Source organism: Cibotium barometz, chromosome 32, assembly GCF_041138505.1.
Source record: "Cibotium barometz isolate CiBa-2024 chromosome 32, ASM4113850v1, whole genome shotgun sequence".
Taxonomy (NCBI): Eukaryota; Viridiplantae; Streptophyta; class Polypodiopsida; order Cyatheales; family Cibotiaceae; genus Cibotium; species Cibotium barometz.
This window is the reverse complement of record NC_141077.1, coordinates 51,373,432-51,445,520: the sequence shown is the minus strand read 5'-3', so window position 1 is coordinate 51,445,520 and position 72,089 is coordinate 51,373,432. Positions and strand designations below refer to the sequence as shown.

Genomic DNA, 72,089 nt, shown 5'->3' with positions numbered 1-72,089 from the left:
TTCAAACTCGTGTAAAAATTATTTTCTCAAAGAAAAAATAGCTCTAGTGTATAGAGTCTCTAAAACAAGCATTAAGTAATTGCATGCACTTTACCTATATAAAAAAACTAGTCAATATAAGTTAATTTATATTAGAGATACGTTGAAATTCTATATTCAATATAAGCAAAATAATAAATGTACCCTAGATCCCTTTCATCAAATTTAGAGTAAAAATTTATCTTAACTAATAACAAATTTATCTGATTGGGTTTTTTGAGCGGCTATTTTTAACACTTGTGTAAAAAATATTTTCTCAAATAAATATAGTTCTAGTGCATAGTCCCTAAAACAAGCATCGAGTAATGGCACATATTTTACCCGTGTGATAGTTATGAGTAGTTGATATAAGTTACCTAATTTATATTAGAGACATGTCTAATTTCCATCATTAGAATAAACAAAATAATAAATATACCCTAGATCCCTTTCATGAGGTTTAAGTAAATATATGACTTAACAAAGAAAGTTTTATGTGATTGGGTTTTCCAAGTAGCTATTTCTTAGACGTGTAAAAAAAAATTTCTCAAAGAAATATACTTCTGATGCAGAGTCTCTAAAACAAGCATCAAGTAATGACACATATTTTATCTATAATAATTTTGAGTAGTTGATATAAGTTACCTAATTTATATTAGAGACATATCTAATTATTATCTTTATGATAAACAAAATAATACATCTACCCTAGATACTTTTCATGAGATTTAAATAAATATCTGACTTAACTACTAAGAAAAAATTATATGACTAGGTTTTCCAAGTGACTATTTTTTAGACTTATGTAAAAATCATTGTCTCAAATAATAACAGTTCTCGTGAATCCCTCGTGAATCGTCTCTAAAATGAGCATTGAGTAATGACAAATATTTTACCCATTATAATTTTGAGTAGTTGGTATAAGTTACCTAATTTATATTAGAGATATGTCTAATGTCTATCTTTATGAAAAATGAAAGAGTAAATCTACCCCAAATTCCTTTCATAAGATTTAAGTTAATTTTATCTGATTAGATTATGTGACCGACTATTTTTTAGACTTCTGTAAATTTTATTTTCTCAAACAAATATAGTTCTAGTGCATAGTTGCTAAAACAAGCATCGAGTAATGACACATATTTTACCCATAATAATTTTCAATAGTTGATATAAGTTACATAATTTATATTAGAGACACGTTGAATTTATATCTTTATGATAAACAAATGAATAAATCTACCCTAGATCCCTTTCATGAGATTTTGTGTAAATATATGATTTAACTAAGAAAATTTTATGTGATTGAGTTTCCCGAGCAACTATTTTTTAGACTTGTATAAAAATTATTTTCTCAAAGAAATATAGTTCTAGTGCATAGTCTCTAAAATAAGCATTACGTAGTAATACGGATTTTGCATAATAATTTTAGGTATTTTATATTAGTAACCTGATTTACATCTTTATGTGATAAACAGAGGAATAAATCTACCCTAGATCCCTTTCATGAGATTTAAGTAAATATAAGACGTAACTAAGAAAATTTTATCTTATTGGGTTTTCAAAATGGCTATTTTTTAGACTTTTATAAAAATTATTCTCTTAATGAAATATAGTTGTAGTGCATAGTCTCTAAAACAAGCATCGAGTAATAACACATATTTTACCGATAATATTTATGAGTAGTTGGTATAAGTTACCTAATTTATATTAGCAAACTTAGAGATATGTCTAATTTATATCTTTATGATAACCAAAAGAATAAATCTACCCTAGATCCCTTTCATGAGATTTAAGTAAATATATGACTTAACTAAGAAAATTTTATCTAGTTTGGTTTCTCGAGCGGCTATTTTTTAGACTTGTGTTCAAAAACATTCAAAGAAATATAGTTGTATTGCATAGTATCTAAAACAAGCATTAAGTAATGACACATATTTTACCCACCATAATAGTTTTGAGTAGTTGGTATAAGTTACCTCATTTACATTACAGATACATATTAGAGATACGTCTGATAGTTTTGAGTAGTTGGTATAAGTTACCTCATTTATATTAGAGATATGTCTAATTTCTATATTTATGATAAAAAGAAGAATAAATCTCCCCTGGATACCTTTCATGAGATTTAAGTAAATATATGACTTATTTAAGAAATCTATTGATTGTATTTCTCGAGCTGTTATTTTTAAAACATGTAATATTTATTTTCTTAAGAAAATATAGTTCTAGTGCATAGTCTCGAAAACAAGCATCGGGTAATAACACATTGCTCTTCTTAGCAAGTTGGATATAGTTTTATGATATGGTTTTGAACAAGCAATGAGAGAGAGAGAGAGAGAGAGAGAGAGAGAGAGAGAGAGAGAGAGAGAGAGATGGGGATTATTTTAATTATTTTTGTGTAAGAGGATCATCACCCTCTTGCAACAATGGTAGGACAAGTCCAATCTTGAAGCGAGGACAAGAAGATGTTGATTTCCAAGACAAAGTCAGGGAGTGTTTTTTGCCACTCTAGTTTCATCTACAAACATGTAATGCATGGAGTAAGTTTTCTTGGAATGATCGTGACATCGTATCTCAATGTACATAGGTCATAAAGAGTGTTGAGTGTTATTTCATCCTTGTCACAGAATGACACCACCACTTCTTTGTTAGAAATCTTCATGGCACATGTTTGGCTGACGAAGTTTCATATAGCTTGCACCAAGGTAGCCCAATTCCTTCCCAAAATAAAATCTGCTTCCAACACATAATCCAACACACAAACCTTACATTTCAAGGGATTAGATTCCACATAAGTGGTGCATTCAAAATATCCCAAACATGGCATGTCTTGATTGTCAGTCTCCATAGAATCCATTCTTAAGATTGGATTGTTTGAACTCCCAAGCTTGTTTCAAAGCCAATTTCTATTCTAGGAATCCATTCAAGTGGTTCAGGTACTGAAGTCTTAGGTTCTAAAGCTTCAATAGGTTTAGCTTCCAGCTATTTTGACTCTGGTAAGATGAGTTTAGACTCTACATTTTCACTTTTAGGCAAGGGCTCATCTGGTCATTGTAAGAGCAATGCGAATAATATTTCAAGGGTTTCCGAGAAGATGGTTTGCTTGCTTTCATCAATGGAGTACTAGAGGTGTTGACCTACCAATCTCCACCAAAGACAAACTCTTCTAGTTCCTCAAGGGTAACTTGAAATTCACATTTGATGCAATCATCTTGAGTAAGAATTTTGTGTGAGAAATAACCTCAGATGTCGAGGTCTTGGCCATCAGCATCTAGCATGTTCATTTTTCTAGGAGTGATCATGGGCCTAAAGATGTCCAACTTCTTTTAAAAACGGTGTTATGAGTAGCATTAAGGCTAATCACTGCTTGTTTTCATTGAATGTTTTTTCCCACTTGGAAAGCTAGCCAAATGTTGATTGGATCCTCAAGAGGTAGCATAGATGTTTCGATGAATGATCCCCATTCACTTTCAGACTCATTCATTTACTTTTTTGCCCTTAGCTCATATTCTCCTAAAGCACTTTCAGGTCTACATTTATGCTTGGAGGATTGATTAAGGGTTTGAAGTTTATTGCCAAGGTCCAAAACACCAAATGTGTACAAAGACACAGTCAGTACTTTCCAATTTTCCTCCACGTTTTTAAGCATAGCAATTTCTTATTGCTTGAAGATGTGCTAAGAGAGGCCTCACGAGGCTTTTGATCTCTCAAACCCTTTAGTGCCAGATATATTGTCATCAAAATCAATGGTGTCTATGCTGCACTTGTTAAAGGTCATTTTCCTCTGCATGTAAAGATAGTTATGCAAATTTTGGTCTTGCAAACCCTTGAGAAATAACAAGATCAAATGAGATTGGCTTGGTTTCTCATTAATTTAGTGCAACAAAAATAGAATTATTTGATATGTTGAAGTACTCCCATATACAGACTTAGTTTCTTGTTGTTTGACATTGTTTTTAGCTGGTGGGGATGAGACTCCACTTGGATCTAGTCATGGAGAATTCCACTCTAAAAGCATTTTTCAAGGCAACATAAGTAACCCTATAAGGAGGCTCTAGGGTTTGGTACCAGCATCTAACTACTCCATCTAAGGCCTACCCAATAGCTAAGATTTGGGTATGTTCATCATAGACACCTATGCCTTTGCACATTTGCTCAAAAACTTCCAGGTTGTCTAGTGCATCCTGTGTGCTATCAAATATCAATCTTTAAACTTGTTAAGCTTTTGACATTTGTTTTTCTTAAGGTTCTCTAGGGGTAATGGGTTTTGTTTTTCTTGAGGTTCTCTAGGGGTAATGGGTTTTGTTCCTATCCTCAAACCTCGACCATAGCTTCATAAGCTAGCTTTCTAGAGAGATTCCCGAAGGGAATGGTAGTTCAAAAGGAGACATTGATGATATAGGAGGTAACACATGGTTTAACAAAATTTTTGAGCACATAAGGTGGAACAAATACAGGTCTTGGTTGAGATATTACAGCCATTCTTGGTGAAGGAACAACCATACTACTCATGGGTATTCCAACAGATGCTCTAGTTCTCAGATTGGTCCAACTTGAGGGTGTAGAATCCCTAAAAGTCCCAAAGGTTTGTCCCAAAATAGATGAAGCCTTAGCTATGTTTCTCAAGAAGTCTAAGGGTTCATCATTTGACTGAGAAGTGTGAGGATGTCCTAAACTCACTTGAATGTTAGCAAGTCCTAGCATCGTGGCTTGAAAGGTGAATGCTTCCGCATGTGAGTAATCATCAAACCACATTTTGGAGGTGTTATCGGGTGTGTCTAATTCTCGATAACATACTAAGGGTTCTCTGGTTATATGTGCGACATTCATCAGTGTGAACTCAAAGAACACACACAAGTGACTATGAAAGAAAACATAAAAGATAAAAGACAAAGATCAAATAACATAGCTTCATTGCTTCATAAAGAGAGAAATCTGCTTACAAAGACATAATGAACTACTCTATATATAATCTATGCAACAGAGCTGATGTTGCTTATCAACAAATTGCATAGGATTCGAACAGTTCCCATCCATTACACTAGTTCATATTCAAGCAGTCATTTGTGACTCTTCCTATCTATGCTAAGCTAGAAATTGAAAAAGACTATACTAGATGTAAATGAACTAAAAGATAAGTATGGTTCGATTCGACTTGGATCTATTTAGCTCAGCTCGACCACAATGTTAGAATGGATTCTTGCTTCTCCGCTTCTCATGCTACCACATGGCAGTCTATTATTCCACATAGTGGGTTGGGGTTAAATTAACCCCTCTATATAGGGCAAAATTCCCTTGGTCTCCCCTCATCCCCCACCTTTATTGGTGGTCTCATGAGATGTTTGTGTGGGGGGAGAAATTTATGGTTAATGTGTAACGAGGTTGGCCGATAAGGAGCGTGGTAATGAGATTGGGTTATCCATGAGAGTGGAAGAATGTAAGACACTCAGGTGGGCAAGAACATTAGTAGACCACAAATAATGGGTGGCCAAATGGATCTAGGCACTTTTGGAGAAACTTATTGAAGCGTTAGTGGCTCTCCCGCTTCCTTGAAGAATGGTGATGTTAGTAGAAATAAGGGAAGCATTACAATGCTTCCACAACCTAGGGGTGACGTTTTGGATTGTCAAACAATGCCAGCCCAGGCATGTGGTGTTTCCTTGAATTTTCGGGCATCTCTACCTCGCGTGTACCTTGGAGGGAGATGCAAAGTGTGATGGATTGAGTCAACACTTCTTTATGTGAAGAACTCTTGTTAGGTGCATGGGTTCCGTGGCTCCACGGACCGCGATTGGCATGCCCAATTGATTGGGCAAGATGAAGGATTCTCTAGTGGAATCTTCATGACGTTTGTGGGGGCACCCTTAGCTGTTGAGAATTTCGATGATACATCCCCTATCTCTTAGTTTAGGTGGACAACTTCTACATCCTTGTCTAGGAGATTATCTAATAGGTCTATTGCCTCGTTGGGCAACACTCATTGAAGATGTAGTGTCAAGACCTGTAGAAATGGTCATGAAGTCTCTTACTCTTGATATTGATCATAAATCCATCAATGAATAATAAGCCATCTAGTATCTCTTGAGTATTACATCTCATGTTATGGAGATAGTTAGTTCTTCTAGCAATGTAGTGTTTGCATTGTTTCTCTCTCCTCTAGCTTGAGGTTATAGACCTATGTGATGGGGCTTCATCTGGCTCCATTGGGTGAGAATCCCACTATGAAAGTGTGTCTCAAGACCTCATAGCTGTATTTTTCAAGTGGGTTTAATGACCTAAACCACTGGCATGATTTGTCTTCAAGGAAAAAACAGAATGAGCACATCTTGGTGGGATCATCAATCCATCCCATGGCCTCACAAATTTGATCGAACTTCTCTAGGTACTTAATGGAATCTCAAGTTCTATCAAATTTGGTCATCATCCTTGAGATGTGGATTGGCTTGATTTCACCCGACTTTGAGCCTCTAGGTGCTATGTTTGGTTACAATACCCCTCCCCATTTCAAACGGCATCTTCACCATGTCTTTTGTAATTTCATGTGGTGGTGAAACATAAGGAAGTAATTGCACAAAACCCTCTATTTCGGGGAACATGATCTCTTTATATGTGATTTCCAATGATGCTTGTCCTCCACCATGATGGCCTTGAGTCTATAGGCTCAATGTAGATGAGGGCACGTTCAGTGAATGCTCTTATGGATCGCTTTTTGTGACAAGGTAGTCCCAGACACTAGCTCCTTACCCCTCCCCGTGTTCCTTGTTTGTTATCCAAATAGAGAAGAATTGGGAATTAATTCTATGGTAAATGCACTTCTATAATGGGCTCCTATGGAGACCGGGAATATTGCTTACACTTCCATGGTAAATGCACTTCTATAATAGGATCCTATGGAGAGTGGGAATCTTGCTTACAATGTACACTCTTGCTATGTGTATTGTGGAACAATTGTCCCTAGTGGTACAGTAAAAGAGACATGTCCCATTTACCATTGGGCATGGTTTGATCGCTTCCTGCAGGAGAAAATCTTAAGGTTCCAAGTCCTATTCCCATTCCTTCACTAGAGCTGCACCCAAAAATAGGGTAGTTGAACACCTTCTTTATGAAATTTAAGACGTTTTACAGAGCTAGTTGGTGAATCTTGAGTTTGGAGGGCCGTAGGTGGCTTGTGTCTAGACGTTTTGTTGTTCCTCCACTCATGTTAGTGTTTTGTTGGCCCTCATTTCCTCCCAAAGCTCCTCACTGGCCAAAGAAGTCTAGCTTTCTTAACATGAGAGTACTCTATTGAGTGATGGTCATTTGTTAGGATTGAAGGCTTGGTGGGTTTGAGGAAGTGTGGTTTGATGTGCTACAACTAACTATATCGTCCCTTCCAACAACTAGTCCAGATCGGGTTCACATCAAAGGTCCCTAGTGTCTTTGATGCAGGTCTGAAAATAGTTTCATATAAGTTTTTTTTTAGTTGCTTTTTTTTACTCACGTGTCTAAGTTCACGCCACTAGACTCACATATCCAATTTTTTTAGTTTCTTTATTTTACTCGCGTGTCTAAGTTCACGCCACTAGACTCACGTGTCTAAGTTCATGCCACTAGACTCACATCTCCAATTTCATGGCTATAGGCTCATGTATGTAAGTTCACATCTCTAGGCTCACGAATGCAAGTTCATGTATGTAGGTTCATGTGTGTAACCTCACGTATATAGGTTCACATGTCTAGGCTTATGCCTCTAGACTCACGTCTACAAACTCACACCTTTTTGTATGAACTCGACTCATGTACTTCCCTTCTACTATGAAATGAGCCTACTTGGGACACACAAACATCTAGGAACTCATCCTACGATAGGGTTGATGTAGCAAGGATCTTCCCTACTAATAGATGAAATAGAATGATCTAATGCAAAATAAACTTCAAATCAAAATCAAACACACAAACAAACACATCCAATGGCTCCCAAAACTATGTGTTTTTTGGAGTTTAACCTCCAAGTCAACACCGAACAATATCAGATCATCCCAATAGCTTGGAATGGATGGAAAAATGGAGCTAAGTCCTAGGCTAGTCATCAATAATGGATGGAAAAATGGATCTAAGCCTTAGGCTAGTCCCCGATAGTGGTGCCAAATATGTTCAAGTCAAGAGCTTAGCCTCATAGAAGCATGTGTCATTGGGCCTTGTCTTCGAGCCCCAAATTCAACTCCCCATTATGGTTACTCATCCATTAAGTTCTCACTCTGTTGCCACACTAGAATGCTCCTTGCAAAAGGGGTGAAGGGAGAGCTCTCAATGCCTAGATGGAGGCAAGAATAGATGGTTCTCTAGACTCACAAAAAGCATGGGAATAAGAAGCGAATGGGAGAGGAGAACCTACAATTAAACCTATTCAAGCAAGCATCCATCTACCAAGCATGAATGCAAAAGCATACAAGCAAGCAAGAAGAGGGAATAAGGAGAGCTCACAAGAAGACTATTGCAAGGGAATGATTGTTGTGTATTGCTTATTGTCAAAAATGACTTATATGCAAGTGACTAGTTTTCATACTAGGCCAGCCAAACTTAAAAATGGTCTGGCCTCTATTACTATTCTTAAGCAACTATGTGTACTAAGTCTATAGACTTTTCCTACTTGATATTAGGCACATGATAAGGGTACTTATATACAAGTGACTAGTTTTCATACTATGCCAACCAAACTTAAAAATGGACCGGTCTCTATTACTAGTCTTAAGAAACTATGTACACTAAGTCCATAGACTTTCCTTATTTGATATTGGGTGCACGGTAAGGCTACTTTATATGTTCTAGAGCTATCTTACAAAAGTTAAGTGTCTGTTTACGTGGGTAAGATAGCAAAGTGCCTTACAGTAGGTCGAGCAGTCAAAACCATGTTAACCAACCGAGTGGTTAACAGTGGTGGTGGAGGACACTTTCAAGCATTGCAAAATGAATACGAAAGATTTAACATAGTTCATGAGAAGAAGGACCAAATGTTCCAGACCCTTGTAATTTTGAAATAACCATTTGAAAATGGGGTTTAGAATTTGTGGATCCCATTAGTCCAGCTGCTTAAGGGAACCCATGCACGTTGGTACGAGTGATAAACTATTTCACAAAATGGGCCGATACTAAAGTTACATAAAAAATCAACGCGAGAACTATCACCAAGTTCCTCTACGAGAATGTGATCTCTTATTTTGATTGCCCACTAGAAATAGTGAGCAATCTATTGAAAATAGGGTTGCAAGAATACACACACACACACACACACACACACACTTAGCAGAGAAGCTCAAGGGAGAACACAATGATATAATAGATAGATAATAAATGTGTGCTATACAAAGATGATAAGTATACCCCAAAATGAGTGTATACTAGCATAGGGAGAAAAACCTCCTAAAGAGGGAAAAAGTGCCTCGGGTGGTCCTAGTGTGTTCAAACACATCACTACCGAATATAGCTACAAATCCACCCTAGAGTGATGATGTGAACAAGGGGTGAGCTGGCATTAGAAGTATAGAGATATGCCAGGCTCTTTGGATTATGATAAAAGGAGCCCATACTAGTCCCCAAAGGGAAGTAAGTTTAAAGCTTTGCGAAAAGCTTTAAACTTCTCTTGTGTGAGAGCCTTTGTGGAATAAATCTGCCAAGTTGTCATGTGTTGGCATATAAGCCAAGCTGATTTCCCTTGCAAAGCATCTTTCCATAACATAATGATAGTGCACCTCAATGTGCTTTGTGCAAGCATGAAAAATTGGATTTCTTACAACAACTACCATAGCGCTCTAACTGTCAATGAAGATGGTAGTGGTTGAGGACTCGCTACCAAAATCAGCAACAATAAGACACCTAAGCAAACACGCTCAACTGTAGCTATAAATGCTGCCATCATGTACTCAGCTTTATAACTAGAAGTAGCCACAATGGGTTGCTTCTTTGTGAGCCATGATATACATGAATCACCAAGGCAAAAGCAAGAACCACTCGTGGACAGTCGTGTGTCATAACATCGAGCCCAGGCTGAGTCTGTAAATGCATGCAGTTGTGATTTACCCCCCTTGGGATAAAATAACCCGAAGTGCTTAGTGCCCTTTAGGTAACGGAACATCTATTTGACAAACTACCAGTGCTTTGTGCCTGGGCTATGCATAAATTTGCTCAATATTGAGACTACATACTGAATGTCAAGCCTAGTGTTACAAAAAAGATAAGGCATCCAACTTCTTGATACAAGCCAACATCAAATTTTCAGATTCCTTTGCTTCATCAAAGGAGATAGGTTCCTCATCATTACATAAACTGGCAATAAGAGCATGACCTGCGTGAACATGAGATACATGATGAGAACTTGCACATGTTGCGTCGCTAGGCAAAGGAGTGGAAAATTTGTTGTCACGTAGTGTTTGCACTAGCAATTTGGCAAACTTTTTGACTCCTCAATTTACCTTCTTTCCTCATCAACTACATCATCAACATTTGGCACCAATAATTTGGCAAACTTTTTGACTCCTCAATTTACCTTCTTTCCTTATCAACTACATCATCCACATTTGCCTCATCAATAGGCTGTCCCACTTTGTTTGTTCTTACGTAGGAGGTATCTATGCCGTGGTAATGCACCATGTGAAACTGAGACCATGTCTACAGATGTGCCTTCTGCATCATGAAACCAGGATGTCTCTTAGTACCAACCACAACATTCCATATTCCTTTAGCTACCAATACATGGTGCATCATATAGGACCATAAGGGGTAGTTGGTCCCATCAAGCTTATTCTCAGCGGATAACATCCGAAATACATCACTATCTGCCATTTCTGATAATACCCAAACAACTAATCACACAACCTACAAAGCGGTGAGTGCTCCTTTGATGCAACTAAGGTGACTACTAATAAGGCTACTGACAATGGAGACCTACAAGGTGTATGAAAGAAACACAGAGTAAAGTGAGTAAAAATTTTACTCATAAGATGTAGAGATCAATGTCGCTGTGTGTAGCTTGTAGACCAGATCTGGTGTGGTAAGTGTCTATTAATGCTTTCGCATGTATCTGCACACCCATCTATAGTAAATTTGACAATACTACTCCAGAATTTGATGAAGAACAGTGTAAATCCAGTCCCTGAAGATGTCCACAAAAATCAAAAATCGTGCCAACAGTCCCCAAAACGTACCCGAAATGAAAATCAGATCAAAAAACCTTAGTACAATGTATTGTACACAAGGGCTCCTTGATCCGATTCAAGAAGACATGCGACTCGGGGTGAAGGGTACGCAACATCACATGAGCGAGGAGCATATGCTCTAATACAAAATGCTGGAAATAGGGTGCACACGTATGCACACAAACACACACACACACACACACAGTGGAGAAGCTTAAGGGAGCACACAATGAGATGATAGATAGATAATGAATGTGTGATGTACAAAGATGATAAGTATATCCCAAGATAGGTGTACAGTAGCACGGGAGAAAAAACCTCCTGAAGAGGAAAAAAGTACCCCGACTGGTCCTAGTGTGTTCACATACATCACTACCAACAAATATGGCTACACAATCGCAGTACACAATGTATCAATGAAGTGGTAGAGCTCTTCCTTAAAGAGTTCTGGCAATTATAGGCAAAGTTACATGTTATTTGTGTTAGTTGGAAAACTAAGAGATGTTAATAATGGGGAAGAAGCGAAGGAAGGACCTGGAGGAACATAGACAAAATCATCAAAATGAGATTGTGATTCTCAGTTCCTCATCTGATTCATTGAAGTGACATTCATCCTTGAAGAATTTTGATTTTGATGATATCCCTTTTTGTGGCAGGTTTCTTGTCAAATGTTGTTGAGGAGGACCTATTCCTGCATGCTTCTTCCTTGTGCTTTTTATGCTTTTATGTATATTTAAGTACTCTATGACGTAGATATACATGAAGTACATGAACTGAGTCAAATAGACTCTTATTGAGCTGCTGCTTGTTGAAGTAGCCACTTGTTGGCGAGGCATGAAAGAATTGCGTCGACTTGCGAGTCTTATTTAGATATCTTCACTAAGGATTAGAGGTCAATGTGTTGTGAAGACTTTTGTTTAGAGAGGTTTGCAATTTGAAGAAAAATTCCAAGCAATGGGTTGTATCATTGACCAGGCTTTTGCCCACTATGGCTCCCCCTACAGATGTACCTAGAAAGTTGTCGATTGGTGAGGCTCTGGTGTAATTGTGAAAGAAGAGATTGACAAATGCATTGAGTGTGGATTCATCTATGAGATTAAACACTCAAACTAGGTTTCGCCCATTTTAAGTGTGTGTGTTGATGTCAAGAAAGTGGACGCTACCACATGCGAGTGCTCAAATCACTACCCATTACTATATTTAGAACATATGCTTGAATGAGTCATAGGCAAGGAGGCATACAGCTTTTTAGATGGGTATTCAGGATATAACCAAATTTCCATTGCTCTGGAGATTCAAGCTAAAACTAATTTTGTTACATAACATAAAGTTAATGCTTATAGAGTTATGCCATTTGGCTTGACAAATGCACCAGCCACATTCCAACGACTTAAAAACACTCCCTTTAAAGATTTTCTAAGGAAGTTCTTGGAAGCTTTCTTGGATGATTTGTGCATTCATTTGTTATGGAAGAATCATTTATCCTGCTTATGAAAGGTATTTGAATGATGCAAAATTTATCGCATATCTCTAAACCTGTTCAAATGCCAATTTTGGGTTAAACACGAAATTATCTTAGGACATATAGTGTCCAAAAATGGGACTTCCACAAATGAGAGTAAAATAAATATTATCTTCAAATTACACCCACCCACAACCTATAAGGGAGTCCAAAGGTTTATGGGACATGTGGGCTACTACAAGCAATTTATCCTCTTCTATGCCAAGATTACACGTCCCTTGTACAGCCTGCTCATCATATTTGAGTGGAAAAAAGAATGCCAACAAGCCTATGATATGTTAAAGCAAGATTACGAGTGCCAAACTAGGATGTTATCTTTCATGTGTATATTGATGCTTCTAACTTTGACATTGGATGCATCCTAGCTCAGCCAGGTGAACATAAACTGGACTACCCTATAAGTTTTTCCAGCCGTCCGACAGTTAGATGAGGCTGAAATGAATTATACTACCACCAAGCATGAAGGGTTAGTAATGGTGTATGCCGTAAAAAAATTTCGACATTACTTACTAGCTAATAAATGTGTTTTTCACGTTAATCATTAAGCCTTACTATACCTTGTTAATAAGCCTTGCTTCGCAAGAAGGAGAATCACTAGGTGGTTGTTAATTCTTCTTGAATTCTACTTCACAGTGGTTGGAAGACCTAGAAAAAAACATGTCATGGTGGCTAATCATCTATCTCGCGTACTTAATGTGGTGAAGTACAAATTGGAGTAGAGGATGATCTACCTAACGCTACACTGTTCAAAGTCGAGGCTATACCAGAGTGGAGTGAGAAAATTGTTAACTTCCTAGCTAATAGTTTTCCAGAGGGAAAGAAGCTAAGGCAAGATCTAGCAAGGAGGTTGCTAAAAGAAGTAGAACCTTACCCTTACTGGAACTCTGTATAAAAGAGGTAAGGATGACATATTGAGATTCTGCCCTAGGGAGGATGAATACTTATACATCATCGAGCCAGCACACCAAGGTGTAGCTGGTGGACACTTTTCAATAGATATTACTGCAAGAAAAATACTTCAATCAAGGTATTAGTGTGCCATGCTCTTTAAAGATTACACAATATTTGTTAGAGGATGTAACGAGTGCCCCAATGAACCACTAAACCACAAAAGAAGGACATAATGCCCTTGCACCTTGTTAAAGTTCTAGAACCCTTTATGAAATGGGGCATTGATTTTGTGCCCATCAGATGCATGTAGCACCCAAGCAATGTATATTTTAATAGCTACATATTATTTCACAAAATGGGCCAAAGCAAGAGCTTCAAAAAAAGTAGACATTGGCTATAGTTAAGTTTATTTATGAGAATATCATTACCCACTTTGGTTTTCCTTTTGGGCTGGTGAATGACCAAGGGAAACATTTTATAAATAATGTAATCCAACATCTCAATACAACGTTCATGATCTCACACCACAATACTACTCACGCAAGAAAATGGTCAAGCCAAGAGCACCAACAAAGTCCTTATTTCCATATTGAAAAATTTTGTTAAGGCTCGACACAATGATTGGGAATCAACTCACAACAGCTTTATGGGCTTAGGGAATCTCTTACAAAGTTGCAATTGGTTGCAAACCATTTAAGATAGTATATGGCGTTGAGGTAATAATGCCCTTGGAATTCATGATACCTAGCTTGCAATGGTGGCTGAGAGACTTCAGGGTAATATGTTGGCTGACCAGTTGTTTATTCTTGAACAACTGAAGGAAGAAAGGCAAATTACTATGCAAAACATGCTGACAAAGGATTGCTGAAAAACGTGGTTTGATAACAATCGCAAGGATAAGGAAATCAATCTGACTCCTTGTCCCTTCTTCTGGAGCATGGTGGGTCATTTGCTTGACAGCTTACCTAGTGGTAGCTAGTTCACTCACTTGCATGTAGTACCCATGCCATATAATAGTGAGGATGCACTTATACCATTGTCTCATACACCATAGGAGGCATATCACAGTGAGGATATATTGTTGTCTCTCACACCAAAGGAGGCATATAGTTTAGAATCAATCAGTGAGGAGGATGGCGAGTTTAGAATCAATCAGTGAGGAGGATGGCGAGTTTAGTGACACTGAGTCTGACCGAGCGTATGAGTTATGGCTATCTAATGAGACGAACTGTTGTGATGATTTTGAAGATTTTTCTTTAGGTTCAATAGGAAGAAACAATGGAAAGGAATCAACATGACAAGTATAATTCTACAAGACCAACTTCCCAACCCATCAACTAACCAGGTGTATTCTACACCCATCCTCAAGTGTTGTTAATGTTTACAATCTTTTTTATAAATTTTCAATTCAATGTTTACTTGGGTGCTTACTTGTGTTTCTATTGAGATTGGTCCAATTTTCTTCTATTTATTACTTGGATGCCCATTATTACCTTTGGGTGAGTGTTTATACTAGCCTAGGAGGCCTAGGATGCCCGAGGACCTGATTTTTAAGCTTTGGCCGCCCAAGGGCATAAACCCTAAAAATGAATTAGATAAGGCCTCTTGTAATCAAACCTCTCATTCTTTTATGCTAATTAAATAGAAATGCACTTCTTCTCTACTATCTTATGCTATTGCTTTCTTGACTGTCTCTTGCTTCTTGAGTTCTTGTGTGCTTGCTTACATGTATGTAAGAGAGTGAGTGTGTGAGATTGAGTTCTGAGGAGGGTCAAGCTTACATTAATGTGTGGCGAGATGGCGGTGGGCAAAGTGGATCTTTTAGGTGCTTTTGTACGATGACAACGCTACCTACAAGAATCCCAAGTAACCAGTTTTCATGAGGTTAGTGAAACACCCTGATTTTACATTTGTGAGTAAGGCTATGGCATATTGGTTTCGCAATTGAGCCGTTTGTGCTCCCAAGTGTAGTTAGGTAAAGCCCCATGATACTGGATTTTTCCCTACATCCTCTTCATGGCTCCAGAGCTTCCCAATTTAGCATCCTTTCTTGTTAGAGAAGATTCATAGAAATACATTGTCCAATTCCTTTGGTGGTGGTAGACCTAGGTTCATAAAGAGATCAAACCTAAAGGCTGCATTTAAGAAGGCCTCAAGTGGTGGTGAGGGAAGAAGGGATGCGAGAGTTGAAATGAGAGCAAGAGAAGCGACTTGAGAGCAAGAGGTGTTTTCTTCTGAGATTAACAATGTCTCACGACTCTTATTTTTGGGCCCCTTTTGTTAATGCACATGCATGTGTGAGGGTGTGTGTGACAAAGAGAGAGACAACTCTATTTCCTTCTAATGTGTTAAACCATTAAATGCAATCACTTCTAGTTTATATTCTTATCTTCTTTTATGTATAGAAAGAAAGAGTGTGTGTTAAACTATTAAATGCAACCACTTGTGGTTTACATGCTTACCTTCTTTTATGTACGAAAAGCAAGAGAGAGAGTATGTGTGTGTGTGTGTGTGTGTGTGTGTGTGTGTTGAGAGACAGAGAGAGTGAGCGTGATCTTTTCTTAAGTCTCAAGACTAATGATTGATTGTGCTCATGAGATAATGACATTCTTCTATAGTATGTTGCAATGATGGTGTTGTCCATTTTATCTTCGGGCTATGTACACGTAGACCATGCACATTTTATTGGATATTGATGTAATCTTTCCTACCATCAACATGGTAAGCACATGCCTAGCTCCTTGATTTGTGTGTGAGAAAGGCATTGAGAGGATGAGAGGAAAGTTTCGAGAAAGAGAAGAGGGATTAAGAGAGAGAGGCATAGTGGGACTATATGTATAGTCCTACAAAGCACATGTGCAAATGTTTAAGGATACCATATTCATGAGGAAAGTGTTGTTGTGATGTATGCCAGAGCTCAAGCTTTTGTAGGGCTAGAAAGTGATCGGCCTTCCCATCCTCTTCACCATCGACCACTCCAAAACCTCCACTGCCAATACTAACACCACCATTCGGTAACCCCATGAGCCACACCCAGGAGGCACCCAACCAAGCACCACATCACGAGCACATTAGCAAAAGCAAGAAACCAACCAAACACCACACCACTGACACATCTGCAAGAAACACCCAGTACACCAAGCAGGCACCGACGAACCAAACACCACACCACCGACACATCCCCGCAAAAAAAGCAACCACCCAGTACACCAACAGTGACGTTGGCACAAGAAGGCAAAACCATCACTGTGACAAGAAGCCATTGATAAAGAGAAAAATCCCTCATTTAGATGTCGATGTCCATGTTCTCGACAAACCATTCATTGCAAGAAACCACTTCACCCTCCTTTTATTACATTTGTTGGCTTCCCAGTGTGAGCGGGCAAAGCACTTCCCATGAAGGGTAAAGCTAGTTCAGCTGGGTTCGTTTGTAGGTACTGTGACACAAAGTTGGGGTTTTGACTTCGCTCACTTCTTAGAATCAAAACACACTTGTATGAAACCTCACAGCCTCCTCACCTCCCTTTCTCTCCCTAGGTTAAGATAAAGATAAACACATCAAAGGTGAGATCATAATTCATGGAAGGAAAGATGAAAGGCTCGAGAGAAGCAAGAATTTATGCTAGTCTTGCAGCTCCAAACAAGAGGGAATATCTTTGTTTTGGAAGAAAATCTTCCAACTCAGGATTATGTGAATGGAAACATACAGGGAATGTTGGTAAGGTTCATCCGTTCGAATTGGGTGATTTGGACGGAACATCTTAAAGTAAAAGAATATAGCAATCACTTACAAGAGCATAAGATACATGGGATTTGCTTTTTGATAAGAGATTAAGAGGAATTAATCATTATTAAGAAGAAATAATGGCCAAAAGTCTATAAAAACAGAGATACACAGAGAATTACAGTTTTAAATCCATATAGACTATACAAAAGAGGATTACATAGGCACATAGAGCTTGAAAAGTTATGAGCATTTTACTACAAGACTATAAAACTACCAAAATTTGCCTAAAAGTTAGCAACTTTGGGAGAAATTCTGAACATCAATGAAGTAAAGGATTAAGAAATTAGTTACATGAGTGGAAATAGCATATAAAGAGCTTCCTAGACATATGATCAATTTTAGAAACCAATACCCGGGTGATGAGTAATTACCGGTTGAAACTTGGGTATTAGACCACAAAAACTGCACTTCCCTCTCTTTGCATAAAACCTCAATTTTCACATAGCCTCTTGCCTTTCATCTCCTTCATGATTCAAGCTAGAGGGTAAGGGTTAACATTGCTCAGCGGACAATCGTAAAGATTTACCTATGGTCCCCAAAGTCTTTTCACATGCTCATTACCGCTAAAACCATTGGTACCTCCAAAGGAGGGCAGCAATAAGGCAAGGGCTACCTTGAGAAGTCAAAGGCCCACCAAGATAATAACTCCTTATCCCACTTATCTCATGAATTATCAAAGAGGTCCAAAATTGGGTTAAGCATGAGGAGCTAATGCTAAATGAGACATTCACATGTAAAGAGAGCGTTTGAATAAGGGTTTGAAGATAAGAGAATGGCAATGACACAAAATGCTCAATTGAGGAGGCTCCATTCATTTTTTTGAAAGGGAGAGGAGGCTCCATTCATTTTTTTGAAAGGGAGAGGAGGGCTCCTTTTATAGGTGGAGAATCACCCTCTCTTCCATTGTTACAAACTACAACATAAAAATATTCAACCCTTCAGTGACATAAGGGTAGATGTCACCCAATCAATTGTCCTCTTAGGCTAAGTATTCTACTGATTATTAAATTGAAGACTTTTTTACTTTGAAAGTGTGATGAGATAATAGCCAAGGCTAAGTGGCATGTAGGTGGAGATCACACTTACACATGGCAGAATTCTCCTCTTCCATGTAGGCATTCAAGAAGAATCTTTCCCAATTATGCACCTACACACACTCATGTAGGCATTCAAGAAGAATCTTTCCCAATTATGCACCTACACACACTCCTCCACATGCCTTCCACACTCCCCAACTTGTAGCCTTATGGTGAGTCCTATATTAATAATACAATTAAAATCCATGTGAGCATGAAGGCCCACTTTTATTTTCCACATCACTAGTCTATCTACCATACCAAAGTATTTATCAAGCATACTTGTGGCATTTACAATGTGTGCACCCTAAATCAAGTAAAACCATTATATTTGAAGACAGAATGTTGTTATCAAGGTAGCCACCAAGCCGCCACATCACCACGCCGTTATTCCATTGTGGGCGCCGCAATCTTCTTGGACAAGCTTCCACCTTATTACCATTGAGAAACCATCAAAATATGTACAAAATTGAAAATGAAAGATATCAATTTTTCATGTCACATCTTCCCCCCCAGCAGATCCTCCATGCTTGTCTTGGGGGTCTGCTGGGTGGCCATGGTGCTTGAGGGTAAAATATCTTTAATCGGTACTCATTGGCACGTCCGGGAACCTCCTGGCCACACTTGCATCCTCTAGAAGATAGGTGTTATTTTTTAACTTTTGCTTTATCGTGTAGGGGCCTTCCCAGTGTCGAAGAAGCTTCTTATCTAGCCGTTTCTCTCCACATGGCCATCATACCTCATGAAGCTTCCTTGCTTGAGTTCTGGCTTCTTCTTCTTCTTCTTCGTGAGAGTGTCATGCCTTGCCTTGCGCCGTTGTTGTGCAGCCTCCAAATTTTGAAGTGCCTGAAGTCGCCTCTCATCCAAGGTCTCCAGTTGTACTAGGCGTTGGGCATGTGTTTCTTCTTCATTATTCAAGCGTGCAAAAGATGTGCGAAGGCTTATGATTTCCAATTCTATTGGCAAAACAGCCTCCATTCCATAAACTAACTGAAAATGTGTGAAACCAAGAGAGAGTTTGTGAGTTGTTCTATAGGCCCATAGGACCTCTGGCAAATGCACATCCCACTTTCTCTTCATAGTATCCACTAGCTTAGACAAAGATCCACAAAGTAGTCCATTAGTTTTTTCTACTAAACCATTACATTGGGGATAATAGAGAGTTGACATAGCATGCTTTATTTTTAATTTTTGCACCAAAGAATCAATCAAGTCATTCCTAAAAGACCTCCCCCCATCCGTAAGGATTTCTAATGGGACACCCAAATCGGGCACATATGTATTCCGTGAGAAATGATGCCACAGCCACTGCTTTATTATTGACCATGACCTTTGCTTCTGCCCACCTTGTTGCATAATCTGTGGGCACCAATATGTAATACTTCCCATGTGAGGAACGAGGAAGTGGGCCCACAAAATCTAAGCCCCATCTTTCAAATGGACCATATACTAGGATAGGGTTTAAGGGTCTGGGAACCAATTGCTTATACCCATATGCCTGGCATACTTCACAGCTTCTTTTACACCACTCATAGACATCTTTGCTGAGTCGAGGCCAATAATTACCTGTGTTAAGGATCCTCCGAGTTGTGCTGGCTGAGGCAAAGTGACCTGAACATTCATGACATAATTCCATAATCCTTTTAGATTCTTCCAGGCTCACTACCCTCCTAAGAATCTTATCCTTACCTTGCTTGTAAAGAGCATCCCCTAGAATTGTGTAAGGATGAGCTTTCCTTGTAAGCCTTTGCTTCTGTTGAGTATTCAATCCAGGAGGGAAGTATCTTGTATCTAAATAGTGTTGAACATCTTGGAGCTCAGGCCAACCTGTATCCTATTAATGCAAGAATAGCTACTTTGAAAGAAGCCAAAGTTTTAGTAGCCAATTCATAAGCCTTTTAATTATCCTTCCTGTTAACATGCACAAATTTACAAAACTCAAAAGCTTCTTTTAACTCCATTGCTCTTTTATACAATTCATGGATTAGGACTCCTTGCCTTATATTCTCCTTTCATTTATCGGATGACCAATTGCGAATCCCCTTTAACCTCTACCTCTTTAATTCCATATTTTATGCAATCTTCTAATCCCCAAATTAATGCATTGTAGATCAAATAAAACTATCCCCCCAGCCCCACATTGCCTGGAAGGGCTAAAGACTCCATCAAAATGCATAGTGAAAGTAGTTGGTGGTGTCTCCAAATCTTCATATACTTCTTCCTTTGTTCCCGTTCCTTCTTCCTCTACCTTCCTTTTGTAAGCAAATCTGCAAGAGAGGCCCTAGTGGTGTTTTCTGTAATAAAAGTGAAAGAGAATTCTTGAAGCTCACAAATCCACTTTGCAAACTTCCCTCCTGCAGGACTGGATTTGCGGACTAAGAATTGTAAAGAAGGTTGAGATGTGAGGAAGAAAAAAGGGCGAGGTAACAAGTATGAGACCTGAACTTCTTTACTGCAAAAACAAGAGACAAACCACCTTTCTCTATTTCACCATACCTCTCCTCGGCATCAATGAGTTGTTGGCTTGCATAATACACTAGTTGCATACACCGTTGCTCTCCCTTTTACAAGAGTATAGCACCCACCGAATGTGATGAGACACTTGGGTTCACATAAAAGTCCTCCCCCCACCTAGGAGGCTGCACAATTGGACTTTAACTCATGCATTCCTTGAGCAAACAAAAAGATTGAATTTGATCAGGTCCCCATTGGAAAGAAACATTCTTCTTTGTCAACAGATTTATAGGATACATCTTCTCAGAGAACATGTCAACAAAGCGTTGGTAATACTTTTTTTTACCCAAAATCCTCCTTACCTCTCTTACATTGGTAGGTGGTGAGAGGGCCACAATTGCATGCACCTTCTCAGGATCCATCTCTATGCCTTCTTTTGAGATAACATGTCCCAAGAGAACCACCTTCCTTCATGCCAAGCAGCATTTTCTAGGATTAATACACCCTTTCGCATCATCAATACTTTGCAAGGCCAACCTCAACTTTTCCAAGTGATCCATGCGGCTTGAATAAATGCAAAAATCATCCAAAAAGACCCTTATAAACTTTCCCAAGTAAGGTGCAAATACGTGACTCATGAAGCGTTCAAATTTTGCTGGTGCATTGGTCAAGCCAAATGGCATCACCCTATAGGCATACACTCCCCAAGGGGTGATAAATGAGGTTTTCCTTTGATCTTCTTCACAAATCCGGATTTGAAAGTATCCAGAGTATCCATCACACACTGAATACAACTCATGACCTGCAACTTGATCCAAAATCTCATCCTGAAAGGATAGAGGATAATAATCCCTCTTTGTGCATGCATTCAGAGGGCGAAAGTCCACACACACACACCATTTTCCACCCTTTTTTGGGAGTGACTACAACTGGGAAAATCCACTCTGAATTCTCTACTGGAAAAATAAATCTAGCTTCAAACAAATTAGTTACCTCATTCTTAAGCACCTCCGCTTGCACTACTCCCAAATGCCTTAGTCGCTGTACCGCTGGCTTACTTTGGGGCTTGAGATCAATCTTATGCTCTACTAGGGTAACTTGGCGTACTTGTGAGTAGCTGTTTGCAAAAAGGTTAGGAAATCCATCCAACATTTTTAAATAATTCTCCCTTTCAGTACCTGCTATGGACTCATCATCATCAAGAAGAAGTTCATTCTGTTGGTGAAGACTAGTGAGGTCCACATCTCCTTTCTTGAAAATGGTTGAAGAAGCTTCTGCTTCCAAGGCTCCATTGTCTTCATCAGCATCCCCTGGATCCCTTCCAAGGGGGAAAGACCAAATGCAACTCCCTCCACCTCCCCTTCTGAGATGGAATCCTCGAAGCTACCAATTGTCTCCTCTTCATCGGATGACTCTGACTCTGAACTTTCGGAAGTTGAAGGTTCACCTCTTTTACCACTTTCTTGCGATGACTCTTGATGTTGTAGTGGACCTTCTTATTCCCACCTTGTAGAATAAGATCACCTGTCTCCCACTTTTGAATTGCCTTCACTTGGCGAAGCCATGGCCTCTACCCAATATCAATGGGTAAGCCCTATCATCATGCTTTGTAGGAATGACCTAGAAAGTTGTAGGCACAGAAATACCACATACATCCACTCCCAAATTCCTGACAATTCCTAAGGTTTTCACCCTAGTATTATCAGCAAGTTTGATGCGATAGGGAGAGTTAGTAGAAAACTTTAAATCGGCATCTTTCATTGTTTTTTCACTCATGACATAGATTGACACACCTCCATCAACGTATGCATTAGAAATTGTTTGCCCCTCAATGATGACATCAATCATCACAGGCACATCATCTCCTACATCAATATCCACCTTTTGAGCCATAGGAGTCCCATTATCCCTCTTCTTCTTTTTCTTAGATTCCCTTGTGCTAGCCAGCTTACCCCATTCCTTTCTGAGCTTTGGAGAGAGAGTGCCAAAAGCTACCCAAATGTGATTTGTGCCATTTTCTAGTAGGATCTTTGCTAAGAACTTTTTCATGCAAGCGAAAATCCAAAGCCATGATAAACTTGCTCATCTTAAGGTGCTCCATTGCTAAAGAACTCTTTGAATCTCCCATAGAAGGTGAAAAAGAAGAAGCAACAACATGTAAGGCAGCTTGTTGATATTTGATGAACAAGGCTTCATACCTCACTGAAAAGGCAGAAACTGGCTCTCCTTCCTTTTGATGAAAAATCTGATCCAATTGCAATAGTAAAGCATTTGGTGACTCCACTGTCCCAAATCTCTCCTTCATTGCTTTGGTCAACCTTTCCCAATCATTCTTGGACTCCTCTAGCAAAGCCTCATGCTTGCCAAGCTAAGGCCACACCCTCCAAGAAATTTGGAAGTATTTTTGCCCTCTCCTTCATAGACCAACCTGTCAAGTGACATGCTCGGTTAAACTCTCGGAGATAACTCCCCGGGTCTTCTCTTTCCGATTCTTGGAACACCGGAATGTTGAACATCTTGCACACCAAACGATGAGTAACAACAAGGAAAATTTACTTATTTCAAAATAACTTTTCTTTAATCATGCGGGACTTTGAGGTTAAAATAGAATAATTCTAAGTAAAACCTGCCCACCGTCTCCACCAAAAGATGTGACACAAAGTTGGGGTTTTGACTTCGGTCACTTCTTAGAATCAAAACAGAGTTGTATGAAACCTCACAGCCTCCTCACACCTCCCTTTCTCTCACTAGGTTAAGATAAAGATAAACACATCAAAGGTGAGATCATAATTCATGGAAGGAAAGATGAAAGGCTCGGGAGAAGCAAGAATTTCTGCCAGTCTTGCAGCTCCAAACAAGAGGGCAATTCTTTGTTGGAAGAAAATCTTCCGACTCAAGATTATGTGAACGGAAACATACGGGGAATGTTGGTAAGGTTCATCCGTTTCAAATTGGGCAATTTGGACAGAACATCTTAAAGTAAAAGAATATAGCAATCACTTACAAGATTTGTTTTTTGATAAGAGATTAAGAGAAATTAATCATTATTAAGAAGAAATAATGGCCAAAAGTAAAAACAGAGATACACAGAGAATTACAATTTAATCCATATAGATTCTACAAAAGAGGATTACATACATACTTAGAGCTTGAAGAGAGCTTCGCGTCTATATAAAAACTTTCAAAAACGGGCAACCGAGCAAAAAGTTATGAGCATTTTACTACAAGACTATAAAATTGCCAAAAAAAGTTAGCAGCTTTGGGAGAAATTCTGATCATCAATGAAGTAAATGATTAAGAAATTAGTTACATGAGTGGAAAGAGCATATAAAGAGCTTCCTAACCATATGATCAATTTTAGAAACCAATACCCGAGTGATGAGTAATTACCAGTTGAAACTTGGGTATTAGACCACAAAAACTGTGCTTCCCTCTCTTTGCATGAAACCCGGAAGTTTCATTTATGACACAAAGGCAAGACCCAATGACATATGCTTCGGCAAGAAGGTAAGCTTTTGATTTGAACAATTTAGTATTGTGTCGAGGGCTATCCTAGGGCAGAGCTCTGTTTATCTGTCCATTCCAAGCTATTAAGATTATCCAATATTGCTCAATGTTGATTACAAGGTCACACTCAAAAAAACATACGATTTTGGAGCCATTACATGGTGGTTCTAGTACACATTCTTCCAATCACAGGGTGTGGACCGCTTCTACTAAAACTACCGCATGTTGAAGGGTTCACAGCACTTCCATAACCAACGAAGTCCTGGCATAAAGAACCTCTACATCACTCATCACTTTCCACACCACCTCAACATGTTACCTGCCACATCAGGGCTACTACCCAAAGCTTCCCACCACTTTGCCCTACATCTAGTTGCACATGGATCCCAAACAATACCACTTAATCTCGACCACCAACTTCATGACGTATCTAGGCCGTCCATAGCTTTCCACCCCAACAATAACTTCACCAACTTCGGTGTGACACAAGGATGTGGTCTCACCATTAGGAAGGGGGCTATGCTAGCCACTCTATAGGTTAACAAAGTTTTGCATGCCTAACCTATCGTAAGTCCCTTTGCTATCTTACTCGCTCAAACAAGAACTTAACTTTTATAAGATGGCACTCGAACATATAAAGCAACCTTACCCTGTGCTTAATATCAAATAGCAAAAGATTCCCACCACTTTTCCCTGTATTTGCTTTTGCAAATCAGTGCCAAACTATACCACTTACCCTTGCCACCAACTTCATGGCATATCTTAGACCTTCCACACCTTTCCACCCCGAGACAGTAGATTCACTACCAACTTGGGTGACACGAGGATGCAATCACCATAACGAAGGGGGGTATGTTAACCACTCCATAGGCTAAATTTGTTTTGCCCACCCAATTTATCATAAGGTGCTTTGCCATCTTACCTGCTTAAGAGGGCACTCAACTTTTGTAAGACGGTGCTAGAATATATAAAGTGATCTTACCCTACACTTAATGTCAAATAGGGAAAGTCCACGGACTTAGTGTACATAGTTGCTTAAGACTAGTAAATAATAGAAGTTGTACCATCTTTAAGTTTGGCTAGCCTAGTGTGAAAACTAATCATATATAAGTAATTTTTTATAATATACAATATATAATGCAATATTTTTCTTGTGAGCTCTCCTTTTTCCCTCTTCTTCCTTGCTTGCATGTTATTGGAATATTATATGCTTAAAAGATGTTTGTTCAAATAGGTGTGGTTGTAGGTTTCCCTCTTCCATTAGCTTCTTCTTTTTCCTCCCCTTTTTGAGAGAGAGTTCTTCTTGCCTCCATCTAGGCAATGAGAGCTCTCCATTCACCCATTTTTCAAGGAGCCTTATGGTGTGACAAACAGAGTGAGGACACGACGGACTGCCTAGTGCACCCACAATGGAAAGATGTACTTGCAACTCAGAGAGGAAACACGCAATTGTTAAGGCTAAGGTAAGGCCTTGACTTGAACACATGCAAACTTCATGGCATATTCTGGACCATCCGCACCTTCCCGTCCACACTTTTCCATCATTATGCTTACATGCTCTAGTGATGGGTTGTATATCCATCATATCTCAACCTATCAATAGGGTATCTAACCCTCCTTAGACCTATGTACACCTGGATCACTACCAAGTATTACTTAAATTAGGATTAACTACTTATGGAATTCTAAGCTCCTTATCAAGGTTCAGCTCGGAGCCACTAGAGCCACCATTCACATGTGAGTGATCTACTGACAAATCAGGCACAAAAGGTTGATCTACCTTTTCCTTCCCTTTGTATGATACATTTGTATGATACATGTGTACCTACATCTGTTCTCAACTTGCTTGACCATGGACTAACAGTAGATCCATTGTTAGAGGACTCTCCAAGTCCACTAAGCACCTGTGTGATTGCTACTCTGGATGTGGGGCAGCTTCATTACTTCTTACATTTGTGGCTTATATTGCCTTCACTAGTGCATACCAACTACTCATCTCATTAAAGACAACATCTCTACTTACTTGCATCTTACAAGTGGTAGGGTTATAACATCAATAACCTTTCTTCTATAAAGCATAACCAATGAAGATACATTTCTCTGCAGCTTTGTTCTCACTTCGTCAAAAATATGCACATATACAATACACCCAAATACTTTCAAGTGAGACACATCTGGTTTTATGCCTGTAAACTTTTGTTCAAGCATTGTTTAGGTGTCGTACCATGAATAGCTTTTGCGTTAGTGGGGGGTCCTATTCATAATGTACACAATAGCTGTTGCTATTACTTTTACCCAAAAATAATCTATCGTATTATTTTCAGACATCAAGGCACATGCCACTTCTGGAATGTGCCTATGTTTCCTTTCTGCAACACCATTCTGTTTGCAGAGTGTATCTACATATAAATTGTCTCTTGATTTCTTGCTTTCTCAAGAAATTACTGATTGGAGAAACACTCTCCCCCACCATTTGATCTCAAGCATTTTATTTGCATACCTTTTTTCTTCTCGACCAATGCTTTAAACCTCTGAAATTGAGAAAACACCATACTTTTCTCCTTCATAAACCCACACTTTCGTCATGTGATCATCAATGATGAATGTAACATAATACATGTAACCTACGATTGATACAATCCTCGTCATCCCCATACATCCGAATGTATAACATCCAATGGCCTTGCACTGATATTATTTTCATACAAGAAAGCATGTTTGGTCTACTTACTAAGCTGGCATGCTTCCCATAATTTATGCATACCATCAACCTTAAACATTGGCAAACTTGCAACAATATTTTGGGCCTACTATCTATTCACATGACCAATACGCTTGTGCCATATATCAATATCTGCAATGACCCATGTTTAAATATGGTTACCTTTACCTCAGGCATGTTCACATCTAAACTAAATATCCTACCATTTACCTCAGGCTACAATGGCACATGTCCCATGTGCAAACAAGACTGCCTTTACCTCTCAGGCATATTCACATCTAAAGTAAATATCCTGACATTTCTCTTACCCTTTGCAACAACCAAGCAACACTAATTTTTGAAGTCTTCCACAAAACATCTTGAAGGATTAAACCTCACATGTAAGCCCTTCTCAACTATCTGTTCAACAAAAAATCCAGGTTCTTTGTAAGTTACTTTGGTGTAACTTTCCACTTTTAATATCATTCTGCTTTTTATAGCAATCCTTTGCCATGTGCCATGGTTTGCTACAGTAATAACACTCTATGCTATTTGCACTCTAATTTCTCTACTCCTCCTATCTCTAGAGTGGTCTTTGCCATGTGCCATGGTTTGCTACAGTAATAACACTCTATGCTATTTGCACTCTAATTTCTCTGCTCCTCCTATCTCTAGAGTGGTCTTTTCCACCTATATCTACATATAAATCTTGTTGTTGTTGATTCCCATGATTTCTATTTCCAAAATAGCCTCCACCTGAGCCTCTAGATGATGGTCTACCTATATCTAAGTAGAAGGCCTGTAGCTTCCTACTCACAATCTGATAGAATAATAGACATCTTTACTTGCAGCAACTAACCGAATAGTGCTTGTGTGGGGACCGGAATTGAAGAACTCACGAATGAGACGGACATCATCTTTCTTGTTGAAACTTGGGAGCATGAGACCCAATGCATAAAAAAGCTTTTGCACTTGCAACAAATCTACAACCTTCTATAGTAGTACTATAAACTTGTTACAATCCCATTGTATGTGAACCAGTCACATACACATACATCTGCCCAACACCTACAACACGTAGATTCTTTGCATACACTGCCCTGTAACCAAATTTTTGCCGTAACTTTGCACCAAACCAGAAATTGGGCATATACAATGAAAATCCATAATCAAATCGACACTTCACATAGTGCCTGCAAAAAACTTGCAGAGCTAAAATGGGACTCGAATCACGTCGAAACGAGCCAAAACACAATTCACTGAACATAATATGGTCTTCTTCCTTCACCCACGAGGATGCTTCAATCTGAGACAATGGGTTCTCTGTCTGCCTGTAGCTCTCACAGTTACTGAGGTGTTGCTCAAAAATCAAAGAGAGAAAGAGATGGAAAAACCCTTGCTGCGCCCATGTAGTACTGCTTCCTTGCTTACCTTGTTTTCTTGGCTCTTTCTTGCCTCCTTAGCTCTCACACGAACCGAAGCTCTGATGCCATAAATACAATGCAGGGGAGAGGGAGAGCTTGAGTTCCTTACAAAGCAAACACACACACACACACACACACACACAAGAGAGAGCAAGACACAAGAGAAAGATGGATGGCTGAATTTTCTTCTATCTTCTTCTCTTCTCTACAACTATTAACATAAAGAAATAAGATTACATACTATGAGGGAAATTACTCTTCTACTATAACATACAATGGTCATTCCATAGTGTGAATCTAACTACATGAACTTGTACTATAACTAACTCTAATACTCCAAAGTGGCTTTCACATAGCCTATTGTCCACTAGTGGCATATCACCCATAATATCACCACCCATGCCAGTGGCATAAGTGTGGAAGCTATCACCCAGGTGGGTCATCATCAATGTCCGCCCGTAGCACTAGTTGAGCTCAATATCTCAAAAAAGGGCCAAAAGCTTAGCCATTCCTAAAAACTGCTTCAAGTCATCCATGAGAAGAATATCACACTCAAAGTTGAACTCAAGAAAGCCACACGTGAAATCCAATGGCTTTTAACATGAGCATGTGGTAGCCGACACCACATAGGAGAAGCTAGCCAACACTCACCAATAGGACATGGATACCCTCCAACTCCAATACCAAGCCCTCGAGATTACAAAAGCCCAAACACATGAAGTCAAAAGAGACCAGCTCCTAGATGATCTCAAGCAAGCAAAAGCCAAAGGCCCAAACGGTCGCAGGACTAACCAATTTGCCAAGGAGTGTGATGTTGCCCTCAACACATGAAGACACCAAATACCTGTATTGCATCTAGTCTTCACAAGACTCTATGATAAGGAATCTCATGTTATTATAATTGTTTTTTCATTTAATTTAATTCAAGTTCAATGTGTGTGTGTGTGTGTGTGTGTGTGTGTGTGTGTGTGTGTGAGAGAGAGAGAGAGAGAGAGAGAGAGAGAGAATGTGGCTCATGTTTATCTAGAATTAAGTATATAACCAGATACTTTGTTTTACAAAGTAATTTTACATTCAAATTTCATCTCACGCTATGATTTTTTTTTCGACCATCCATAATGTGAAGTACCATAAATTCGATCACAACCTCAATTGATTTCATGAATGAAAATTTTAAGCCATGTTATTACTAAGGTTCAATAACCCTACTATAACGAATGTTAACATCACCGCCACTCATGAAAGTGGTGCTTGGTTTTTTTTTAATGTTGCTTTATTTATAGGCAACAATTCAAAACACAAACAAAAGCCATATACGTATTACATATTCACAATATACAAGTAAAAACCAACAAATTTGTGTAGCTTACTGATCTATGAGAGTGCACTAACTTTAGCTTATTGGTGAGGGTTTGAAACCCATTCCTTTATTTAGGGTGGATTCCTTTGCATAAAAGGTGGGCAACTAGATTAAGGTATACCTTTAGAAATTAATCCTCCTAACTTTTGTAAACAGAGGGCAACTTGACTAGGGTTTACTTTTACAAATTCATCGCCCTTGCTTGCTCATCAAATTAGTAGAGTAAAAACCATGGCCCTCCCAACCCCCCCCCCTTTTTTTTTAGAGGATACTACTCTCTTCTATTTAAAGAGAATTGCTCATCAAATCAATGAATCTTCTAGGAGAAAGGTGCCCCAAGTGGGCTTTTTTGAATTGCTCGATTTAGCACAATTTGTAAGACACGCAAATGCTCTTTAAAAGGTTCTGCTTAATAGAAGTAATGTCACTTTGTGAGAGAAAATTCTAATAAAATGACTGTGGACTTAACTTCTTTATTGAGCTTTTCAAGTTCAATAGAAAAATAACGTTGTAGTAAACCTTTTGTCTAGGTTCTCCCACATACAAACTTCTTTTCAACAAATTCTAAAACCTTGGACTAAGAGTATCAAAAGTCTTAAAAATCATACCCAGTTTTTTAATCCGGATTACATCTTACTCCATCCTACGGATATAACAAAGCATGCAAATTGTCAATCCACAAACAAATTGTCATCAGAAAGTCCTATTATTTCAAAAAACCCAGCTCAAGTTACCATGTCACTTGTGGTGCTGTAGCTTTTGCAAAAAGAAAAAAAAAAGCTCCAGCCATGTCTTCAATGCCAAGAAGTTTATGTGAAAACAAGCCAAACTACAATAATTTACTCCAATTTCTCATTAATTTCAACTACTTTCTTGACAACCACTACATTGGCAACAAGACAACTGGTGGATGTATATGTTCAGATCGGAAGAACTCATCATTCACCCCATTTCTCAGACCTTTCCTCCCGAGGTAGGGTTGTAACTTCAAATACAGAAATCACAAAATTGATTAGTAAAAGTCTAAATCACAAGATGCTTGTTTTGGTTGTCTGTAGTCCACTGTATATCCGTGAAGCTACTTTTCCTGTAGTGTCCTCTACCCACAGATACAGGAAGCAGAAGGTAAGCAACTAGTTTGAAATTAGCCATCCTGATGGATGAGTATGAAATCCAAGCATTTTTTGGTCAAGGAAGTGGGATCTTTATACAGTCACTTTAAGTTAACCGATTACCTACTTCTTTTCCACTCATTTGAAGAAGCATGTAAGTTCGATAAAGATTGCACAAAATAGAAGCTACACAATGTTGGAAACACACAAGCTCTGGGATTCCAGATGGATTTAGGGGTAGAGAAAATTTAATTCCCAAATGGGATGCCTCTCTTACACTTTCCTTCTCATCCCATTTGGCTAAGCTAACACAAATAGTGCAAGGTGTGACAGCATAATGACGAGGAAAATCCAAGTCACAGCAGCAACATGCAGTCACAAAAACAAGCAAAGTAAGTTGTGTAGCACCGATCAGTATATTTGCGGCCTCCCTTGAATCATGGGTGTACATGCACTATACAGAGCTGGTGAAAATATAAGTTTCTTTGTGGATATCATCCATATGGATGACAATCGGTCATAAAGGTAGACACATTGTCCTTGGGGATGTAAAGAATGGTGTACAAACAGTAGCCAAAAACTGGGCTATGCATGTATGGACCTACAATTGCTCATTATGTCTCGTTGAGTCTCCCCAAAAAGAAAACCACCACCACCAGATCATACACTGGGCCTCTTACTGCCATGTTCTAGACCATCCAGTAAACCTCAATCGTGTAGTTTGCTGGCCTAACTTTGACAATTCCCTCCCTCTTCCCATTGATTTGAGAAAAAAGGAATAGCAATAAGAACCACAAGCTTGTACATCCTCGTGCGGCTCACCCATACGTGATTTCAAACTGTGAATTACAAGGTGCGTTCTCATCACATAAATCTTGTTCTACAATAATTGAGGCGGTTCATACCAACATAAACTTCATCAAAAGAGAAAATAATCATGTTAGTGGATCTACTTGTTAGAAAATGGCAGTGTTGTGTTGGCTGCTTATCCTGAAGTCCATTGTGAAGATGGCACAGTGGCAAAGCTTTATCTCAGGGTTAGCCAGTGAAACAGCAGTTCATTATTTATCAACTTGTGCTGAAGCCACAATTACATAATACACTCAACCGTAGCTTCATTTCTGAGAAACTAGTGTACAAGTGCAACTTAACTTTCAAGTATGCCATAAATATAACCTGATACTGGTAGCCCATTCATCTGTCATCAAAAGCATACCAGGCTGGAGCCATGCATTTGCCTAAAGCATGAACGATTCATAACTTGAATCATGTATCTTACACTGGCCAAAAACAAATCAACAAGTTGACTTTGAAATACAGATGCCACCTCAAAGTGGTCAAAACTGGAAGTGCTGCAGCTGCATGCGTCTCTTCATCACTTTGGGCAGTAAAGAACTATCTGCTGAATCCAAGACAACATTCCCTTCATACATTCTTGCTGATGATGCCTGTCTCTCTCTGTCATATGATGCTGTGAAAGGTGCTTATTTCCATGACTCCAATACTACCCTTTTGATTTCCTTGTCTCAATCATAGAAGTCGCACACATGGGGCCATGGTCCACTATGCAGCCTGTGCCTTCTGTCGCACGTAAGGCTCGAAAAGTGCAACACATGGGTTGGCATCATGACGCATGATTCTGGCAGCTCGTTGAAACTCATCACGTAAAACACGTATGCTATGTTTGTCAACCACACGCCCCAAATCATGTGAAACTTCAAATGGATCTTCAATGCATATCAGGTGCCGTTCATTACCAATACGTCGGGTCCAGTCCTTCTCAACTTTACTGAAGCGCAACCCATTAAAAAGTCATCAAGTGACAAACACAAGGAAACCCTCTTAAGTTAGAAAAAAGGTCTCTGAAGAGAGAAATAAGATCTAAGCTTTGTCACGGATGGCTTGAGAAGTTCACCTTAGAAATTTCCCAGTTCTGATAGAAATCACCGTGCGACTGTAATCATGCCTAAAAGCCCAGTACTCAAAAAATACTGTTACCAAATCAGCTAGAGTCTCTTTGTTTTTCTGGCCAAAACCCTTCAGCCTCTCGACCCGATCAAAATATTCACACTTTATGTCACCCACCGTCACACGATAAGTGGGCTCCATTTCCTGCCACAACAGAGCAGCTAACCATGAGACCATGTCCAAATAATGATGGTTCCACACAGTTTCCTAAAGAAACATTAAAAAATATCAATAAGAGCAGCAAAGCCAATGTTGGCATATGCCACATCAGCATGTCCAATAAAGACACCACATCAATAGCCAAATTCTTCAGCATGTCCGTGCCACTTCACAGAGCCAGTATATGCCATGTCAATGTGCATGTTATGTGGCATTGAGTGGCACAAATGATTGAACGGACCCGGGCACCAGTTGCACAGAAAAGTCAGTCATAGTCGCCTGTAGAGGGGTCTGCCAGTCGGGAGAGGACAAACGGGGGGGGGGGGGCGCGGGGCGAAGGTACTCTGATCTTTAGCGTGAATCCCATCAGCGAGACCCTTGTCCTGTGTCTCTGGGGAGAGTCTGTTGAAGCTAACCAACACTTCCGAAAACTGAGCAGGGGACTGCTGCACGAGGGGACCTCAGGCAAGCAACTGGAAGAGGGCTGGCTTGAGGTGACCACCCCAACCTCGGATCAAACTGGCTGCAAATCGGTCCTCGAAAGAGAGCTGTGGCTGCAAGCTCGAGCCTCTGTGAATATCAACCGCACACTCGGGGTTCAGGGGCCACCAAGAGACGAAGTACGGGCCGAGATCCGTGTGAATAGAAAGCCTTCCAGGACTCACCCCTTGGCCAAAGACCTCGAACGATCAGCTTGCCCAACACGGCTCTGCTCTGAATTGCTGGATCAATGATGCCTAGCCTGCCACAATGACGAGGCTGGATGATCACCCTCCAGGCCACCTTGTCCCTCACAGGACAACCGTATGTCTCTGCCCAGAGAAAATTCGAGATCAGCTGCTGAACCTGTCCAAGACACTCCCGGCAGAATGCCCAGCATGAAGTAATGTACCACATTGTGACCACGAGCACCTGGTTGGCCTCCACCACTAATCGCCTCCGCGACAAACAGGAAGAGGAAAGGGGTCAGGGGGCATCCCTATTTAACTGATCTTGAAATCGGAAACCTGTCCCCTTTGGCCCTTGGATGTGGACCTGACTGTGGGCGCCGGAATAAAACGATGAGACTCCTCTAATCCAGCCGGCCGGGAATCCCATCCGAAGCATGGTGCCCTCAAGAAAAGCACTCCCAAAAAATAAAGATGTTATCCAATGCGCTCCTATCCTGAATAAACCCGGTCTGTGTGCCATGGATCAAGTCGGGAAGGTGAAGGCGGCGAATGGCTTTGGAAAGGATTTTGTAGCCGCTTCCAAGGAAGGTGATAGCGCGCCCCTGTCATACCACCAAACAATCACCTCCCTCCTTGAGAATCAGATGAATAAGTCCCTCCGAAAGTCGCTCCGGCATATGGCCAGGGACCATGATCTCGTTGAAGGTGGCCTAGAAACCACCTTCCATAAGATTTCAGTGAAGAAAAAACGGAGACAACCAGGCTAAACTCACAAGGGATCCGTCTCTCCAATGGTGGGGGCCTAACTGCTCAAAATCTTATCTAGGTCCAGATGCCATAGTTCTGCATCGTGAATAACAAGAGTGTGGGCAGCCACTGTATGTGCATCATATGGACAATTGTTATAGTTGTCCAGCTTATACAAGCCATTGCATCATGTTCTAGAAGTGACTATAGCATAACTCCTTGAAGGGTCCATGACTAAACACATCTTATCTGCAAATTCAACCACCAAACCTTGATCGGTTATGGCCGAGACAGAGAGCAGATTTTTCTTTATCCCTGAAACATACAATACATTTGTCATGCATACATTTGCACCATTGGCTACAACAAGCATGACCTTGGCTATCCCTTTCACTAGATAAGTAGCATGATCTACACATGATACAGTGTGGCAATCACAAGCATAAACCAAGTGCTGAACTGCATCTATGCACAAAGTGAGATGGCTCGAAGCACCACTATCAAAATACCAAATTACATCCTTACAATGGGATGCAATCAAAGACATATCCCTTTCACTAGATAAGTAGCATGATCTGCACATGATACAGTGTGGCCATCACAAGCATAAACCAAGTGCTGAACTGCATCTATGCACGAAGTGAGATGGCTCGAAGCACCACTATCAAAATACCAAATTACATCCTTACAGTGGGATGCAATCATGGGATGCAATCAAAGACATATCCTGTTCTGTGGCACTTGGTGTGTCACTATTGCATGTGACCAAAAATGTCTCACTCCTCATGGACTCATTAGCACATTGCTTTGCTTTGTCATTAGAAGTGTCCGCTACTTCATTACCAGCATCTTTCTTCTTCTCTATATTCATTTATGTAGTAGCCCGGCTTATGACAGTAGTAACATCTGCCCTTCTTTTTGGGCTTGCTGGCACTCCTTTTTCAGATGTACCACCTCTAGAAGATAGCTATCCATGACTGGCCTTATTGGACCGGTGTCCTCCATGCTTAAAGCTCTTTGCTTTCCCCTTGTCCTTGTGTGAGGACTTCTCAGCCTATTAGTGATTTATAAGACATGATTAAAAGACATAACATTGAAAGTAAGATGCTTGTTGTTGCATTGAGACACAAGGCCTTGTTAAATAGGGCCTGAAGAGGTACAAATGAAGAGGCACATCCCTAATGAAAGGGTGTGACTCTTGAATGAATAGTTATGTCCTTTGGACGTAGAGATGTGTCCTTTGATCAATAGATGTTTCTTTGAATAGACATGTGTCTCTTTGAATAGACATGTCCTTTGATCAATAGATGTGTCTCTTTGAATAGACATGTCTGTTGATGATGAACCATGTGACGAGGTGTGACCCTTAGTTGGTGTCCCTTCAATGATTAAGAGTAATTAAGAATAATTCAAAGAGATTAAGAGAGAATAAGTCACAATCATGACATTCCCTCCCGCTTAAAATAAGACTCCGATTAAATAACAGACTTCTGATGTTGCTGGAGATCTTCGTCATTAGGCCATTCATGCTTGTGGTGAAGCTTGCACTAAGAAAAAAAAAATTTTAATTCCTCTATTGTCTTGTTGTCATGCTTTATATGTTAAATCCCAAGCTGTAGCATCGTTCTTTAATGTCTTCTTCTTTGTCCGCTTCCAAATGTTGGACTTGAAGTTGACTTGGCTATGTTGCAGTGTAGAAGAATTTAAAGGTTCAACCATGAAGTCTCTCGATGATACTTGACTAGTATTTGTTGAAGTGTTGATCTTGAAAGTAGTAAAGTACTCATCCAATTTGTTAGAAGAATGTGTGAAATTCTCTATAATGTTGAAAACATTATCCTCTTGATTGATATCAACTGTGTTATCCCATGTGGGTAAGATTGAAACGAGTGTTATATCCGCGTTGGTAGTCTCTGTCTTCAAAGAAATCCATCATTGGTGACTCATCATGTTGAGATAAAGAATCCAAGGACTTTTCAATATCATCTTACTGTTCTTCTAAAGTCATGCTGGAAGAATCCTCGATATTGTCATCAACTCACTCAATAAAGTTTGCAATAGATATGTCTAGGTTAGGACCAACATGAAGTGCATGAGCTACTACATGTTTTCCTTTACCGAAGCAATCTTTTGAAGTCGAAGGTTCCATATTGCGGTTTTGAGCAGCACTGGGTCATTCAGGACATTCAAACCATCTATGGTTGCCATTACAATTTATGCACAATCCTGTCTTTTGTTGTTCACAAGAAGATGAAGCTATTGCAAGACGGCAAGTGCGAGATTGGTCATATCCAGAGTCCTATTGTAGAGACCAGAGGGTGTAGAGAAGAGTGTGTCGGTGAGAATGTGTGAGGATTCGAGCAGGTTTGAGCACCACACAGAGAAGAGAAGAAGAAGTCGACTCCCTGCAGATTTCAACGTGAGTATGTTTCTCACTTACTCACTACTTTAGTTTTATTAAAACTTAGGGTACACATGTGTCCGGGCGTCCCCGGCCGGACACAGGCCAATTTGTGTGTGTGTGTTTATATGTACACACTTAACATATGTGACAAGGGGCTCAGCAAGAGCTTTACCCCCAACAACCTCCCACTTAAAGATCTTGTTGAGCGATCTTGTAGAAGTGTGTGTGTGAATCATCTGACTCCCACCAAATCAAGGCAATGCTCATGCGATGACTTGGCGAGGCTCTTTGTCAATACATCTAAGGGATTTTCTTGCGTTTTGATCTTAGTCAATGTGACTAGACCATCGTCTATCACTTGTTTGTTGATAAAGTGATAGCGCACATCAATGTGCTTTGTACGCGCATGGAACATGGCATTCTTAGCCAGATGAATGGCACTCTGGCTATCACAATAGATGACTGGCATGTGCTGCTGCAATCCCAACTCAGTGACTAGTCTGCCAAGCCAAATGGCCTCTTTCGAGGCCTCTGTGGCTCAAATATATTCAGCCTCAGTAGTGGATAGTGCAACTATCCTTTGTAGCCTGGAACACCATGAAATTGCACCACCAGCCAATGTAAACACATACCCACTTGTGGACTTGCGAGTATCAATATCACCTGCCATGTCTGCATCACAATACCCCTCTAGATGCATGGACCCTTCACCAAAGCATAAGCATTTATCCACTGTACCCTTCAAGTAGCGTAAGATGTATTTCACTGCTTCCCAATGTGACTTGCCTGGATTTGCCGTGTATCTGCTTACAACTCCCACTGCATAAGCAATGTCCATACGAGTCGTGATCATAGCATACATCAATGAACCACAAGCTGAAGCATACGGTACATCCCGCATAGCATTAATGCTTGCATCATCTTTTGGGCTGTCTCTCTTGCTAAGCTTAACATGAGGAGGCAATGGCACTCCATATGGCTTAGCATTAGACATATTGAACCTATCAAGTACCTTTTTAATGTACTTCTCTTGAGACAAGAAGAGAAGCTTTCTCTTTCTATCCCTTTTGATACGCATGCCCAGGATGTGCTCGGCATTGCCTAAGTCTTTCATAGAAAAGACTGAATTCAGCTGTGTCTTTAGTTGTTTCAGAGCTTCAATGCTCTTTGCGGCAAGTAACATATCATCCACATAAAGTACCAAGATAATGAGACTGTCATCATCAGCCCTCTTGGTATACAAGCAGTGATCACTATCACTTCGTTGAAAACCTTGTGAGAGCATAAAGGCATCAAACTTTTTGTACCATTGTCTGGGTGCTTGTTTCAAGCCATAGAGACTCCTTTTAAGTTTGCATACAAGATGTTCTTTCCCAGACTGTACAAAGCCTTCTGGCTGTTTCATATACGGCTCTTCCTCTATATCACCATGCAAGAAAGCAGTTTTGACGTCCATTTGATCTAGCTCAAGATCCAATGAAGCCACCAAGGCAAGTAAGACTCTTATAGTAGTCATTTTCACAACAGGAGAGAACACTTCCTGGAAGTCAATGCCCTCTTCCTGCTTGTACCCTTTTGCTACAAGTCTTGCCTTGTACTTGGGTTTTCCATCAACACACTTGACTTTATAAACCCATTTGTTTGGAATTGCCTTCTTACCCTTAGGCAAGCAAACCAAATCCCAAGTGTCATTTTGTAACAATGACTTCATTTCCTCTTGCATGGCAAGCTCCCACTGTTTCTGTTTATCACATGATTGGGCTTCCTTATACGAAAAAGGCTCACCCTCATCTGACAGCATAATGTAATCAAGAGAAGGCGTAAACCTTTGAGGAGCCCTTCTAACACGTGTGGACCGCCTCACCCAATGATCTACATTGACAGGCATAGGATCCACATCAGGTGGAATGTTTTCCAAAGCATCATGGGGCTGATTTTCCCCATTTTCAGCCAGCTGTCCATCATTTGCAGGTGGATTTTCAGCCCCCTGCCTGTTGCCATACATGTCTATTGGCTGTCCATTATCTTCTGGCTCAAAGACAACAGGCTCTTCATCAGCCATTTGCTGATTTTCAGTGGCATTTGTTGCATTGGCCTTTGAATGCTTCAAGGGATTTTATGTCCAATTCCTTGGAATGATTTGCTTGAAGTAAACGATAGAGGACTTTAAGTGCAACGTCATCTACCTCTGCTGGTATGTCGTCGCGAATTGAAGCTGGTGTGGCGACTGAAGCGAGCGAGCTGGTTCGTTGGGAGAATCCTCGTTGAAGTTGTCACATCTGTGTCGTGAGCGTTGCCAATGTCGATTGGAGTTGAGCTTGCATAGCCTCCATTTGGGTTTGCATGTTCTGTTGCCATGGGGAGAGAGCTGGTGCATCTTCCAGAATCTGTTCTTCTTCTATGGTGATTGGGTTGGTAGTGTTGGTCCGCTGCTGGAGCTCCCAAAGACGCCATTGTGTCCTAGTAAGAACCATCTCTAGGAGGGCGACGTTGGGCCATGCTGGAATATGGTTGTGGCGAGACTATCAAAGGAGCCGCTAACGACCACCCAATGTATCGAGGACGATCAAAAGGGGTGGTTAAGGGGCTAGAACTGCCAGCAAGTGGCGAGGAGTATAGGTTGGTGACGACGATCGAAAACTAAATGCGAGGGGAGCCTGCTTTGGGTATATACTGATCTCGTGGAATATAAGAGATGCCTCTGGGATGGCAAGGCCAAGATAAGGATGGCGTTCCAAGAGAAAGGTACAATGGGGTAAATCTTGTTCCAAGGTATGAATGGCGTTCCAAGAGAAAGGTACAATGGGATAAATCCTGTTCCGAGGTATGAACCCCGAATATCCACACGTCATATTCTCGATCACGACAAGTGGGTGTGGCAGCTCGCTATCTAAATGCGGAAAGGTGTCGGGAAAACAAGAACAGGTGCAGAAGCAGGGGAGGGTGCCCGAGGAGGAGTGTCCTGAAGATAGCTCTAGTCATAAGTCTCCTCGGCCACAAGCCATCTCAAAACGAAGATGTTATTGCAAGATGGTGAGATGCGTCCAGCGAATGCAGGTAGGTGTCTTCAACCCATAAAAAAGTAATGTTGCTGCCCGAGGTGTGTTGTGTTACACGTTTCTAAGATAAATCAAGACCACATTGTTGTGTGTGTTGTGCCATTATATTGCTCTATGGGAATTTTTCATGCACAAAATGCTTGAAACGAACATACCTAAAAATTCTGCAGAAAGGAGAAGACCAAGGCTGTCATATTGTAGAAGGAGGTGTTATCATTCTGCTCAGCCTACCTTGGCAACGCTAGTGTGGCGAGAACCACCCCCGCCCGACACTCGGCCCATTCTTGGGCTTACGTGGCAAGGGGTGCCATTTCAGCTTCTTCGTCACGTTTGTCACTGACCCAGTTCTTCCGTCTTGTCGTTGTGCCCAGTTCTTCCACGCTATTGCCATCCACCGTTATGAGCTGTCGTCTCAACTATCATGATGTCGCCTCAGGTTCCTCGTTGACCTGCACCCAATGACCTCGCCGACCCAACAACTGCTCTCTTTGTCCATCAGAGACTGCGCAACACACTTCTTTGAGCTCTTTGAGTAGCTCCCCTCTGAGGTGGTGAAAGCAAAGAACAAACAAGAGCAAATCTATCAAGCAATCGTGGTGGTAATAGGGCATTTTCAGCCAAGGTGTCATGATTGTGACTTAATCTCTTAATTATTCTTAATTACTCTTAATAATTGAAGGGACCCAGTGAACGGTTACACCTCGTCACGTGGGTCATCACCAAAGGACACGTCTATTCAAAGAGGCACATCTCTACATCCAAAGGACATAACTATTCATTCAAGAGTCCCACCCTTTCATCAGTGATGTGCCTCTTCATTTGTACCTCTTCAGGCCCTATTTAACAAGGCCTTGTGTCTCAATGCAACAATACACAGCTTTCTACTTTAAGCATCTTACTTTCTGTGTTCTGTCTTTTAATCATGTCTTATAAATCACTAATAGGCAAAGAAGTCCTCACAATGGTATCAGAGCAAACAAACTCTACCCTGTAGGATGCCCACAACCAAACCCTAACCCTAAAAATAAAAAACCCCAACCCTAAAAATCAGCCAGCCTTAACTCTAAAATTAGCCTTAGCAAGGTTTGTATGGAAGAGCATGAAAGAATGCTCTGTTCAATTTTGGCCCTTTTGTCCAATTTTGCTTGATTTATGAAATTCCCCAATTTTCTACAACACAAAAAAAAAAAAAAAAATTGATGGCAAGCTGTAGCCTCACCGGGGTACTCATAGCATAGAATTGGGTCTTCTCCCACCTTTGCGTTGGTGATGGTGGCTCTCCAAGGATGAATTGACACCTTCGCCTCCCTCCTTTCGAAAAGCCACGACTCCTTAAGTTTTTTTTTCCATTTTAAAAAAAAAAGGGGTGTTACACCTTATATACCTTACATTGGCTTTAATCAAAGCCACGTGGCAAGCCCAACCTCCCCAGCTAGTGTGCGTACCACCAACAAAAAAAAAGAATCGGCGCCCAATGCCCGCTATACTGTTAATGGCCAGCCCCTAAACAACAAACCAAAGAGCATAAAGGTAAAGTTTGATATTTTTGTAAATAACCTCTTAAGAGCTTCCAGCCCGGGGTTATGTGTGTTTTGTTAGCCCTTCGATGTAACACTTTGATTTTTCTTACCTTGAGGTATCCTTGAGGTGTTCTTTTAGCCCTTAAATGTAAAGCAATGATGTATCTTACCTTGAGGTCTGTGCCCTTGAGGTGTTTCTTTAATAGAAAATGATCTTCTTTTGTGGAAGAAAAAAAAAACAAACCAAAGAGCAAAAAAAAAAAAGCGAATCAGCCAGCCTCACATGCAGCCCACAAACACATTTAAAAAAAACGCAAATGCTGCTGCTCTGCAACGCATGAATCAGCCTCACGAAGCTGGGCTAGAAATCTGCAGCACACAGCCACAAGGCAGCAACTCGCGTGCAGTTCGACGGGTAGCTCCAGGAGAAACAAGCTCTAATACCAAATATTAGAAAGCCACAGCCACATAGAGAGAGACTTAGGGTTTCAATTGACAACCACACAGAGATGGAGATTACACAGTACACAAATGTTGAGAGTGAGAATCAGTGGAGGTGACAGAGTCAACCTTCCACATATATCCATCCAGGCCATCGAGGGTACCCACACTCCGCCTCTTGAGTCCATCAGGAGCATTTGGCTCAACATCATTCACCCCCTCCATGGATAGTGGGGGAAGCTACAGGAAGGTTCTAACCGCATGCGGAAGCGGCGGGAGGCTTTCTTGAGGCTCTAGAGGCTTGGCCCATTTCTCATAGATAGAGGTGTTGACCCCACTTGGCATCACAGACCACCTCTGTGGTTGTCCCCCCCTCCTTATGAGATAGCCTTCTCCTTGCAGAGCGGCCAGCCGGAGGAGAAGTGTCTCTTCCCCTTGTGATCATTTGATTCCCGCCCTTATATGAGGTGAATTTGTATCTAGCCCTTCGTGGTTGTATCTAGCTCTTTGTGGCTGTCTTTCATTAACTAATAGAAGGATCTTTTTCCCGGAAAAAAAAAGTATGCATTCCTCTTCAATCCCTAGTTCATTGCGCAATTTTGGCAATTGGTGTTTAAAGCCATAAATCTGCTTTGAAGACAATCTAACAATCAACCCATGACATCGGCTTTACACCACCATGCGAACGCTTTATGCTGAAGCATGATCTGTATCTGACTAATACGTTGATCATTAGTGTAACTATGCAAATCAAAAAAAGCATCCCAAGCCAGTTATCAATGCAAACCTGGCCACACTCCTTCCGCTCTCCCAAGAAGGGATCTCGGTGGAAAGACACTTGCATGGGGAGTGTACTAGCTGCAAATTGGGAAGCCCAGGAGTGTATCGCCTGTAACTGTTTCTGCAAATCAAGAACAGTGGAAAACAGCATATTCACAAGGGATGAAAAGGGGAAAGGGGGGGGTCGCTATGGGCCAGCCATTTTATCCTTTCTTGTATATGGATAATATTGTGCTAGTTTCTTCATCAACCGATGGGTTGCAGAAACACACATATTTTCACCTATGGAGAGAAACTTATAACAACATGAGGTGACGGGTGAGAGAGGACAAGGAATTCTCCACGCGACGACTCCTCAAAGTCTAGACCCCAGCTCAATACTTTTCCTAGGATAAGAACTCCAGGCAGATGAGGCACGCCATGTCTGTTTGCATCTTTGTTGCAGACTCAAATATGGCAGCCAGGTCGCATGGAAAAGAATACCGAACTCAGGAAGCAGATAGTTCTGCAAGGCTTAAGAGGAGTGGTGTATTTGAGAAGAAAAATGTCTCTCATCCCTCAAGTGTCATTCCCAAACAAACTCGATCAAAGATTACTTGCCTTATTGTTAGTACTCGACATGGATGGCACGTGATATGCCATCACCAAAGGTCATGTGCATCCTATTATGGCAGTTCCTGTGCTCCAACGTGAGCCATAGATCTTAGCTCTTATGGTTGGGTTGCCAATCTACGCAGTTCATGCTGGGGACAGAAAAAGTTAAGTGACTTGAGAGGAGGTCCTTAATGGTTTGAAATATCCATGCTTAGACTTGTTAAACATGGGAGCAATCCTGTTGAACCACAAAAATTATGTTTGTGCCAAGCATTCCAGTGAGCAACTTCAAAACATAGCTACAGTTGTCCGAGGTCCCATACAAGCTGGATAAGACTTGAAAAATCAGACATTACTAGAGGTGACACAATGAGATTTGCACTTCGAAGGCATCAACATTAGAGCTTTAAAGAGTTGCTTATTAATAGTACCTGAAGACAAGGAAGCACAGCAGGCTTTCGTTGCTGAAGAAAATGGATACACATTAAAACATACCTGCGAAAATGAGGGTAAAATGTCAATGCAAACTTTTTTTTTCCCTAGGGAAAAAGATCGTTCTATTAGTTATATGAAAAAACAGCCAATAGGCAGAATTACAAACACAGAACCTCTAAAAGAGGACAAAACACAAGAGAGGATAGTCCCTTCCATGGCTAGCCGCTCTCGGATGGAACTAAAATTCATGTATATTTAAGTAGAGCCTAAGGTTGTGGTTTCCCTCTCTTATACTATTTGAGTTTCACAAGGGAAATTGGAGAGAGTAATGAAGCTATTCTTTTATGTAGTTAAGATTAAGCATGTATGCATAATGAGTTTTATTACTAAGATGAGAGTTCTTTAATAATATGCGAGAGAAAGCAGGGTGTGTGATGAGTAGGGATTGATTAAATTTGTAAACAAGGAAAATTGGAGAGAGTAAAGAAGTTATACTTTTAAGTAGATAAGATTAAGCATGTATGCATAATGAATTATATTACTCAAATAAGAGTTCTTTAATAACATGCATGAGAATTTACATCAGCAGCATAGCGGCAAGGCACATTTGGCAGGCATCTAGCGCCCCCCCACCCCCCCCTCCAAAACACACACACACACAGCAGAGTCCGTCTGTGCCATGTCGACAGATATCATTCATACCCTCCGCGGCCAGTGGGGGAAGCTAAGGGGGGTGCAAACCACATGCGGAAACTTAGAGAGGCCTTCCTATGCACATGGCAATAGGTGTTAGCACAATCATCCCCAGTTTCTGCCCATATTTGGTGTCCCTTTTGGTCCACTTTTCATGGCCCTTGATTGTGGGCTGGCCACCCCTTTTTTTGTATATTTTTCTGGGATTTTTCCCAGGCTGGATGTATTTTTCCCAGTCGGCCAGCTGCATTGTACCCAGTCAGCCAATTCACCATGTCCAGTCAGCCAGCCCCTCTTACCTATAAATAGGTGGGCTGGCCTCTCACCTTTTCATCTTGCCTAGTCTTTCTTTTGGTCCCTCACTTATGAGTCTCTGCTCAGCACACTCTAGTGCTTATTTGCTTCCGCTCTGTGCACTCATTCATGGTATCATCGCTCCCAGATCAGCGATTCTCTCTGCTGCCCCAGATTGTGCCCTATCTACAGCCCCTTCACCTCTGCGTTATTTTCACAGATTTGCAGCCCTCTGGATGCTGCATTTTTTGGACCGTTGCTGCTGATTGCTTTCCCTTCACTTTGGCTTCATTGCTACAGCCTGAAGTTACTTTCTTATCGACGTTTTTCTCTACTTGGATTCTGGAATCAGTCGGCCTGTATTTTCAGGACTGCAGCCCCTCTTCAGCTGTGTTTTCCTCTCCAGTGGACATTCCCTTTTGCAGAGGGGGTCTTGTGGTGGTTCTGGCTTTGGTGGCAACCTTGGTACTTGTGGTGGTCACTCCTTCCGAGATTGTGCATATTTATGAGATTGAGCCCAAGCTTTTGTGATGGCTGCCCCGACTACACTTCATATGTTCTCTGAGTCTGCAAAGTTGGATGGTTCCAACTACACTTTGTGGAAGGTGAAGGTGAAATCAGCCTTGCGTGGCGTGGATCTCTGGGATTGGCTTGTTACACCTGCCAATGCCACCCCTCCAACCCTTGTTTCCGGTGGTGTGACTCAGGCACAGATTGATATTTGGCAGGCGAATGATCGTCGTGTTTTCTCCTCTCTGATGTTGAATTGTCAGGATTCTGTTCTCTCATGTGCATACAGCAGATGCTACACATGAAGTTTGAAAGGCATTTGCAAATTTCTATGAGATTAAGTCTTCGGGTCAGATTTTGGCGTTGGAAAAGCAGCTTATGAACTTGTCAGTTTCTTCCTTTCCATCTTTATTTGCTTTCATCTCGAAGATGAAAGATCTCCGAGACGAGCTTGCTGTTTGTGGCAAGGATATCTCTATAGAGGATATGGCTATTCGGCTTCTCTCCAAGCTTCCAGAGAGGTTTGATGCTCGTCTTGTTCCAGTTACTTGGGAGGAAGTTCTCCCCTCCATTATACAGATTGAGTCTCGCTTTGAAGAGCGCACTGGCACCTCTGGTGGTTCTGATGGAGCTTTGGCTACACGAGATAAAGGGAGGAATCAACAAAAGAAAGGGACGGCGGGTTCTAACAAGAACTCCAAGGATAACGACAAGGATTAAGACAAAGACAAAAGAAAAACTTCTAAAAACAAGGACATTGAGTGTCATTATTGTGGCAAGAAAGATCATAAATTGCCCCAATGTCACAAGAAGAAGCGGGATGAAGAAGCAAAGAACTCTTCCTCTACAGCAGTGTCTCATACCAAGAAGGATGATGGTATTCTTCTATTAGCACGTACTCGTCGTGTACTTGCTCTTGTGACTTCTCAATCATGGTCGTGGATTGTGGATAGCGGTGCTACTGCTCACATGACATCCCATCGAGATTGGTTCAAGGACTTCACTGCAAGGACAGGCAAGATCACTTTGGGTAATTCTTCTTTCGTACCAGTACATGGACATGGCACCATCCCCATCTTCCGCTCCTCCGAGGACAAGAGGTACTTCTCTAACGTTATGTACATTCCAAATTTGGCATTTAACCTTTTGTCAGTGAGTGCTCGTACAGCTCAGGGTGCGGAGGTGATCTTCTCTCGTTATGAGATTACCATTCGTGATAAGGAGACTGGTAGCATCTTGGCTCAGGGAGTCCAAGATAGTGGTCTGTACATGATGATGACTCTCCTCCTCCTCCAACGAGTTCGAGCAGATCTGTGCCTGGATGGTATTTTCAGACAGTTCGTGATTCTGGGTTACGTGAGCTTCCTTCTGCTCCTCTGCCTAGTTCTCTCAAGCGATCTTCCATAGTTTCTAGGAAACAAATTCATGAGAGCAACATGTTTGTTAACTATGCTCTTATGTCCTCTATCATTCATGGTCCTTCTGATCCCACTTCTATGGACGAGGCTCTTTCACATGAGCCTTGGCGTCGTGCTATGCAGGCAGAGCTGGATGCTATTGAACGGAATGGCACTTGGATTTTCGTGCCTAGGCCACTGCAACGTAAGGTGATTGGTGTGCGCTGGATCTTCAAATCGAAGTTCCAAGCTGATGGCAACTTGGACAAGCACAAGGCAGGTTGGTTGCCAATGGGTTATGCTCAATACCCTGGAGTCGACTTCGATGAGACCTTCGCTCTGATAGCCCGGATGACTACCATTCGCACCTTCACTATCATAGATGGCCCGTATTCGAGATAGACATCAAGTCGGATTTCCTGAATGGAGAGCTTACACAAGAGGTTTATGTTGATCAGCCGCCGGGATTTGTTGTTCTCGACAAATAGGATCAGGTGTACCGGCTAAAGAAAGCTTTATATGGTCTAAAGCAGGCTCCGCGAGCTTGGTACCAGCAGATTGATGAGTTCTTTCAGAAGCTTGGCCTATGCTGTTCTCATGCAGATTCGAACCTTTATATCCTCCTTGAGAGGGGGGTTGATTGTTATCATTGTGGTCTATGTTGATGACCTCATCTTTACAAGTTCTTATTCGGTGAGGATCCGTTCAGTCATGGATGCTTTGGAGACAGTTTGAGATGATGGATCTTGGCCTCTTGCATTATTTTCTTAGCTTTGAGATTTGGCAGACCCCGAAGGGAATTTTCTTCTCTCGACAGAAGTACACACAGGAGATACTTGACAGATTTCAGACGATTGGATGCAAACCAATATCTTCTCCTATGGATACTAGTGAGAAGCTTTCTCTTCTTGATGCTTCTCCAGGGATTGATCAGGGAGAGTATCGGGTTCTCGTCGGTTGTTTGGTTTGGTTGACCTACTCTCGATTGGACGTGTGTTTCACAGTTAGCTTATTGAGTTTTTTCTCATCCAAACCCCATCAGCAGCATTGGCGGTGTGCTCTCAGAGTTCTTCGGTACTTGCGTGGCACTCCGGAGTTTGGCATCTTCTATGGCCAAGGATGCACTCTTCTTGGATGGTCTGATTCAGATTGGGCTAGAGATCCAGACACTCGACGTTCAACCACTGGTTGTGTTTTTTGACTTGGGACTAGAGCCATTTCATGGAGCAGTAAAAAGCAACCTACTATGGCGCTTTCCTCTACAGAGGCAGAGTATCGTGCGGTTTGTTATGCTGCATGTGAGGCGATTTGGTTGCGGAGATTATTGGAGGAGCTTGGTTATCCTCCTACCAGATCTACTCTTCTTTGGTGTGACAATCGGAGTTGCATTGCCATCGCCAAGAACCCTGTGTTTCATGCTCGTACGAAACACATTGAGATACAGTATCACTATGTTCGTGAACCTGTTCTTGCTGGAGATTTGCGTTTAGAGTATTGTCCTTCAGCGGGGAATGGAGCAGATTTGTTCACCAAGCCAGTTTCTAAGGCTTCCTTGGCTCCTCGTCTTCGGCTTCTCGGAGTATGTTCAACATCTGGTGCTGAGACGGGGTGTTAGTGTCAGAATATGCAGCGGAGATGAAGACAAAATCTGAGAACACAAGAGCAAATGCAGAAAATAGACAGCAATGGAGAGAGAGGCGTGTAACTCTACTCTGTATACACAAGAAGAATCCCGAATACAAGACTACAATGGCAAGGGGCTATGGGGCCATTTTATATGGCCCCAAACAAGCAGTCGGCCTGTAAAAAGGCAGCCAACAGGGACTGAAAACTCCACGACCAACAAAGTGCACCAGTCGTCAGCTGTATCAAGTCGGCCAGCAACTATGAGAGGTCGTGGACCTGAAGAATCAGTCGGCCAACTCACCGCCTTTTGAGGACGCTAATATATCATTTCATTTTTCATCTCTCTCTCTCTCTCTCTCTCTCTCTCTCTCTCTCTCTCTCTCTCTCTCTCTCTCTCTCTCTCTCTCTCTCTCTATTTTTTGCACATCATCTTGAATATTGTGCGTTATATTCGTCATTGATTGCTGAATTCGAGAATTGAAGTTACCGATTCTTCCACGAAGCTTAGGCATGTTACATTCAGATGGATGTTAAATCTCCTTTTCCGAATGGAGATTTAGAGGAGGAGGTATATGTTGAGCAACCTCCAAAATTTGAGATTCAGGCACACACAGATCATGTTTATTTATTGCAGAAGGCTCTATATAGTCTCAAACAGGCACCCCATGCTTGGTATCAAAAGATTGATGCCTTCTTGATTTCACTTGGCTTTGAGAGAGCTTATCCAGATTCAAACCTTTATGTCTTTCTCTCTAATGATGATATTTGCATCATTGTGCTATATGTGGATGATCTCATTCTTACAGGATTTGCTTCTCAGTTGGTCACTCATGTTCAGTCTCAGCTTTCACAACAGTTTGAGATGACTGATCTTGGATTACTTCATTACTTTCTTGGTCTTAAAGTATGGCACCGCGATGATTTCATTTTTATTTCTAAGGAGAAGTATGTGCGCGAATTGCTTTCTCTTTATGGTTTGACATATTGTACTCCGCTCTCTTGTCCCATGGATCCTACTTCCAAGCTTTCAAAGGAAGATGATTCTCCTTTGGCTGATTCTACTGAGTACCGGCAGTTGGTTGGTTCATTGCTCTACCTCAACAACACTCGTCCAGATATCTCTTATGCCTTGAGTATTCTCAATCAGTTCTACTCTGCGGCTCGACGGTCTCACTGGCAAGCTGCTTTGCAGGTTCTTCGATATCTTCGTGGCAAATCCAGTTATGGTATCACTTATTCCAGTTGTCACCATTTGGTCCCTTCACCAGTCTTGATCAATGTTTCACACACTGAGCAGAACCAAGGTGTGAACGGGGATTCTCCACAAAAGAAAGCTGAGCATTCACTGGCAAATTTTGGCCTAAAAGATGGCTACAGAGCATGAGCAACGTGGGATTTTCTTCATTAGTGTGACTTATAAGATCTATAAGTCAACACGTTCACACATTATTAAAATTTGGCGGGGCTTATTATTATTTTGGGCATGGATCCTTGGACATAAAGAGGCGCCTAGCACAAACTTGGGCAACAAGTTGGGAAAACGCTGAAAAACTGGTATTTTGGGCATATCAGCTACTTTTGGCAAAAAGGAAAAGCACAAGGCCAAGAGTAGGGCTGGTCGCCTATATGAAAGCAAGGTATGGGTAGGGCTACAATCGTCATCAACATATGCTCACATCTCTTCAGGTCGGCAGCAGCCCCTTCTCCTCTCAGCGTTGATCGTACAGCAGACTTTGGTGGTGTTTCATGCGCTAGCCGTTCAATATACATCCAACTTGCTTATTGCTCCCTCTTCTAAGAGCTGGCCGTACAACAGTCATATCTGGTGTTCTCCTGCGCTGGCCGTATAGTATACAACCGACTTGTTTTTCTGTCTGCTGGCCGTATTGACCTGACCGTACGGCAGCTATTGTTCTCTCTTTTCTTCCGTCTCTGAGCTGGCCGATAGCTGTATGCTGGTGTTCTTAATTGGTCGCCTAACAGTCGTGCTCTACTTATGCTAGCCACCTTCTAGTTGGCCGCCTGCTGGCTGTACTAACAGCGGTACAGCAGCTGTACTGAGCCGTAGTCATCCATACAGCAGCCGTACTCACCCACACGTGTGACACTAGCGGGTGGTTTCTCTCCCACAGTTCTGGCTGTGCAGTGGGCAGGATTTGGAACTATTTTCGGATCAGTTTAGGGCTGTTTTGCCTTTTGTATCTGGAGCAAGAGTCTGCTGACGTTTTGTGGGAAAATCCGGTGCAAGTCTACACCCGGCGCCCGCACCTTGGTTTCCTGTAAAAAGCTTCTATTTGAATAAAGTTGCTAGGGGGGGGGGGCCGTTCCAGCTCCGTGCAGTGTTTTTATATTGTTTATCTATGTTTCAAAGCTCTGTCTCGTATTTGAAGTGTCTGTCTATTGCTCCGAGTCCCCGATTTTGGTTACAGTGGTATCAAAGCTCAGCTTTTCCAAACTGATTGGAAAAGAGTAAAGATTTTGGGAAAGACTCGTAAGATTTTTCTCTTCATTTCGATACGATGGACAACACAGCACTGTTGGGATATGACATCAAAAACACTGTTTGAGCAAATGGCTGTAGGGTTCCAGAAGACTCTGGATGCCCAAAAGGAGTTTTATTCAAAGCAATTGGACAAGCTTCTCGGGAAGTTGGCCACACGAGAGTCCTTGTTATGTATTCTGCTTATTTTCTTTTTGCAGGTACTTAAAGCTACTTATGGATTTATGAATATTTGGGACACAGCCAAAGTTGTCGACTCGGGATATGAATAAAGTTTCACGTATTTGACTTCAGACCGTGGATCTAGATTGAAAACTTTAAATACCCGAGATTATGAAATATTACAGATTGGCAATGCATCTCCTATACTTGAAGAATATTTCAATGGTATCAAGCTTATCCAGTTGCCGACAACTGTTTTCTAAGACGAAGGGAATGTCACCATTTGGTCCCTTCACCAATCTTGATCAGTGTTTCACACACTGCGCAGAACCAAGGTGAGAACAGGGATTTTCCACAAAAGAAAGTTGAATTATTCACTGGCAAATTTGGCTTGAAAGATGGCTACAGAGCATGAGCAACGTGGGATTTTAATCATTAGTGTGACTTATAAGGTTTATAAGTCAACAGGTTCACACATTATTAAAATCTGGTCGAGCTAATTATTATTTTGGGCATGGATCCTTGGAAAGAAAGAGGCACCTAGCACAAACTTGGGCAACAAGTTGGGAAAAAGCTGAAAAGCTGGTATTTTGAGCATATCATCTACTTTTGGCAAAAAGGAAAAGCACAAGTAGGGCTAGTCACCTATATAAAAGCAAGGTAGGGGTAGGCTATGATCGTCGTCAATATACGCTCACATCTCTTCAGGTCGGCGGCGGCCCCTTATCCTCTCAGCGTTGATCGTACAACAGACTTTTGGTGGTGTTTCCTGCGCTTGCCGTTTAGTATACAATCGACTTGCTTATTGCTTCCCTCTTCTGAGCGCTAGCCATACAACAGTCGTATCTGGTGGTGTTCTCCTGCATTGGCCGTTCAATATAGAGCTGACTTGCTTTTCTGTCTCCTGGCCATATTGACCTGACCATACAACAACTATTGTTCTCTCTTTTCTTCTATCTCTGAGCTAGCCAATAGCCGTATGCTGGTGTTCTTGGTTGGTCGCCTAACAAACGTGCTCTACTTCTGCTGGCCGCCTTCTGGTTGGCCACCTACTGGCTGTAATAACAGCGGTATGGCAACTGTACTGATAGCCATACAGTCATCCATACAGCAGCCGTACTCACCCACACGTGTGACAGCAACGGGTGGTTTCTCTCCCACAATTTTGGCAGTGTAGCGGGCAAGATTTGGGGCTGTTTTCAAACGAGTTTTGGATAGTTTGTAGGGTTGTTTTGCCTTTTGTATCTGGAGTAAGAGTCTGCTATCGTTTTGTGAGAAAATCCCGTACAAGTCTGCACACCCGCACCTTGGTTTCTTGTAAAAAGCTTCTATCTGAATAAAGAAGTTCCTAAGGGGGGCTGGCCGTTCCGGCTCAGTGCGGTGTTTTTATATTGTTTATCTGTGTTTCAAAGCTCTGTCTGGTATTTGAAGTGTTTGTCTATTGCTCCGGGTCTCCAATTTTGGTTACACCAGTGGTTCTAATTTGGTGGTATTCACGGATGTTGATTGGGCTAGTTGTGTTGATTCTCGACGATCTAATTCTAGATATTGTTTTCTCCTTGGATCTAGAATGGTTTCTTGGAAGTCTCAAAAACAGAGGCTGTATTTATAAACTAGTATTGTTTGTGATATAAAGATAAACTTGACTTACAAATGGCATAGCTACATCATCTACTGAGGCTAAGTACAAATCCTACCTTCTCTCCACGACTGAAACTTTGTGAATTCATCATATTCTCGAACATTTATGCTGTGCATAAGATTCTCCTGTCACAATTTTCTCAAACTCCCAGAGTGCTATTGCTTTGGCACAGAACCCGGTGATTTGTGGTTGATCCACACATATCGAAGCGCATTATCATTTTGTTCGAGATTGGATCGAACTTGGTCTTCTTCGCTTGGTGTATTGCTCTACCAAGGACAACCTTGCAGACCTCTTCACCAAACCACTCCCTCGAGCTTCTTTGGAGGTCTTACTTCAACGTGCCGGCGTTGGTCCGTCCATCAAGCGCTGAAGAGGAGGTACTCGAAATATTGTTCATCCCCAGACGGACTCCCTACATGCTTGTATCTGGCCCATTTATGAGGCCCTGCACTGCATATTTTATCTACTATTTTTGCACCATTTTTAGGTGCCTTTTTTAGCATTTTTCAGCATTTTATGGTTTTTGGTCCAGGTCGGCCTGTAGGTTTGGGCTCTCTCATCGTGATCGTACAGCTCATGAGGACCTATATAAATACGTGCCTCATTCCCACATCATGAGGACCAGGTCTCTCACCCTAGCTGACCTTCCCACATCATTTCATCTCTGATTTTAGCCCTGACTTGTACACACCAGCACTCAAGGGCCTCCCTCATGCTGTACCTTCATTCATATTCAGGTTCTTGATGTCCTGTGCCATGGCCCATCATATGGATCATATATAGTCCAGTGGCTATGCTCATTGCTATGACATTGAACGCTCATCTCAAGTCATCCTTACTGTGTCTACATTGAACTTGTATTATCAGTTTGTTGCAATGATTGTTGGGTTGTGTGAATGTGTAACAGAGCATCACTATTTACATCTCCCCTTGCAAACAGGGCCAATGCGACAGCAAACACAACAGAGCTCTTTAATTAACACTGATATCCCCATTGGTGGCTGTAACACGTGGAAGCTCTGGGGGTCTTCTTTCAGCCCTAAACACTACTGAGAACATGCTGATGCAAAAACGCAAACAAAAGGGAGAGTAGAGAGAGAGAGAGAGAGAGAGAGAGAGATATGCTGGAAATTCAGTATATTCATATGGTACAAAAAGGTACCTACAATCTACAGCCAAAGGCTTCCTTCTTGAAAAGGTGTAAATCACCAAAACAGTCCTAAACTTGGACCCATTCCCTAGTGGAATGAATGACTCTATCCTTGAGCACATGTGCCCTTTTATAGCCCCTCTGGACAATTGGAGAACTGGCCGACTGCCGTCGGCCAGCTGACTGGACATTAAATTGAATATATTGATGCTCCTGCAGCTGACAATATCCCTGGTACAACCGACTCTCCTGTGTGCAGCTGACAGCTCGTCTTGCAGCCGACAGCCCCTTCATGCACAACAGCATCCTCTTCATGTCCTTCTCCTAGTCCACTACTACCACATCTGCACTTTATGCTCCAACTTCTGGTTCTTATCATCTTTTTCTGGCTGCCCCCTTCTGGACTAGCATCAGGATATGTCCATTGGGCAAACATGCACATGACATCCCCCTCTGCTAAACTTGATGACGGGATTCCAACCTATTCTTGGATGACTGTCATCATCCCATTCTTTTCCCGAAGTCCCTCTGTCATCCATCCATCTCTAGCAACCCTTTTCATTGAAAACCCGGCCCGGTCTCCAAAACCACTCTGACTCTAAATAATATCTATGCATCTGTTCCTTCCAATCCCCGATCCATTCTTGCCCTGACTCTGAACACTGTCTTGGTCTTCATTCCTGAGAAATGAGTTGTAACATGCGGAAGCTTCGGAGAAGAATCGGTAACTTCAATACTCAGAATTCAACACTTTTTTCGCGACGGAAATTAACGCACAAACTGAAAGGAGATGTGCAGAAAATAGAGAGAGAGGGAGGGAGAGATGGAGAGGACACAGTATTGGGTCCCAATTACCCTCTGTAGGGCCCCCACCACGGATGGTGTATCTGCTTTATTAGAATGATGTGAATCTGAAAAGAAAATACAGAATTCTTGACCTTTCTTGGCTGGGAAATCCCTGCCCTTGACCTTCAGTACTCCACCCCTTTGCTTAGCAACTCCCTTGGCTTGTCTAGCCCTTGATTTGCTTGAGCTCTTGGTGAATAATGAGATGATTGAATGGGATTGTGGGCAAGGCTATTTATACTACTCCTCATGAGCAGTCGGCCAGCATAAACCCAGGCGGCCAACCTTAAATGTCCCACGACTGCTGAAAATACAGCAATAAATGCTGAATTAAATCCATAAAATGCTGCGCATTATTCCTAACTGGCTGGGAGGTGAAGCGCCTGCTTCCAGAGTGCTGGGCACAGCCTTTGCCCACATTCCAAGGGCTGGGCAGCCTGTATGGGCTGCCCCATACTTGCCCTACAGCCATGTAAAGGCTGTAAACTCCTGGAATCTGCCTTATTCTTGCCCTAGGGCTGTCCTACAACCCCTCCATGGCTGGTGGGTTCAGCCTGGGCCTTCCTGGCCCTCATGGGGGTGGTTCCACACCATTCCCATGCCCACACTAAGATCCGGGGTAGCCCTATGGGCTGGCCCCTTGTTCTAAACACTAACTACTCAGTGATCTGGCATCCGGTACCATACCAAATACATAGAATCACTGACATCATTCTAGAGGAAGACTCACAGCGCGGACTGGCACTGTTTCATGTGCAGGACAGTGCACACCTGACCTTGGACTCATGTGCAGGACAATGCACACCTGACCTCGGACGACTGAGATGGATCCCTGGCTGACTCGTCCCGGACTGGGCTCACATGGGACCAGTTCACCATCCCAGGTCCTGCACCTTCTGTACAGAAATGTCTACGTGGCATCCAAGTGCAGGATGCACGTGACATGAGTCTGGCACTCACATCACCCCTTGGAGGATAATCCTCCCTTGGGACCGTTGCTTAAGAACCTATCTGGCTCACAGGACTACCATCCCCTTTGGCTTTGTGGAACACCACCGACAAACCTCCTGGGAGCTCTTCCCGATCTTGTGTTCCTTGCCTTGGGCTTCATACCCGTGCACTTTCCTGTACCTTGGACCTGTACACCATCATATAGGACTGAATCAGTGTTTAGCTTTGCTGAGCCTGATGCTCTGATACCAATGTAACACGCGGAAGCTCTGGGGGTCTTCTTTCAGCCCTAAACACTACTGAGAACATGCTGATGCAAAAACGCAGACAGAAGGGAGAGTAGAGAGAGAGAGAGAGAGAGATATGCTGGAAATTCAGTATATTCATATGGTACAAAAAGGTACCTACAATCTACAGCCAAAGGCTTCCTTCTTGAAAAGGTGTAAATCACCAAAACAGTCCTAAACTTGGACCCATTCCCTAGTGGAATGAATGACTCTATCCTTGAGCACATGCGCCCTTTTATAGCCCCTCTGGACAATTGGAGAACTAGCCGACTACTGTCGGCCAGCTGACTAGACATTAAATCGAATATATTGATGCTCCTGCAGCAGCTGACAATATCCCTGGTATAGAATTCCTCTTTTTGCATTTAATTATTTACATTCCAATGTCATGGGAATTCCTCTTTTCCCATCAATTATTTCTCATAAAATAAATTTATCTAAATTAAAATATCCATTATTTCGATATGCTAGAAATTTCTCTTTGCCCGTTTAAATGATGGAATTCCAAATGTCTTAAGAATTCCTCTTTTGACATTTAAATATTTCTCATAGATAAATAAATTTATCAAAAAATTCATCTTTGAATTTAAATAAATTATCCCATAATTTCAATATACTGGGAATTTCTCTTTTCCCATCCAATGATGGAATTCCAAATGTAATAGGAATTCCTCTTTTAACATTTAATTATTTCTCATAGATAAATAAATTTATCTAAAAATTCATCTTTTTCTGGCTGCCCCCTTCTGGACTAGCATCACGATATGTCCATGGGCAAACATGCACATGACATCCCCCTCTGCTAAACTTGATGACGGGATTCCAATCTGTTCTTGGATGACTGTCATCATCCCATTCTTTTCCCGAAGTCCCTCTCTCATCCATCCATCTCTGGCAACCCTTTTCACTGAAAACCCGGCCCGGTCTCCAGAACCACTCTGACTCTAAATAATATCTATGCATCTGTTCCTTCCAGTCCCCAATCCATTCCTGCCCTGACTCTGAACACTGTCTTGGTCTTCATTCCTGAGAAATGAGTCTGGCACTCTCACATCACCCCTTGGAGGATAATCCTCCCTTGGGACCGTTGCCCGAGAACCTATCTGGCTCACAAGACTGACATCCTTTGGCTCACAGGACTAACACCCTTTGGCTTTGTGGAACACCACCAACAAACCTCCGAGGAGCTCTTCCCGATCTTGTGTTCCTTGCCTTGGGCTTTGTACCCATGCACTTTCCTGTACCTTGGACATGTACACCATCATATAGGACTGAATCAGTGTTTAGCTTTGCTGAGCCTGATGCTCTGATACCAATGTAATACGCGGAAGCTCTGGGGGTCTTCTTTCAGCCCTAAACACTACTGAGAACATGCTGATGCAAAAACGCAGACAAAAGGGAGAGTAGAGAGAGAGAGATATGCTGGAAATTCAGTATATTCATATGGTATAAAAAGGTACCTACAATCTACAACCAAAGACTGCCTTCTTGAAAAGGTGTAAATCACCAAAACAGTCCTAAACTTGGACCCATTCCCTAGTGGAATGAATGACTCTATCCTTGAGCACATGTGCCCTTTTATAGCCCCTTTGGACACTTGGAGAACTGGCCGACTGCTGTCGGCCAACTGACTCGACATTAAATCGAATATATTGATGCTCCTGCAGCAACAGTACCCCTAGTACAACCGACTCTCCTGTGTGCAACCGACAGCTCCTGTCCTTGCAGCCGTCACCCCTTTATGCACGACAGCATCCTCTTCCATAGTAACAGGGGACGGAGGGCCGAGACGCGGAAACGCCGTCCCAAATCGACGATTCGTTCCGGCATGGCCTGGGGACGGAGGGGACGCCTCGGGCAAATGCGTCACAAGGGGACGCCATCCCACGAACAGCGGAACGGGACGGGCAGGTCAGGGACGGGACTGGAACGGAACGCCGTTTTTTTTCGCTGTTTTTTTGCGCCATTTTTTTTGCTTTTTTCCTGCCATTTTTTCGCTTTTTTTGTCGTTTTTTTTTTCGCATCTGCCCTTTGCTTCTGCCCGTTGCTTTCCTCCCGTTGGTGGCTGGCAGCTGCTCGTTGCTTTCCTCACACTGGCTGGCCTAGCTGCCATCACCCGTGACCTGAGCCTATAAGGCTTGTGCTGAGTGCTCTCCTCTCTCTCTCTCTCCCACTCTCTCACTCTTGGCCAGCCGCCCCACTCTAGAGCTTAAGGCTTAAGCAACAAGCGCTCTAGCCTCTCTCTCTCTCTCTCTCTCTCTCTCTCTCTCTCTCTCTCCCCCAGTGCCCAGGGCCAGGCCCCACACCCTCACTCTCTCCCACTCCCTCTCCCACGGGCCACTCTCTCTCTCTCTCTCTTCCACTCCCTCACTCTCTCTCTCGAGTCTCAACCCGCAAGCTTTCTCTAGGCTCTAGCCTCTCCCACTCCCTCTCTCTCTCTCTCTCTCTCTCTCTCTCTCTCTCTCTCTCTCTCTCTCTCTCTCTCTCTCTCAACTTTCACCCTCTCTCATGGCATCTTCTTCACAAGCAACCAACCTTCGGCTCCGCACGTCATGGTGGTGCTAGAAGAACCGATGGTTGGTCATGGTGGGAAGAGGTTAATGCCAACCGCCCTGGAAGTGGAGGAGGTTCACACCCGTGGTCTTGCAAGCTTTGCCCCTATAGGCGGACGAGTGGGTCAGACAAAGTGAGAGCCCACCTTATGCATGAGTCCGGGCACGAGGTTCGATTTTGCACAGGAATCACATCGGAGAAGAGAAGGGAGCTTCTTGAGCGCATTGGTCTGTTTCAGGGTCAGGGGGTGCATCTACCACATCTACACCACGGCCACATGGTGTAGGTTCCTTTGCGATGCCCACACCGGCGCGGCGACAGAGTACACTTGAGGGAAGTTGGGATCCTAAGAAGGAAGAGGTTGATAAAGCTGTGGCTCGTTTCTTCTTCCATGACCATATTGCTTTCCATACTGCTAGGTAAGCCTTGAAAGTTGACTCTTCCCTCTTAACATGATTTTTCTAAGTTTCATTCTTGAAAGTTCACTTGTTTCTTTTTGTAATCAGATCCGAGTACTTCAAGGCTATGGTGAAGAGGATTGGGGAGTATGGTCCAAACTACACCCCCCCATCATCAGAGTCTCTGCGCACCACATTGCTCGACAAGGAGAAGCGCCTTGTCGAGCAAGCTGCAGAGAACACAAAGCGGCTATGGGCAAAGAATGGAGTGTCACTCATTGCAGATGGATGGAGTGGCACGAAAGCGGTCCATCCATGGTCTCATTGCATATTCCCATGGCGAGATGTACTTTATTGCTTCACATGATGCCTCAAGGACAGGGAAGAGTGCAAACATGCTTGCAGCAGAGTGGGCAAGTGGCATTGAGCTCATGGGCCCGGAATGTGTGGTGGGTTTTGTTGCAGAGATGGCAAGGCTGCAAATAGGGCAGCTGGAGCTATTATTGAGAGCATGTATCCACACATGACTGTGTCATATTGTATGGCACATTGTTTGAACAATCTTTTAAAGGATATTGGAAAGAAGTCATGGATTGAGCCAATCATTCAGGAGGCCAATCAAATGGTCACATTTGTCTTGAACCACCAGTTCCTCCGCCACGAGTTCTCCAAGAAATCAAGGCTCTCACTTCTCAAATACTCAGACACCCGATTTGCCTTCGACTTCTTGATGCTGGCCCGCTTGAGGGAGTGCAGTGGTGCATTGAGGCAGCTCTTCAGCGATGAGTTCACCACTTCTGCATTGGCTTCAACAGCCATAGGCATATTATGCAGGGAGCATGCAGAGAACACTTCCTTTTGGGAGGATGTGAAACGCATTGATGCTATGGTGAGGCCTATTGTCCACTTGTTGAGGCTTGTAGATACTATGCAGCCATGCATCGGGAAGGTGTATGAGGCAATGGATAGACTGATAGAGAAGTTGCAAGAGTTAGAGCCCAATGAGGACAGATACGAGGAGATTCGTTCCTTATGTGTGACGAGGGGGAACTACTATGCCTCTCCAATGCATGCAGCTGCATATATGGTGGACCCTGAGTTTCAGGGTAATGGACAGGAGGGTGACAAAGAGGTCAGTGATGGTTGGAGGCGTATCTTGGATCGTCTAGTGCCAGATGGAGACATTAGGCGCAAAAACAGAGACCAGCTTGCTGCATACAAGCCCTTTCGTGGTGTTTTTGGTTGTGCAGATGCACAAGACGATAGGTTGAAGGTTGGGGCTGCTTTGTGGTGGGAAGACTATGGTTCAGATGGGCCTGAGCTGCAACACTTGGCTGTCCGCATTCTCAGCCAAGCTGTAAGCTCCTCTTGTTTGGAGCAGCTTCCGCCTTGGTGTAGAAAAGGCCAATGATCTTGTCTTTGTAAGCGCAAACTTCCGAATGCTTTGCAAGGGTGCGACTGCAAAGGCAGATCCCTTTACTCAGTGGGAGATGGAGCAAGAGGAGGAAAATGAACAGGTGGAGACACAACAGAGCCCAAAGGATGATGCCACTACCTTTCAGAATGGTCATGTAGGCAGCCATGATCATAACGCCAATACTTCTCACGCTCCAGCCTCCAATTGAGCATTGCAGCCTCTATGATTTATCATTTAGCTATGTTTCATTGTTTTTACTTTTACTTTTGAGTCTTGACTCAGCTATGTTTCATTGTTTTTACTTTTGAGTCTTGACTTAGCACCTTATGTGCATTGTAGACACTAGTCTTTTGTTATTTGATAGTGATCATCATTCCATGCTTATATATTGGTTTGAACTTTGTCGGTGTACTTAAGTCTTATTAGTGCCTGTTCGGTGTTTGCGCCACGTATTGCACATTTAAAGTGATGCCTTGAATGTTCAAAGTGTAAAAACATAAATGTTATTTTATTTAGTGTGCTTGTAGTCAATAAATTGCATATTCCATATGCCGTCCCCGTCCCCCCGTCCCCGTTCCCTGCCTTTTGCCGTCCCCGTCCCCGTCCCCGTTCCCCATCCCATGTTACTATGTCCTCTTCATGTCCTTCTCCTAGTCCACTACTACCACATCTGCACTTTATGCTCCAACTTCTTGTTCTTATCATCTTTTTCTGGCTGCCCCCTTCTAGACTAGCATCAAGATATGTCCATGGGCAAACATGCACATGACAGTGGCATGCAAGATTCCACTATGACAGCCCAAGGCCTCAGACCAATCTATGAGTAATTAGCATTATGTAAGAAGATAACTCTTCTTTTTGCCTTTAACTCCTTAGAGCAGAATCATAGAAGATAACTCCTTATGTAAGAAGATAACTCTTCTTTTTTGCCTTTAACTCCTTAGAGCAGAATCATAGAAGTCATATAACTTAATTATAAATTTTAAACTACAAGCCAGCCAGAAAATATAAGAGAAAAATATAAAATCATAAGTATGTAGGCACCATACGCATAGCTCGAGAGTGTCCCCCGATATGTTTCATTTACTTGGCGACACTTGGCCCAATGCTTCACCATGAAAGCTAGTTGCCGCAATCGCACATCAATCTGAGCATAATCATGTAAAAGCTTTGTATTCACAACAGCAAGCATATTGTTAACACAGACGTCACAAGATATGCCGGTTGTTGGATCTGAGTACTTCACAATGGGAACTCTAGCATGAGTTAATGCCTGCAAAAAAAAAAACAGTCAAAAATTTACTCAACAGCAAAAAAAGATTGAGGACCTTCACAGATGTAACCAGCATGGGCACCAGGACTCCTGGATGTTGCCCATCCAAGGCAACAAGCCAACGGCCATGCTTATCACAGATTTTTGTTGGGTAGGTATATCTGTGAAGGCCTAAATTATCTATTGGCCTGCACCAATGATGTAATCATCAACAACACCATCATCAAATAGAAAAAAATGAACCTGAACATTTTGCATATGGTTCTCTTTAAGGACGTCTGCTAATGTGCGAACCAACTCTGATCTGCTTGAACTTTCACCATCAATGGAAAGGCAAACATCAATGTCACTGTTGCACACTCCAAATGCATTGGCACAAGACCCAAATAGATAAAGACGAGCCTCAGGCCAGATTCCTGAGACAAGTTCGTCCAGAATCGAAAGAAGTTGCTTCCTCCTTCGCTCCTCATCTACAGGAGGTATCAACGTTTGGAAAATGGAGAGAAACTCACTAGTACATTTTTCCATGTCACGGCGATTCAGTACATCTCTTCTATTGAATTTTATCAACCGAGCAACCCTATCGTCAAGTTGCCTGACATCAGAGTTTGGATCCTGTATATCCCAAGAAAACATTATTAGTGTGCAGGTGCTCATTAGGCAGTCATTGGCATTTGTCTGCTTCAGAGAGTCTTATAATTTTACCTGAGGGATAAGAGAACCCGTGAACTCGTGTCTGATTCCAAATTCCTCTTCTGCTTCATTGTCCTTTTCAAATTCTAAAAACCTGATGGAATCCAATATTGTTTCCCCTTTCTCTGCATTGGCAGCATTTTTACAGCCCCCATCTGTCTTAGGGAGTTCAACATCTAATGCCACCATCACTGACTCAACTTTGTCAATGGGTGCAGTGTGCAGAGCCTGCTTTGATTGCTCTGTGGCTGAGCTAGGTGCAGAGTCCACCTTGGTACCAGATGGAAGTCCTGCAAGGCCCTGCTGAAGTGGCAACTTATTTCTTATTCTACTGTTCTTCTTCACAGAATCCTTGGACTTGGTGATGCCTGAATCTGGGCTCTGCCATTGTGTGTAACTTGCAGCATTTGACTGCTTCAATCTCCATTCCTGAGCTTGTCCTCTTCGTTTCCTTAGATCGTCATTTGTCTTGCTAGATAGTTCTTCTGGAGTTTCTGCCAATTCCATTCCACTCACAACATCCTCATCGTTTTTATCTTTCGTCACAACAACCCAGTGCCCGGAACTAGTCCTGTCGTGTCCCTTTCTTAATCCATCCTGAACTTTCTGAGGCCCTTTGGGTCTTGGCTTAATTTGAGTTCCATGTGTGCCCTCGCAATCAAAAACCTTAGCCAAGCTCTCCTTAGCATTCAGAAGACTGGTGTCAAAATTTGGTTTTTGCTGACTGGCAGATGGATTTGCTGCACCCTGAGGTGCATTGGCAACACCATATATGGGTAAAGCAGACTCTTTTGACAATTGCACTACACCGTCCATAACAAGAGAAGGCGAACTCCCAGACATATCGGAATTTTTTGCATGAACAGGCCTCAACACACTTTGCTGACGGACACTAGAACCGACACTTACAGCTGGCTCCAGGCTTGCTTTCAAATCACGAGAAACATGCTCCTCTTCTCGCTTCATAGGACCAATGGGGCCATGGCCCTTCGCAAGGTTTCCTTTCAAGGCCTGAGTTGAGGAAAGAACTCCTGCAGACTCGTCTGGAAGGAAGGATTTCTCAAAAAGAGATGGATTTGACAAGGATAACCCTGTAAATGAGACACATTCTTTACCACTGGGCTGTTGAGCAATCTCCACTCCAATGGAGCCAAACTGGGTAAATATTTGCGGTTTCTGCAGAGTCAAAACTTGCTCGTTCCCTGACGAAGACTCTACCATTTTGTGAGCCGGGAGAAGAGGGTTAGGGTAAGCCATATCCTGCGGGTTTGCTATCCCAGTATGGGAAAAATGTTTAGGGTTTTCTGATCCAGCATGTGCCAAACTGCAAGCCATATCCTGCAGCCTGTTAGGGTTAAGTAGTCCTGTATGCGCAAAAGCGGGAGGGGAAACACACACATAAGGGTTATGATCTACGACTAGAAACTGCGCGTATGGATATGGCCTGAAGAACTGGTTCGGTGCTGGACGGAAAAGGGGATCCAAGGGGGAGGGCAAGAAATGATCCGGCAGAGGGGGCCGAATTGCAGCAGGAAAGAGAGGAGAGGGGGATACTGACAAACGAAGATGATGATGATGATGATGATGCTCTTGCAGTGGCAGAAAACCTCTTCCGTTGTTATTGCCGTTGATGATGGTACTGACCTCGGCAAGGCGATGGCTAGGTCCCATGGCGGCAACCGCAGGGTCCTGCTGAAGATGGCATCTCGCCTGCTCTTCTTCGATTGCGGCAGCTTCCAAGGAAGACGCTCTGCTGAAAGTGCCGCTGCTACCACTGTGGTGGCGGCTGCTGTTGACGTCGCCATCGCTGTAGCTGCTGTGGTTGCTTCTGCTGCTGCCATCAGCATCGCTAGGGTAATCAGGGCTGCGTCCTTGCTGCAGCAAATGAAGAAGGTACTCTCCGCCACTGCCGGATGGTGGTGATGCTGCTGGAGGAGGAGGAAGGGGAGGCTGAGGGAGCTTCTGCAGAGAAGGTCGAGAGGACGGGCTCGCCATGAAATGAGCTTCTGCAGGGTTAAAATAGGGTTAGCGATGGGGAGGCATCGCAGAGCGTGGGTAAGCAGGACAAAGGAAAGAGAAAGAAACCATAGCCAGTTTAATAGCATCAAATTTTTTACCTTGAGTAGCCTACCATCCTTGCGAAAAAGCATGAAAGGAGAGAAAATGTAAATAATATAAATTATCAAAATTTCTTGAAATAACAAGCTCTCTAAAAATAGCTCAAAAAGCTTTGCTTCAAAAGCTCTCTCAACTACATTCTTCTGGTACACTATAGTGCCCTATTACCATTGAATTGGGTGTGTGTGCGGCCTCTCGCCCCACAAAAGCTCATGCATGGGCTGCAAATCGGCCATGCAAGCGAACTCCTTTATATAGTTGGTTTAGTTTCACTTCTGACAATTCATCACGATTGAGCTCGAGAAAAGATCGGCAAAGCTTTAGGTGGCAAATTTGTAGCAATGGCTCCCTCTATGCACCCCCTGTGTGACCACGCTCATGGAGTCTAACCTTGTTAAGAAGCTAGCTCTGGGACTGTGAAGGTGGATGTTATTCCTCAAAAGTTCATCCTGCCTGAAGAGCATAAACATGCTTTTGCCCCCACTAGGTCTAGTGACAAGATCCTAGCCATGGCCAGCCTAAAGGGTGACAAAAGAGCGGGCACTCTTGCTCTCATGCACGAGGCTTGTGTCTTCAGGTAATCGTCTCTTGACCACTTTGTACCTACTGGGGATTATATGCATTGTTTTAGGATTGTAAAAATTAGCAAAACAATAAGGAAGTTGCTCATTTATTAGGGCGAATGATGATGGTGTAGGGATGTGATTAGCATATACACCGTGGAGATGAAGGGTTTGGCGGAGAGGTTACTAGAGTGTTTGTTGATCAATCTAAGGCTTCCACCCAACTACATCAACGAGGGCTGCATCAGGACCTTCTCATCAACCACTACCCTCCTTGCCCCAGCCCGGAGGCCATGAGGGCTAACAAGCACACTGACTTGGGGGTGGTCACCTGCCTCTAGCAATTAGAGGATGTGGTGAGCTATAAGTGCTCAAAGATGGTGAGTGGTACCCTGTGAAGCCTCTCCCTTGGGAGTACATCATCAATGTAGCAGACATGGTGGAGGTAACGCTTGTACAAACTTGTAATGCAAAATCTGCTCTTACATGCTGGGTGTGTCGCAGGTTTTGAGCAATGGCATTTACGAGAGCATTTAGCACAAGGCTATGGTGAACACCAACAGGAGATGTGTATCCATCGTCGCTTTTTTATGACCTGCACCCAGAGGCTGTTGTGAACCCGACTCCACAACTTATCAAAGCTGACCGCCCTGCCCTCTCTTCCATCTGCTTCTATGACCACGCCATTCTATGACCACGCCATGAAGCTTACCATTGAAATTGACAAAATTGGAGAGAAGGTTGTGAATTGATCCACATGCATTTCAACAATAAAACCCCCTTCCCTAACCTTGGAGGTGCGCAGCTAATTGTTTCTTACATACATACTATTACCATCTTGTATATGTGACTAGCTATAAGAAAGCAACTCATAGCATAAGCTCATCGCCACCTACAACACCTCTTCTTCTCCGCATACGAATCAAGCAGATATTAATCCAAAATCGCCATAGCGAGCAGCAAGACTCTCTTTTAAACAATATCAATTCTCACCCCTTCTCTTTTGGCAGCTAACTCTTTAGACCCTAATGCTCGTGAATTTATCCCCATCGCCCCTTCTTCCTCCTCTCCTTCCTACTCAGCTCTTCGTCTGCAAAAAAATGCAAACTAGAATGGTTTGTCTCAAGGAGTTATGGGGAGAGGTAGAGGGGCAACTATAGCATTGTTGGGTACTCGTAAAACCAAAGAGTCGTGCCACCATTAGATGGCTCATATATTAATCTACTCATGCTTCCACCAGGCCTTCCCAAGAATCTATATAAAGAAAGATCTAGCTCTAGTCGAAAGCAATCCTTTTGCACCCTTCTTGGACAGGGTACCCAAACGTTACTTTAGAGGACTGTGCTTGATATGTACAAGTGTGGTGCTCTCACCAAAGCACCACACTTTGGCGATGTTGTACGTATCTCTTGCAATTATACACTCTAAGAGATAACATCCCGAGCAAGAAGCTCCTCAAGAATGCCTCTTTAGGCTTAGCTATTTGATCAAGCTGCCTTGATAGCCACTTGCAGTAGAAGCTTTGCTTGCATCTTAATTTTGTTCTTGATTTGAATGTTTTTTTGCAGATTGCGGCTTTGGTTACGAGGTCAAAGATAACTCGTGCATGCACCGACAGTGGTTATAGCTCTACATTAATCAGCAATTGTGAAACAATATCATACGAGACTCGTCACATCATCAACTTCAATATCGTAGGTTGACAAAGGTATTCCTATTTTCTCTGTTTTATATTCGAACAAACTAAGCCACTTTCAACACTAAAGGTGTATCTTTGGTCCACTTTCAATACCAAGAGTGCAATTTGGGAAATAGGGGAAGGGCACATTCCCTTACGTTTATAAAATTATGGGGAGGACTGCGCCATCAACATGCATGTTGCATTTTCAGTAATTTTATTGATCGATAGCCTTGAGAATGCTTGCAGAAGAGCAATAGAGCTAAAACTTATTGACTTTCCTGGTTTTGTTGCTGAGCTATTGCTGTTGTATGTTGATCTTGGCCAATAATGTTGAAGTTGGGACCAAGATTTTCTTGAAATTGCAGAAATCCTTCAATGTTGATGAAATTGTTTATGATGTTGTTTGAAATCCTTGTAAACTTAACAAATTTGCACCAAGATTCTTCAAAGCTTCAGAGTACATAATATTTGCTTCAATTTGTATTCTGCTTAGAAATCTTCACAATTCTGTAGCATAAACTTATTCAAATCTAAAACAGAAATGTAAATCTTGACAATGGCTCTGTAATAATCTACACATAACTATAATTTGCACTCCCCACCATACTTTATGTATAGTCACACAAACAAGCACAAAATTTATATGACTTGAACAACGATGTGTAACTCAGATTCAGATGTGCTAATCAATTTGTAATTATCCTTTTTGTGAAGTACTTCGAGATCTCCATCATTCATAAGTGTAGGCATGCAGCTCATTGATAGCGTACATGCCGCTAGCACCCTTTCCAAGTATGTGTACAGATTCATGTTCGTTCGATCACTCCATGTTTGTTCAAGCACACTCGTGCACTCGTACATGTGGATAAGGCTACCAAAGCATTCTAGTTACATACAAGGTCACTATATTATATAAACATATTGTGGAATTATAAATAATACTATACTATATTACTATCACTGCTTACATATTGTATATGTGGTCTTGTATATTATTTTGATATATATTACATTTTGCATGTTTTTTCTTTTAATTTTATTATTTTATTATCAAAAATATTTTTTTTAAAAGATTATAAGAAAGACCATTAAAATGCATTAAAAACTTTTAAAATCATTAAAAAAAATTTGCAAGCAATTTTGGTGCTGAATCAAGTGCTTATATATTTGTGATCAGGCCAAATCACTTGTGATTAAGTGCTTATACATTTGTGATAACACGAAATCATTGCCCAATCCCATTCTAACCCGACCTTTAAATATGAGACTCACGTGCCTCCATTTGGGAGTGGTACTGAACCAAGCAAGAGTAGAATCGACCTTCCTTATTGTGCTAGACATTAGTTTAGAAGCAAGTGAAGAGTCCTTCACAACAAAAGAGTCTAGATTAGTATTGTGAGGTATAAATCTTGTAAAGCTTTCACAAGTGAGCATAGAGCAAGGTGAGCGTCATGTATTCATGATTGAATCATCGAGAACGGCTAAAAAAGCTTAAGAAGCTCGTCCTAGTGGAGAGAGACAAGCCATCAGTGAGAATGTTGGGAACAAGTTCACACTCATAATGCAAATGAAACTATGTGCTACAATGCTATGGTTATCATGGAACTGTAAGGGTTCCCATCTATATTGACCATAATGGAGTGCTCTTAGAGCGATGGTCACTTTTGGCTATGCCAGGGTGTGAATCAGAGATCTTAGATAACCCAAAAGTTATCGTTGCTTTACATAATAGACATGAGTTTTATGTAGATTCAGAGGAAAATATGTACATCCCTACACGAGACTCCCCTAGTATTCGACCGTTTGTTGGTGTGCCGGGAATAAGGACCTAATGGAGTCTTCAAGAGTTCGAGAGCTCACACGGAACCATTTGTGACTTAACCTCCAAATGTGATAAACAGTTTCTTCTTAAGGAGAGTTAGAGTCAATCAAGGCAATATAGGCCAATACAAGGATGCCCAAGGCAACCACTTAAGCATCACCAATACACAAAGCGATGCAGAGGGAAACCATAAGTTTTCAGATGTACCTCTAATCAGAGGTATTATCATCCCACTACTAGTGATCAAATGACATATGCGGATATGAGGACGGTAATACATACATCCTAGGAGTGTGATTTTGAGGGAGCTTTTCTTGGTTGTCTTCTCTCTCTACTCGAACTATCTCTCTCTAACTATTGCCACCACCATCTCTGCCCACCACTGCCTAGCCTAGCCTAGCCCCCTCTACACCACCAACCTTGCTTCTTCCTTTCTCTCTCTATCTATTACCCATCGTCCCTTCCTCTCACTCCCTCCCTTTCACTCTCCCACCCTCCCTCTCTTTCCTTCTCCCCTCCCACCCTCTTCCCTCCCCCCCCATCTCTCCTTCATCCCTCTCTCCCTCCCTCCCTGTCTCCCTTTCACTCTTCCACTCTCCCTCTCTCTCCTTCTCGCACCCTCTTCCCTCCCCCCCTCTCTCTCTCCTTCATCTCCCTTTCACTCTCCCACCCTCCCTCTCACTCTCTCTATCCTTCTCTCTCTTTGTTGCTCACCCTCTCTATTCTCCCCCTCTCACTCTTTCTATATCTTCTCTTTTCTCACTCTCTGTATCCTCCCTATTTCACTCTCTCTATCCTTCTCTTTACTCACTCACTCTATCCTCCCTATCTCACTCTCTATATTCTTCTCTCTCTTTGCTAACTCTCTCTCTCCTCCCTATCTCAGTCTCTACATCCTTCTCTTTACTCACTCTCTCTATCCTTCCTCTCTCTCTCTCTATCCTTCTCTTGGCTCTCTCTCTCTCTCTCTCTCTCTCTCTCTCTCTCTCTCTCTCTATGATTCTCTTTACTCACTCTCTCTATCCTTTCACTGCCTCTCTCTCTACCCTTCTCTTTGCTCTCTCTCTCTCTCTCTCTCTCTCTCTCTCTCACACACACACACACACACACACACACTTTTTCTGTCCTTCTCTTTTCTTACTCTCTCTATCCTCCTCCCCCCCCTCTCTCTCAACCCTTCTATTTGCTTACTCTCTCTATCCTCCCTCCCTCCCTCTCTCTCTCTCTCTCTACCCTTGTCTTTGCTCTCGCTCCCTCTCTCTGTCTCTGTCTCTCTCTCTTTGTCCTTCTCTTTGCTCACTCTCTCTATATTTCCTTCTCATTTCTCAACACAGTACACTTAACTCATGTTTTGCGTACGGATCCTCGAGTCTACAAACTCTTCACTATCTTATTCATCCACACAATATATAAAATGTCGATTCTTTATTGCTTTGCATGACATGTTGTACATAAACATCATTGTAAGTATGAATGATATCTTATTACAAAACCCTACGTTGCTCTCGCCCTCTTTATCTCTTTTTTAATATGAAAAATAAGATCATGACACAATCATAAACAATGGCTAAACCCAGTCATTTGAATATTCACAAACAAATATGTTTACTGCACTACAATGGCTAAACCCAATCACTTGAATATTCACAAACAAATATGTTTACTGCACTACAATGAAATATTCATTAAGACACCCTCCACAACGTCCTCTTTGGGATCAATACAAACAATGTTCATGTCTAATTTTTGTGCTACCATAGCACAATCTCCACATCCAGCATAAAGCTCTACTATCACTTGCCGTTTTTGTACACGATGGTTCAACAGGCTATCCCAAAAGTCATATCCCAAAAATGTCGATTCTTAATTGCTTTGTATAACATATTGTACATAAACATCCTTGCAACTGTGAATGATATCTTATTGCAAACCCCAACATGCATTGCTCTCGCCCCCCTCTTTATTTCTTTTTTGATACGAAAAATAAGATCATGGCACAATCATAAACAATGGCTAAACCCAGTCACTTGAATATTCACAAACAAATATGTTTACTGCACTACAAGGAAATCTTCATCAAGACACCCTCCACAACGTCCTCTTTGGGATCAATACAAACAATGTTCGTACCTAATTTTTGTGCTACCATAGCACAATCTCCACATCCTACATAAAGCTCTACTATTACTTGCCCTTTTTTTACATGACACTTCAACAGGCTATCCCAAAAGTCATATCCATGCTGACATCCACCTGCAAAGAAAACATCTCTCTTAATTCCATAAAAAAATATAACGCCCTTATTTTATAGCACAAAAATGTTTGCTTCATACCTCGTTATGCTATCCCATTTGGGCGTCTGCCCCAGTGCATCATGTTGCAAGGATCAATAATATAATTGGGTGAGAAAGGTTGTGTATGGTTTTGTCCAACTATACTCATGAAGGTAACATCAACGAGGGCATGTATCTGCACAAAAGAGTTTGAGATGATTTTTTGTAGCAAAAAATGATGCTCAATGGCAACCTCTATGGTTAGTGTTGCTTACCTCTTATCCAAACGCCTTTCCAATTTGCATTGTACATCGCACATTCACCAAGGTGTCTAAGGAGAAGCCAAAATGCTCAGCCTATATAATGGATGCCACTTGATACATAGTACCGATGACAATAATAAAGCCATTATCATCTAAGATGGTCTCACAAATCTGAAGCAATAAAGGCTCCTCTCCATCTATGTGGCATAAGAATGACATACACAAAAAACTTAAGAATGATATACATGCAACATATACACAACAACACATAAGGTCTTAATGAAGGGAAAATCATCTCATCACTCACATGTAAGAGATTACGTGGCGGGACAATGTCATCAGGGTAGCCATAAATAGAACCTCATGTGGTCAACCTCACTACAATACAATTACACGTTGTGCTTATATTGACACCTTTAACACTAAAGGTCCTGTCTCCCTCGTTGACCTTCTACAACATATCAAAGACATTACTAGCTCCTATGGACACTCTTGGATCTGAATTGCACGGTCTATCTTCAAAGGATCCCCAACAAATGCCCTCATCTTTGTAGAATCATGTCCTACCACACCATGTTAAGTAGAGTTACACACTAATTGTTATTGCAAGATATAAAAGACACACCTTAACAATTCTTTCACATGTGGTCACAATTGATTATTACACCTGTTAGCGCCAAGGCTTCTATAACAGTAGAGGAGCTAGCATTTTGATGTTCACTTGGAATGCCTGTGACTACTGTCGTGGCTATAAAATGAGACACTCCTATAAAGCATACATTTTGTAAGTGCATACACCACATATATACATTACATTATCATTACCAATGAGTAAAATCATATCTAGCAAATTCATTTGGATTGGGGTTAGAACACCTAGGCTAGGTGGATTATTATGTCACAATGGCACATTTGGTGCTTCACATCTTGCCAAGCTTATCTGGATCCATAACTTAATCATATACATTAGTATCCAAACAATATAACAATAATACCAATGAACCACAAGTAAAAGAATGCCATGCCTATGTTGGTGCATGACCCATTTCTTCAACTTTTGGGGTTGCCTCGATCTTGCGAGTGCTATCATCAAAATCGCTTATGTCATATTTTGATGCATAGATGTGAGAGTTGTCCTCTTCCTCTAGTGTCTTTCCTTTTTTCTTTTACTTC

The 72,089-nt window shown here is 41.9% G+C and overlaps 1 protein-coding gene and 1 pseudogene across 2 annotated transcripts; one reads left to right on the top strand and one right to left on the bottom strand.

Annotated features, from left to right (window-relative positions):
* Positions 1-31,907: 31,907 nt before the first annotated feature.
* On the bottom strand, positions 31,908-64,327 carry LOC147620319 (Nucleotidyltransferase family protein). Of its 2 annotated transcripts, none has more exons than XR_015261772.1 (6): positions 62,209-64,327; positions 61,747-62,118; positions 61,275-61,503; positions 43,798-43,861; positions 32,939-33,135; positions 31,908-32,812 (listed from the first exon to the last, which is right to left on the bottom strand). XR_015261772.1 is itself a non-coding variant. In XM_086772514.1 (6 exons), the coding sequence occupies exons 1-6, from the start codon at positions 64,189-64,191 to the stop codon at positions 32,587-32,589; spliced, it is 3,066 nt and encodes a 1,021-aa protein (XP_086628640.1). In that variant the 5' UTR covers positions 64,192-64,327; the 3' UTR covers positions 32,062-32,586. The 2 variants fall into 2 exon arrangements, 1 of the variants encoding a protein (XP_086628640.1); XM_086772514.1 differs by having other exon boundaries at positions 32,062-32,812; positions 61,280-61,503.
* Positions 64,328-64,823: 496 nt separating this feature from the next.
* LOC147620318 (protopine O-dealkylase-like) lies at positions 64,824-65,629 on the top strand (annotated as a pseudogene).
* The last annotated feature ends 6,460 nt before the right edge of the window (positions 65,630-72,089 follow it).

Coding starts and splice junctions, on each gene's coding strand:
- LOC147620319 (XM_086772514.1), bottom strand. CDS start 64,191: ATGGCGAGCCCGTCCTCTCGACCTTCTCTGCAGAAGCTCCCTCAGCCT. Junction 62,119..62,208: donor CGGGTTCTCTTATCCCTCAG/GTAAAATTATAA, acceptor TGGGATATACAG/GATCCAAACTCTGATGTCAG. Junction 43,862..61,279: donor GGGACACTCTCGAGCTATGC/GTATGGTGCCTA, acceptor TCATTTTCGCAG/GTATGTTTTAATGTGTATCC.